General features: G+C 50.5%; 1 protein-coding gene and 1 pseudogene across 1 annotated transcript; both read left to right on the top strand.

The window, feature by feature from the left end:
- The first annotated feature begins 3,072 nt into the window (after positions 1-3,072).
- On the top strand, positions 3,073-41,318 carry LOC134928363 (tubulin polyglutamylase complex subunit 2-like). The gene is made up of 6 exons (XM_063924008.1): positions 3,073-3,149; positions 12,277-12,364; positions 34,972-35,103; positions 36,539-36,643; positions 39,166-39,329; positions 40,935-41,318. The coding sequence occupies exons 1-6, from the start codon at positions 3,129-3,131 to the stop codon at positions 41,154-41,156; spliced, it is 732 nt and encodes a 243-aa protein (XP_063780078.1). The 5' UTR covers positions 3,073-3,128; the 3' UTR covers positions 41,157-41,318.
- On the top strand, positions 38,383-38,500 carry LOC134930354 (5S ribosomal RNA; annotated as a pseudogene).
- Positions 41,319-59,927: the final 18,609 nt, after the last annotated feature.

Raw genomic sequence — 59,927 nt, 5'->3', positions numbered from 1 at the left:
TCTAGTTTTAGTTTTTTTTGCAGTCTTAAATTTTTGAACCCTTACAACAAGTGGATATTAAGTTTCTAACTTGGAAAACAGTGTTTCTCCTAACTAGCCTTAGCTTCAGCAAGGCGTGTTTCAGCGTTAGGTGCGTTGTAATGCAAACCACCGTATCTGGTGTTTCATGATGACAGAGCAGAACTTCGGACGAATCCCACTTTTCTACCAAAGGTTGTATCTTCTTTTCACATCAATCAACCAATCGTAGTTCCTGTTTATTCTGAAGGTTCAGGAGCTCCAGCTACTTTGGATGTGGTACGCGCACTCCGCGTTTATGTAGCCCGAACATCAACAGTATGTAAAACGGATACATTGTTTGTTCTCTATGATGCAGTCAAGATAGGTTGGCCAGCTTCCAAACAGGCCTTGGCTAGATGGATTAAGCTGACCATTCGTCAAGCTTACTTTCATCATAGTCTACAGCCTGCATCTGTTTCAGCACATTCCACGCGTTCTGTGGGAATGTCATGGGCAGCAGGTCGTGGAGCTTCTATGGTGCAACTTTGTCGTGCTGCTACATGGACATCAGTGCAGACGTTTGTGCACTTTTACAAGTTTGATACGTTTGCGGCATCCGCATCTAGCTTTGGCCGTCTAATGTTACAGGTGCCAAACAGCTCTCCTGCCCAAGGGGGAAGCTTTGGTACGTCCCAAGAGTACTCCAGTGACCCCTAGTGGATGAAAAAGAAAATAGGATTTTGGTACTTACCAGATGAATCCTTTTCTTTGAATCCACAGGGGGCACTGGACACCCACCCAGAGCAGTTTCACTTGGTTTGTTGTAAGTTCAGTGGATCTTATGGTAACACATTCTCACCTACTTGTTCAACTGTTTAGGTGATTGTTATCTATTGTCGTGTCAACTTCTAGTTGTCCGTTATGTTCTGTGTCAACTTCATTGTTGTCCGTTATGTTATAATGTTATATGTAATTCTCCATTGTTCATCCTCTCCATCTCTCCTGTTCGGCTCAGTAAAAAAACACTGAGGTACCTTTTAATATTTAAATGTGCCTATCCCTGCTAACATCCCGTCCATATCCCAAGAGTACTCCAGTGCCCCCTAGTGGATTCAAAGAAAAGGATTTATCTGGTAAGTACTAAAACACAAACTTCAAACACAGCCTGTGACATGGCAGTTAGGAGCTGATTGGCTGGTACTTTATCTCCTACCAAGGCTTAGTACATAGACCCCAATGTCTCTTCCAGTCTTCTGTGGAAGACTGTGTTTTGATGTACCCTAGGGTGCCACGGCACACAGTTTGAGAACCACTGCCTTAGTCCATTACCCTAACCTCGTCACGCAGCCTCGCTCTACTCCCCACATTCTGAGACTGGTGACCTGTAGCCTGTCAATATTTTAACTTTACATCATAGCTGTCAGCATTGTGGTGTCCTCATCATGATTGTCGACCTAATGCCGACACCACGTAACTCAGCGCACACTTTCCGTCCATGTCCTTTTGTTTATCTGAATGATTCTTTGGCTGTTATGGTCATCTTTGGAGTATCTTCTCCTTTAGAGCACTACGGGTCTACAGTAATTCATGTCTGTACGTAAATGCAATTGCGATATTCTAGGCTACGGAGCTGCTAATGTTAGCAGGAGAAGCTGCCGCCCATCATCACAGACTCATTCGCAATTGCGTGCACATTCGCAGGCCACACGCAGAGTGGCCGCAGCAGTAGCGACTCAGACGTCATGTTATTGCATGTACAACTTGCAGCTCCCAGCGGTCACTTCCTGTCAATCACTTTGCGATGGAATCCTTGGTGCGAGCGAAATGGCGGTGGCACCTTGGCACATGCGTACTGCGGTCGCAGTACATGCTCAGTCTGCCGATAATTGCGTGATAATCTCCATTGCGTACAAACATGAATTACAGATGGAGCCACGCTAATCGTGGCTCCATCTGTGCCTGGGCGTGCCCGCCCCGGGCGCGCCTACCGCCACGCCCCACATGTGCGCGGGTCAGTTACGTGCATGTGCCCCATTAACTTGAATGGTAGCGTCTCTGTGCGATGGTGCCGCATCAGAGGAGCGCGATTCACCGGTATCCTGTCACATGGCTCGGGAAGTGCGTTGTAAATGCCGGCGGCTTTCTATATAGAACATATGCACAGAAGGGCTTCTGCCATGTGCTGCGTGCAATCTGCAGACGTAATAACCCGATAATCGCTGGGTTCCTGAGGCAGATAATACGCTGTGCCTCATACACACATAAGGAGGCATCATTGTGCCTGAGACAGAGGCCGGCGTGTAGCAGCTGCCTGCGGCCAGCAATTTATGACCATGCAGAGCTCTTGTAACACTCATTTAACATTATTGTGCACCACTTTAAAGTGACGGTGGGAGGGGGGGGGGTGAGCAGGAGGACCAATCAGAAGCTGCACTGTCAGTCATTGCTGACTTCTCATTGGTCTTCCTCTTCACACCCCAACTCTGCAGTGTCGTGCAGCTCCGCTACTAGGACTAGTACTGACCACGGAGCAGTAGTTCCATCATGGACCAGTCCCATAGGGGCAACAAGCTGCCAAAAGCATCCCCTCTAAACAGGTTCTATTGTGGAGTAGAGTTGCCGTGATGAGCAGGTAGAAGAGCTGAATTATTCTCAGTTGATTTTGGCAAAACATAAGTGAAATGTTAATAATAGAATTAGTGGCCTATGGGGGTTGTTCAGAGTTGTTAGCAAACCAAAAAAGTAAGCAATTGGGCAAAACCATGTGCACTGCAGGTGGGGCAGATGTAACATGTGCAGAGAGAGTTAGATTTGGGTGGGTTATTTTGTTTCTGTGCAGGGTAAACACTGGCTGCTTAATTTCTACACTGCAATTTAGATTTCAGTTTGAACACACCCCACCTAAATCTAACTCTCTCTGCACATGTTACATCTGCCCCACCTATAGTTTGGCCCAATTGCTAACTGTTTTGGTTTGCTAACAAACCTGAGTGAGGCCCTGTGGCCCAGTTGTGATGCCGGCAGATGTTTACCGCTGTGTACAGTGTATGACTGTGTCCCTGTTTCCAGAGTCCTCTCCTGGTGTGACCGAAGTGAAGTTTGAGGAAATCCCTCCTGCTGAACGTCACATGATTGTCTCCTGGGAGCAGGTAAGTGTGACATCATATTTGTGCGCCCCTGCTTCTGCTTTCAGCAGTCCTTCCCCTGCGTGTGAGGGATGGCCCCCGCCCCTGCGTGTGAGGGATGGCGCCTGCGTGTGAGGGATGGCCCCTGCGTGTGAGGGATTTGAGCAGCAAATTCGGTAGCAGTTGGGCAAAACCATGTGCACTGCAGGTGGGGCAGATGTAACATGTGCAGAGAGAGTTAGATTTGGGTGGGGTGTGTTCAAACTGAAAATTAAACTGCAGTGTAAAAATAAAGCAGCCAGTATTTACCCTGCACAGAAACAATATAACCCACCCAAATCTAACACTCTCTGCACATGTTACATCTGCCCCACCTGCAGTGCACATGGTTTTGCCCATCTGCTAACAAATTTATAACTCTGAATTACCCCCCTGGTGTACAAGGGATGGGATTGTAACTGAAAATAATACATTGGTGGAAGCCGAAAATTGCTTTATTTTCTAAACTAAGAATTATGGGTAGAAAATACTCTTCTCATTGAAGAGCCTCTTTCTTTTTCATCCACTAGGGGTCACTGGAGTACTTTTGGGATATGGACGGTTTCCGTAGAAACAGGGCACTGAATATTTAAATTTAGAACACTCCACCCCTCCATATCCCCGAGTACCTCAGTGTTTTTTCTGTGCTCGAAGTAGCAACAGGTCGTTTGTGGCTGGGTCCACAATTCTTTTGAATTTTTAATTTATTTATTTTTTCACATCCCTTTCCCCCTTCCAAAAGGCAGGGTCAGGGATAGTGCAAGCTGCTGATAGCAGCAGTGGCGTGTCGGTCCTCACTGAATGAGCTCCCTCACAGCCACACACAGATCCTCCTGCACAGGCTGGCCAGCGCTTGTACAGAAGCCCCGTCGGAGCCTCATCACGCGCTGCAGGAGTGAAGGTATGTGAACGGGGCGGTCAGCTCCCGCTGCCGCCCCGAGGTGTGGGGACATTGTTATGCACCGGGATCCCTCTGCAGACGCCCGCCGCCGGCTCCGGCCGCTGCTCTGCCCGCTCACGCTGCTCCGGCCCCCACCGCTGTACTCCCGCTGCTCACAGCACTCGATACCCGGCTCCCGCTGCTCACAGCACTTCACGATCCCCGCTCTCTGTCTTTCTGTCATTGCGCCCGATACCTGGCTCCCGCTGGCGGCCCCACACGCTGCTCTGCCCGCCGCTCTGCATCTGAAAGAGCATGCAGGGGGAAGAGGGGGCATTACCTCACGGAGGGGGGCAGTAAACGGAGATAGATAACAGAGGGGCAATAGAAGGGGGCAATACAGCGGCATAAGATAAACCTGCAGCAACAGCAGATGCTAGGCTGCAGGGGTATTTACACAGGCTTTCATAGTAACTGCACTGTGATTCTATGTGAGAGCATGGCAGCCATTTTTAACCATGCTTCCTGTGTCTTCCTCTGTGATTCCAGAACGTTCCAGTACTACATCTCTACCCCACCGGAGGCGCAGGGGTGTTAGAGGGAATTTGGGATCACATTACATAGTACTGGCCACGTGTACTGCACTTGCCCAGATATATATATATATATATATATATATATATATATATATATATATATATATATATATAGAGACACCTTAGTACTATTTTACTGAGTCGTGCAAGTGTCTGTGTTTTGTGTATTGTATTGTCTGTCGCCATAATGAGTAAGGCACCAGCAAAAACTAAAAAGCATAATTGCAAAGTCTGTAACAGTGTGTTACCGGATGGATCTACCACATGTACAGTATGTTTTGTAGATTCGGTTCAGAATACAATTTCTGCTCCGGTTTTAAAGCCAATTTCCTCCCCGAACCCTCCTTGGGAAATGCTAGCCAATGTACTGGCTGGGTTGCAATCAGAATTGACCGCCGCTCGACAGGAGCGGGAAACGGCAAGATCTGAGTCTAGGGTGAGACCGCCAGAACTACCGGAGGCCTCTCAGCCTTGCGAAAGGTCCAAATCCATTTTGGGTAGAGGGGATAAATTTCATATGTCTTATGATTTACCAGTTTCTGCTATGTTGCATTCTGACGATTCCATGCCAGACCTCACGGCACAAGAGGGTGAGGAGGGCGAAGTGGAGTCAGATGGTGAGGATTTTAACAGCTCCGGCATTGATAATCTCATCAGAGCGGTGCGTCAGTCTCTAAAGTTTACAGAAACTGAAGAGCCTCTCACAAATGATCAGGTTGTCTTTACTAAACGACAAAGAACTCAAATAAGTTTTCCTGTGTCGGAGTCTCTTAATAAGATGTTAGTGGAAACACGACAGGCTCCAGATAAACGGTTTTCTATACCTCGCAGATTTAAGTCTAGTTACCCGTTTCCAGACTCTGTGACATGTACATGGGAGAATCCACCAATAGTTGATTCGTCAGTGTCGAAGCTTACAAAGAAATTAACCATACCAGTGCCAGCGGCTACTACGCTTAAAGACCCTTCAGAAAATAGAAACTATGCTAAAGTCCATGTATGTAGCAGCAGGAGTGCTGCTGAGACCTGGCTTGGTTGGTATCTGGGTCACTAAGGCGCTCATAGTATGGATAACAGAACTTAAGTCTGCCTTACATGACGAACACCTTATACTTCTTGCTGATCAAATGTGTGAGGCTGCAGAGTATCTCTGTACAGCTTCTACTGACGTCTGTCAGCTCACTTCTCGTATTTCATCGTCGCTAGTTACGGCACGACGAGCACTCTGGCTGCGTGCTTGGCAAGCGGAGGCAGAGGTCAAACGAGGTATAGAGGCGTTACCTTACGATGGCAAGAAGTTGTTTGGTCCTGAATTGGACACATGGATTGCTGAGGCTACGGAAGGAAAGTCGGTTTTCTTACCATTGCCTCCACCGGTACCAAGAAGGAGGTACTCTGGACCTTCGTTCAAATCCTTTAGACCTCAGTCCTTTCGAGGACGTGGCAGAGGAACAGCCACGCCTGGTAGACGTGGTCGTGGACGTGGTTTCCAACAAACAAACACAAGTCGTCAGGACGCTAAGGTTACCGACAAGCCAGTGGCATGACGGGCTCCCAGCCCATCTCGGTTCTCCGATTGTGGGAGCACGCCTTCAGACGTTCCAGTTGGCGTGGTTCCAGACATCCGCGGATGGGTGGATCCGCAATTTAGTGTTAAAAGGTTACAAAATAGAGTTCGACTGTCTTCCGCCACTGCGGTTTTTCAAGACAGGATTGCCTCTGTCGGACGACAAGAGGGCGGTTCTGCAAATTGCCATTCAGTCCCTACTGGATTTAGCAGTTTTGATTCCGGTCCCTGTACACCAACAGGGTCAGGGTTATTATTCCAGTCTGTTTGTGGTACCGAAGCCGGATGGCTCAGTCAGACCAATATTGAACTTAAAGGGTCTCAATCGGTACGTAACTTACTACAGATTCAAGATGGAATCTCTCCGTTCCGTGATTGCGGGTTTAGAGCCAAAGGAATTCATGATTGCGCTAGATCTCAAGGATGCGTACTTACACATTCCGATTTGGCAGCCTCATCAGAGATTCTTGCGGTTTGCAATACGCCAGAACCATTACCAGTTTCAGGCTCTACCGTTTGGCCTATCGTCAGCGCCTCGGGTATTCACCAAAGTGATGTCTGTGATGATAGCTCATCTCAGATCCCTGGGAGTGACAATAGTTCCGTATTTAGACGATCTGCTCATCAAAGCCCCGTCTCAACAGATACTTCTCCAACATGCGCTGCTAACGTACAATGTACTGGTTCACCACGGTTGGATTGTCAACTTCAAGAAATCACATCTAATTCCGTCTCAACGCCTTCAATTCCTAGGTATGATTCTCGATACGGTCAATCAAAGAATTTACCTACCACAGCAGAAAGTACAAATTCTACGCCATCTGGTACAATTAGTGCTCAAGCCACGCACAGTGTCGGTACATTTGTGCATTCGCCTCTTAGGCACAATGGTGGCAGCTTTCGAAGCGCTTCAGTTCGGAAGATTTCACTCGCGTTTATTTCAACTGGATGTGCTCGCACAGTGGTCGGGCTCGCATCTGCAGATTCACCACAGGGTGAGGTTGTCGCCAAGGGCAAGGGTGTCTCTGCTCTGGTGGCTCAAGGAACACAATCTAACCGCAGGGAGACTGTTCGGCGGCTGGAATTGGATAATTCTAACGACGGACGCCAGTCTCAGAGGTTGGGGAGCTGTAGTTCAAAATTGTCAGCTCCAGGGTCTCTGGGCGGATCACGAGAGATTGCTGTCTATAAATGTCCTGGAACTCCGCGCAATTTACAATGCGTTACGACAAGCAGTGCACATGCTTCGGTCTCACACTGTCCAGGTGCAGTCAGACAATGCGACGGCGGTCGCATACATCAACAAACAAGGAGGAACGAGAAGCCGCATGGCAATGCGGGAAGTAGTTTGAATCCTCAATTGGGCGGAATACCACCAGGTGATATTGTCGGCAGTGTTCATTCCGGGAGTGGACAACTGGGAAGCGGATTATCTCAGTCGTCGGGATTTTCATCCAGGAGAATGGGTATTAAATCCAGAAGTGTTTCACATGTTGGTTCAGCGGTGGGGTTATCCTCAGGTGGACCTGATGGCGTCTCGACACAATCACCAGACGCTCCAGTATGTGTCCAGAACGAGAGATCCAAAGGCAGTGGCGGTGGATGCTCTCACCGTCGCGTGGCCGTACAGCCTTGTGTATCTGTTTCCACCGTTTCCGTTGCTCCCTCTGGTGCTAAAACGGATCAAAAGAGAGTCTGTCACAGTCATACTAGTGGCGCCTCATTGGCCTCGGAGAGCTTGGTTCTCTGATCTCCGCGGACTACTCGCAGACGAACCTTGGCCGCTCCCTCTACGTCCGGACTTGTTACAACAGGGTCCGTTCCTTTACCCCGATTTAGCGCGGCTGCGTTTGACGGGGTGGCTGTTGAGACCGCCCTCTTAAGAAGAGCGGGCATTCCAGAATCGATTATACCAACAATGTTACGAGCTAGGAAGCCAGTTACGGCAGCTCATTATTACAGAATTTGGCGTGCCTATAGAGGTTGGTGTGAAACTCGTAAGTTTCCGACATCATCTTTCAAGTTATCCCGTCTTCTGTTATTTCTACAGATGGGGTTGGATGGAGGACTGCGTTTATCTACACTAAAAGTGCAGGTATCTGCGTTGTCAATTTATTTTCAAAGACGATTGGCTTTATTGCCGTCGGTACACACTTTTCTGCAGGGTGTCCTCAGAGTACAGCCTCCATTCATTCCACCTACAGCGCCATGGGACTTGAATCTGGTTTTAGATTTCTTACAGTCTTCATATTTTGAACCCTTACAGCAAGTGGATATAAAGTTTCTCACTTGGAAAACAATTTTTCTTCTAGCCTTAGCTTCGGCAAGGCGTGTTTCAGATTTGGGGGCCTTGTCATGCAAGCCACCGTATTTGGTGTTTCATGATGACAGAGCGGAACTTGGGACGAATCCCGCTTTCTTACCAAAGGTAGTGTCATCTTTTCACATCAATCAACCAATAGTGGTTCCTGTGTTGACAGCACATTCTGGAACTCTGGATGTAGTACGCGCATTACGCGTTTATGTATCCCGAACGTCTTCAGTTCGTAAGACGGATACGTTGTTTGTTCTCTATGATGCTGCCAAGATGGGTTGGCCAGCGTCTAAACAAACCTTATCCAGATGGATAAAACTGACCATACGTCAGGCTTACCTTCATGCTAGGTTACAGCCGCCTACATCAGTAACAGCTCATTCCACACGTTCTGTGGGAACTTCATGGGCAGCTGGTCGGGGAGCTTCTACGACGCAGCTTTGCCGTGCGGCTACATGGTCTTCAGTGCACACGTTTGTGCGCTTTTACAAGTTTGATACGTTTGCGGCATCAGCATCTAGCTTTGGCCGCCTAGTGTTACAGGTGCCAAACAGCTCTCCCGCCCACGGGGGAAGCTTTGGTACGTCCCAAGAGTACTCCAGTGACCCCTAGTGGATGAAAAAGAAAATAGGATTTTGGTACTTACCAGGTAAATCCTTTTCTTTGAATCCATAGGGGGCACTGGACGCCCACCCAGAGCAGTTTTACCTGGTTTGTGGTAAGTTCAGGGGATCTTATGGTAACACACTCTCACCGACTGGTTCACATTATCAAGTACTGGTTATGGTGTCAACTGTTTAGTTGTCAGTAAAGTTATGTGTCAACTTTGTTGTTGTCCGTTATGTTATATGTAATACTCCATTGTCAACCTCTCTATAGTTCCTGTTCGGCTCAGTAAAAAACACTGAGGTACTCGGGGATATGGAGGGGTGGAGTGTTCTAAATTTAAATATTCAGTGCCCTGTTCCTACGGAAATCGTCCATATCCCAGGAGTACTCCAGTGCCCCCTATGGATTCAAAGAAAAGGATTTACCTGGTAAGTACCAAAATCCTATTTTTTTATCTACCTGAGAAACCGCGGCCCAACCACGCGGTGTCTCGCTGTGACAGAATATATCCTGGTCAGTAAGAAGACAGGCAGCGGTCGTCTGTTCCTTATGTGTCTTAATGTGACTTGTCCTCTCTATGGGGGTCATTCCGAGTTGTTCGCTCGCAAGCTGCTTTTACCAGCTTTGCACACGCTAAGCCGCCGCCTACTGGGAGTGAATCTTAGCTTATCAAAATTGCGAACAAAAGATTCGCAATATTGCGAAAAGACTTCTCTGTGCAGTTTCTGAGTAGCTCGAGACTTACTCTGCCAGTGCGATCAGTTCAGTGCTTGTCGTTCCTGGTTTGACGTCACAAACACACCCAGCGTTCGCCCAGACACTCCTCCATTTCTCCAGCCACTCCCGCGTTTTACCCAGAAACTGTAGCGTTTTTTCACACACTCCCATAAAATGGCCAGTTTCCGCCCAGAAACACCCACTTCCTGTCAATCACATTACGATCACCAGAACGAAGAAAAAACCTCGTAATGCCGTGAGTAAAATTCCTAACTGCATAGCAAATTTACTTGGCGCAGTCGCACTGCGGACATTGCGCATGCGCATTAGCGACTAATCGCTCCGTTGCGAGAAAAAAATAACGAGCGAACAACTCGGAATGACCCCCCATAGTGTTTAATGTGAGTATATGCCACAGGGGGGCGCAAAAGGCTCACAGTAGAGAATAATCTTGTGCAGAATAATCCATTTTCTTATATGCCTTTTATACAGTCCCCTCACTGCTTACACACTCGGTGTATTTCATACAGTCCCCTCACTACTTACACACCCGGTGTATTTCATGCAGTCTCCTCACTACTTACACACCCGGTGTATTTCATACAGTCCCCTCACTACTCACACACCCGGTGTATTTAATACAGTCTCCTCACTGCTTACACACCCGGTGTATTTCATGCAGTCTCCTCACTGCTTACACACCCGGTGTATTTCATGCAGTCTCCTCACTATTTACACACCAGGTGTACTTCATGCAGTCCCCTCACTGCTTACACACTCAGTGTATTTCATGCAGTCCCCCTCACTGCTTACACACTCGGTGTATTTCATGCAGTCCCCTCACTGCTTACACACTAGGTGTATTTCATACAGTCCCCCTCACTACTTACACACTCGGTGTATTTCATACAGTCCCCTCACTGCTTACACACCCGGTGTATTTCATGCAGTCTCCTCACTGCTTACACACCCGGTGTATTTCATGCAGTCTCCTCACTATTTACACACCAGGTGTACTTCATGCAGTCCCCTCACTGCTTACACACTCAGTGTATTTCATGCAGTCCCCCTCACTGCTTACACACTCGGTGTATTTCATGCAGTCCCCTCACTGCTTACACACTAGGTGTATTTCATACAGTCCCCCTCACTACTTACACACTCGGTGTATTTCATACAGTCCCCTCACTGCTTACACACCCGGTGTATTTCATGCAGTCTCCTCACTGCTTACACACCCGGTGTATTTCATGCAGTCTCCTCACTATTTACACACCAGGTGTACTTCATGCAGTCCCCTCACTGCTTACACACCCGGTGTATTTCATGCAGTCTCCTCACTATTTACACACCAGGTGTACTTCATGCAGTCCCCTCACTGCTTACACACTCAGTGTATTTCATGCAGTCCCCCTCACTGCTTACACACTCGGTGTATTTCATGCAGTCCCCTCACTGCTTACACACTAGGTGTATTTCATACAGTCCCCCTCACTACTTACACACTCGGTGTATTTCATACAGTCCCCTCACTGCTTACACACCCGGTGTATTTCATGCAGTCTCCTCACTGCTTACACACCCGGTGTATTTCATGCAGTCTCCTCACTATTTACACACCAGGTGTACTTCATGCAGTCCCCTCACTGCTTACACACTCAGTGTATTTCATGCAGTCCCCCTCACTGCTTACACACTCGGTGTATTTCATGCAGTCCCCTCACTGCTTACACACTAGGTGTATTTCATACAGTCCCCCTCACTACTTACACACTCGGTGTATTTCATACAGTCCCCTCACTGCTTACACACCCGGTGTATTTCATGCAGTCCCCTCACTACTTACACACCCGGTGTATTTCATGCAGTCCCCTCACTACTTACACACCCGGTGTATTTCATGCAGTCTCCTCACTACTTACACACCCGGTGTATTTCATACAGTCCCCCTCACTGCTTACACACCCGGTGTATTTCATGCAGTCTCCTCACTGCTTACACACCCAATGTATTTCATGCAGTCCCCTCACTGCTTACACACCCGGTGTATTTCATACAGTCCCCCTCACTGCTTACACACCCGGTGTATTTCATGCAGTCCCCTCACTGCTTACACACCCGGTGTATTTCATGCAGTCTCCTCACTTCTTACACACCCGGGGTATTTCATACAGTCCCCTCACTACTTCATGCAACTCCCGTAACACGCCCATGTTAACATCGCCGTTGCGTGCCACTCGGAATAAGCCCCCTGTTGTGTAGATAAACACAAGCTATTGTCCTCTGTTATCAGGAGCTGTGAGCAATCGCCTCTCACAGTGCAGTTAGACATGGCGTCTGTAGTGCGCAGGGACAGAGCTCTTGTTGTTCTGCGTCATCCAGTGCAATCCAGTGACATGTTTGGTGATGAATGTTTCCTGTCTGCGCAGAAGCACTCCTGTATGTTGCCAGAGGACCTGAAGAACTTCTATCTAATGACGGACGGCTTCCAGCTTTCCTGGTCTGTGAAGCTGGACGGTGAGTTTATTGCTTATTCAGTGGAATGATAATTTGATATGACGTCCCAGCCCCCACCTGCAAATAGACGTCCTGTTTGAGAGGCTGACGCAGCGCCGATTTTTGCGCAGTTGAGCACATTTTCTTTGTACGGCGCATGCGGCGCAACGTAAGCAGTTGTAAAGACTCCTGCGTCTTACTGGTGACGCACATTCTGAGCTTGCTTAGATGATCGATGGTACAAGTTATTATTTTTTATTATTATCCTATATATATATATATATATATATATATATATATATATATATATATATTTCTCTTTCGTCCTAGAGGATGCTGGGGACTCCGTAAGGACCATGGGGTATAGACGGGCTCCGCAGGAGATAGGGCACCTAAAAAGAGCTTTGACTATGGGTGTGCACTGGCTCCTCCCTCTATGCCCCTCCTCCAGACCTCAGTTAGATCTTGTGCCCAGAGGAGAATGGGTGCACTGCAGAGAGCTCTCCAGAGTTTTCTGTGGAAAAAGAATTTTGTTAGGTTTTTTATTTTCAGGGAGTCCTGTTGGCAACAGGCTCCCTGCATCGTGGGACCGAGGAGAGAGAAGCAGAGCTGACTTGTCAAGTTGGGCACTGCTTCTAAGGCTACTGGACACCATTAGCTCCAGAGGGAGTCGGAACACAGGTCTCACCTGGGGTTCGTCCCGGAGCCGCGCCGCCGTCCTCCTCACAGATGCCGAAGATAGAAGCCGGATAGAGAAGGCAGAAGACATCTTAGGCGGCAGAAGACATCAGATCTTCATGAGGTAAGGTGCGCAGCGGTAAGCTGCGCGCCATTGCTCCCAGTCACACACACACAAGCAGGCACTGAAGGGTGCAGGGCGCAGGGGGGGGCGCCCTGGGCAGCAATATTCCTCATTTTGGCATGAATAAACATGGATTAGGCTGTGGCACAGTAAATCCGGTAACCCCCGCCATTTTTTCTATACAAAGTTGATGGGACCGAAGCCTGCCGTCAGGTGGGCGGGGCTTGATCCTCAGCACTTACCAGCGCCATTTTCTCCACAGAGACTGCATGAGGAAACGCTGGCTCCCTGTTCTCTCCCCTGCTGAGCTTCACAGGCTGGAAAAAAGAGGAGGGGGGCACATTGGCGACGCAGTGAGTGGAGATTACAATTATATACATATAACAGCGCTATCTGGTCATATATTCCAGTGTTTTTAAGCGCTGGGTGTGTGCTGGCATACTATCTCTCTGTCTCTCCTAAGGGCCTGGTTGGGGTTTTGTCCCCTTATAGGTAACTCCCTGTGTGTGGGGGGTGTCGGTACGTGTGTGTCAACATGTCTGAGGCGGAAGGCTTCTCCAAGGAGGAGGTGGAGCAAATGAGTGGTGTGTCCCCGTCGGTTGTGCCGACTCCAGATTGGATGGATATGTGGCATACGTTGCATGCAAGTGTGACATCTTTACATAAAAGGCTTTATAAGGCTGGTTTAGGGGGGACATCAGGCGGTCAATCCTCAGATTGGACCGACTCACAGGGCCCGTCGGGGTCTCAAAAGCGCCCCTTAACACAAGACACTACTACCGACACGGATTCTGATTCCAGTGTCGACTATGACGAAGTAAAATTGCACCCTAGGGTGACTAAAACCACTCAGTGCATGATTGTGGCAATAAGGGATGTGTTGCATATTGTGGATGAACCCTCGGTCCCCGACACAAGGGTACACATGTTTAAGGAAAAGATACAGATTATTAATTTTCCCACATCTCATGAATTAAATGAGTTCTTTGGAAAAGCTTGGGAGACTCCGGATAAGAGACTGCAGATCCCCAAAAGAATTTTTATGGCATACCCTTTCCCTAAGCAGGACAGGGAGATTTGGGAATCACCCCCCACTGTGGACAAGGCCCTGACGCGCTTGTCCAAGAAAGTGGCGCTACCGTCTCCTGACACAGCGGCCCTTAAGGACCCTGCAGATCGCAGGCAAGAAACTACATTAAAGGGTATTTATTCTCATACGGGTGCTGTGTTAAGACCGACAATTGCGTCGGCATGGGTGTGTAGCGCAATTGCAGCTTGAACAGATGAGCTGACAGATCAATTTGATACTATGGATAAGGATACTATATTCCTAACTCTAGCCCATATAAAAGACGCAGTCTTATTTATGAGGGATGCTCAAAGGGACATTGGATTGCTAGCTTCCAGGGCCAATGCCATGTCTATCTCAGCGAGAAGATCCTTATGGACTCGCCAATGGACGGGTGATGCGGATTCCAAAAAACATATGGAAGTACTACCCTATAAGGGTGATGTATTGTTTGGGGATGGGCTGACGGACCTGGTTTCCACAGCTACAGCAGGTAAATCTAATTTTTTACCATATATTCCCCAACAGCAAAAGAAAGCAACACCCTATCAGATGCAGTCCTTTCGGTCGCACAAGTCCAAAAGAGGTCGGGGATCCTCTTTCCTCGCCAGAGGTAAGGGCAGAGGCAAGAGAGCACCTGCTTCGGCAGGTGCCCAGGAACAAAAGTCCTCCCCGGCTGCTCCAAAACCCACAGCATGACGCTGGGACTCCCCTGAGGGAGTCCGTACCAGTGGGGGCACGTCTTCGACTTTTCAGTCAAGCCTGGGTCAGTTCGGACCTGAATCCCTGGGTGTTGGAAATAGTTTCCCAGGGTTACAAATTGGAATTCGAGGATGTGCCCCCGCGCCGATTTTTCAAATCGGCCCTACCAGCTTCCACATCGGAAAGGGATGTAGTGTTAGCTGCAATTCAAACGCTGTGTATACAGCAAGTGATAATCAAGGTTCCCCTGCACCAGCAGGTAAGAGGTTACTATTTAACCCTATTTGTGGTCCCGAAACCGGATGGTACGGTCAGACCGATTTTAAATCTGAAATCCCTAAACCTGTACATAAAAAGATTCAAATTCAAAATGGAATCCCTCGGAGCAATAATAGCCAACATGGAGGAGGGGGAGTTTATGGTGTCTCTGGACATAAAAGATGCGTACCTTCATGTCCCCAGATATGCCCCCCATCAGGAATACCTGAGATTCGCTGTACAGGATTGTCATTACCAATTTCAGACGTTGCCGTTTGGACTTTCCACGGCCCCGAGGATTTTCACCAAAATAATGGCGGAAATGATGGTGGTCCTGCGCAAGCATGGAGTCACAATTATCCCATACTTGGACGATCTCCTGATAAAAGCGAGATCAATGGAGAAATTGCTGAGCAGTGTGGCGCTCTCTCTGAGAGTGCTCCAGCAACACGGTTGGATTCTAAATCTACCAAAGTCACAGTTGATTCCGACAACTCGACTACCGTTCCTAGGTATGATACTGGAAACGGAACAAATGAAGGTCTTTCTCCCAATAGAGAAGGCCCAAGACATCCAGAACATGGTCAGAGAACTGCTAAAACCGAAAAGGGTGTCAGTTCACCAATGCACTCGAGTTCTGGGAAAAATGGTGGTGGCCTACGAGGCCATTCCCTTCGGAAGGTTCCATGCAAGGACTTTTCAATGGGACCTTCTGGACAAGTGGTCAGGGTCCCATCTGCACTTACATCGGAAAATAACTCTGTCCCCAGGAACCAGAGTGTCCCTCCTGTGGTGGTTGCAAAGTGCTCACCTGCTGGAGGGTCGCCGGTTCGGGATTCAGGACTGGATCCTGGTTACCACGGACGCGAGCCTCCGAGGATGGGGAGCGGTCACACAGGGAAAGACTTTTCAGGGTCTTTGGTCAGACCAGGAGTCCTGTCTACACATCAATGTGTTGGAACTCAGGGCCATTTACAACGGCCTTCGACAAGCGGAGAGTTTTCTTCTAAACCTACCGGTTCTGATTCAATCAGACAATGTCACAGCAGTGGCTCATGTGAACCGCCAAGGCGGGACAAGAAGCAGAGTCGCGATGGCGGAAGCCACAAGGATTCTTCGCTGGGCGGAAAATCATGTAAGCGCTCTGTCGGCTGTCTTCATTCCGGGAGTAGACAACTGGGAAGCAGACTTCCTCAGCAGACACGATCTCCATCCAGGAGAGTGGGGACTTCATCAAGAAGTCTTTGCAGACGTAACACGTCTTTGGGGAACCCCTGAAATAGACATGATGGCATCACGCCTCAACAAAAAACTTCGGAGGTATTGCGCAAGGTCTCGGGACCCTCAGGCAGTAGCAGTAGACGCACTGGTAACACCGTGGGTGTTCGAATCGGTCTACGTGTTTCCTCCTCTTCCTCTCATCACGAAAGTGTTGAGGATCATAAGACGAAGAAGAGTACAGACGATACTCGCTGTCCCAGACTGGCCTCGAAGGGCCTGGTGCTCGGATCTACAAGAGATGCTCACAGGAGACCCCTGGCCTCTTCCTCTGAGGGAAGACCTGTTGCAGCAGGGGCCCTGTGTATTTCAAGACTTACCGCGGTTACGTTTGACGGCATGGCGGTTGAACGCTGAATCCTAGCAAAAAAGGGGATTCCGGAAGAGGTCATCCCTACTTTAATAAAGGCTAGGAAGGAGGTGACGATAAAACATTATCACCGTATCTGGCGAAAGTATGTGTCTTGGTGTGAGACCAAGAATGCACCTACGGAAGATTTTCATCTGGGTCGTTTTCTCCACTTCCTACAGACAAGAGTGGATATGGGCCTGAAATTAGGCTCGGTTAAGGTACAGATTTCGGCCCTCTCGATTTTCTTTCAGAAGGCATTGGCTTCTCTTCCAGAAGTCCAGACGTTTGTAAAGGGAGTGCTGCACATCCAGCCCCCTTTTGTGCCTCCAGTGGCACCATGGGACCTGAACGTGGTGTTGCAGTTCCTAAAATCACACTGGTTTGAACCGCTTAACAAGGTTGAGTTGAAATTTCTTACTTGGAAGGTGGTCATGTTGTTGGCCTTAGCATCAGCAAGGCGAGTGTCAGAATTGGCGGCTCTCTCACACAAGAGCCCCTACTTGATTTATCATGTGGATCACGCTGAATTGAGGACACGTCCGCAATTTTTGCCTAAAGTGGTTTCTTCGTTCCATATGAATCAACCTATTGTGGTGCCTGTGGCTACCGGTGACCTGGAGGATTCCAGATCCCTAGAAGTAGTCAGGGCCTTAAAGATTTATGTAGCCAGGACGGCTAGAATTAGGAAAACAGAGGCTCTGTTTGTCCTGTATGCGGCCAATAAGATTGGCACTCCTGCTTCAAAGCAGACTATTGCTCGCTGGATCTGTAATACGATTCAGCAGGCTCACTCTACGGCTGGATTGCCGGTATCAAATTCGGTTAAGGCCCATTCCACTAGGAAGGTGGGCTCTTCTTGGGCGGCTGCCCGAGGCGTCTCGGCATTACAACTTTGCAGAGCGGCGACTTGGTCGGGGTCAAACACTTTTGCTAAATTCTACAAGTTTGATACCCTGGCTGATGAGGACCTAGCGTTTGCTCAGTCGGTGCTGCAGAGTCATACGCACTCTCCCGCCCGATTGGATGCTTTGGTATAAACCCCATGGTCCTTACGGAGTCCCCAGCATCCTCTAGGACGAAAGAGAAAATAAGATTTTAAACCTACCGGTAAATCTATTTCTCCTAGTCCGTAGAGGATGCTGGGCGCCCGTCCCAGTGCGGAAACTCTGCAAGACTTGTATATAGTTGTTGCTTACATAAGGGTTATGTTACAGTTGACATCGGTCTAGGATCGTTACTGTTATTTTTGTTCATACTGTTAACTGGTTATGTATGTTCCAGGTTACATGGTATGATTGGTGTGGGCTGGTATGAATCTTGCCCTTGGATTGCTAAATCCTGCCTTGTATTGTCCATCTCCTCTGGGCACAGTTCTCTAACTGAGGTCTGGAGGAGGGGCATAGAGGGAGGAGCCAGTGCACACCCATAGTCAAAGTTCTTTTTAGGTGCCCTATCTCCTGCGGAGCCCATCTATACCCCATGGTCCTTACGGAGTCCCCAGCATCCTCTACGGACTAGGAGAAATAGATTTAATATATATATATATATATTTCTCTAACGTCCTAAGTGGATGCTGGGGACTCCGTAAGGACCATGGGGAATAGCGGCTCCGCAGGAGACTGGGCACAAAAGTAAAGCTTTAGAACTACCTGGTGTGCACTGGCTCCTCCCCCTATGACCCTCCTCCAAGCCTCAGTTAGATTTTTGTGCCCGAACGAGAAGGGTGCACACTAGGTGGCTCTCCTGAGCTGCTTAGTGAAAAGTTTAGTTTTAGGTTTTTTATGTTCAGTGAGACCTGCTGGCAACAGGCTCACTGCATCGAGGGACTAAGGGGAGAAGAAGCGAACTCACCTGCGTGCAGAGTGGATTGGGCTTCTTAGGCTACTGGACATTAGCTCCAGAGGGACCGATCACAGGCCCAGCCATGGATAGGTCCCAGAGCCGCGCCGCCGGCCCCCTTACAGAGCCAGAAGACAGAAGAGGTCCGGAAGATCGGCGGCAGAAGACGTCCTGTCTTCAACAAGGTAGCGCACAGCACTGCAGCTGTGCGCCATTGCTCTCAGCACACTTCACACTCCGGTCACTGAGGGTGCAGGGCGCTGGGGGGGGCGCCCTGAGACGCAATAAAAACACCTTGGATGGCAAAAAAATGCATCACATATAGCTCCTGGGCTATATGGATGAATTTAACCCCTACCAGAATACACAGAAAAACGGGAGATAAGGCCGCCGAGAAGGGGGCGGAGCCTATCTCCTCAGCACACTGGCGCCATTTTCCCTCACAGCTCCGTTGGAGGGAAGCTCCCTGGCTCTCCCCTGCAGTCACTACACTACAGAAAGGGTTAAAAAAGAGAGGGGGGCACTAATTACGCGCAGTATTAAAAATACAGCAGCTATAAGGGGAAAAACACTTATATAAGGTTATCCCTGTATATATATATAGCGCTCTGGTGTGTGCTGGCAAACTTTCCCTCTGTCTCCCCAAAGGGCTAGTGGGGTCCTGTCCTCTATCAGAGCATTCCCTGTGTGTGTGCTGTGTGTCGGTACGTTTGTGTCGACATGTATGAGGAGATAAATGATGTGGAGACGGAGCAGATTGCCTGTAATAGTGATGTCACCCCCTAGGGGGTCGACACCTGAGTGGATGAATTGTTGGAAGGAATTACGTGACAGTGTCAGCTCTGTATAAAAGACAGTGGTTGACATGAGACAGCCGGCTACTCAGCTTGTGCCTGTCCAGACGTCTCATAGGCCGTCAGGGGCTCTAAAGCGCCCGTTACCTCAGATGGCAGATATAGACGCCGACACGGATACTGACTCCAGTGTCGACGGTGAAGAGACAAATGTGACTTCCAGTAGGGCCACACGTTACATGATTGAGGCAATGAAAAATGTTTTACACATTTCTGATAATACGAGTACCACCAAAAAGGGGTATTATGTTCGGTGAGGAAAAACTACCTGTAGTTTTCCTGAATCTGAGAAATTAAATGAGGTGTGTGATGATGCGTGGGTTTCCCCCGATAACAACTGATAATTTCTAAAATGTTATTGGCATTATATCCTTTCCCGCCAGAGGTTAGGGTGCGTTGGGAAACACCCCCTAGGGTGGATAAAGCGCTCACACGCTTGTAAGAACAAGGGCTCTACCCTCTCCTGAGATGGCCGCCCTTAAGGATCCTGCTGATAGAAAGCAGGAGGGTATCCTAAAATGTATTTACACACATACTGGTGTTATACTGCGACCAGCAATCGCCTCAGCCTGGATGTGCAGTGCTGGGTTGGCGTGGTCGGATTCCCTGACTGAAAATATTGATACCCTAGATAGGGACAGTATATTATTGCCTATAAAAAGATGCATTTCTATATATGCGTGATGCACAGCGGAATATTTGCCGACTGGCATCAAGTCTAAGTGCGTTGTCCATTTCTGCCAGTAGAGGGTTATGGACACGACAGTGGTCAGGTGATGCGGATTCCAAACGGCATTTGGAAGTATTGCCTTATTAAGGGGAGGAGTTATTTGGGGTCGGTCTTTCAGACCTGGTGGCCACGGCAACAGCTGGGAAATCCACGTTTGTACCCCAGGTCGCCTCTCAACATAAGAAGACGCCGTATTATCAGGCGCAGTCCTTTCGTGGGCAAGCGGGCAAAAGGTTCCTCATTTCTGGCCCGTGACAGAGGGAGAGGAAAAAGGCTGCAGAAATCAGCCAGTTCCCAGGAACAGAAGCCCTCTCCCGCCTCTGCCAAGCCCTCAATATGACGCTGGGGCTTTACAAGCAGAATCAGGCACGGTGGGGGCCCGTCTCAATGAATTTCAGCGCGCAGTGGGCTCACTCGCAAGTAGACCCCTGGATCCTTCAGGTGATATCTCAGGGGTACAAATTGGAATTCGAGACGTCTCCCCCTCGCCGCTTCCTAAAGTCGGCTTTACCGATGTCTCCTTCTGACAGGGAGGCAGTTTTGGAAGCCATTCACAAGCTGTATTCCCAGCAGGTGATAATCAAGGTACCCCTCCTGCAACAGGGAACGGGGTATTATTCCACACTGTTGTGGTACCGAAGCCGGACGGCTCAGTGAGACCGATTCTAAATCTAAAATCTTGAACACTTACATACGGAGGTTCAAATTCAAGATTGAGTCACTCAGAGCAGTGATTGCGAACCTGGAAGAAGGGGAGTACATGATGTCTCGGGACATCAAGGATGCTTACCTTCATGTCTCAATTTACCCTTCTCACCAAGGGTACCTCAGGTTTATGGTACAGAACTGTCACTATCAGTTTCAGACGCTGCCGTATGGATGGTCCACGGCACCCCGGGTCTTTACCAAGGTAATGGCCGAAATGATGATACTCCTTCGAATGAAGGGAATTTTAGTTATCCCTTACTTGGACGATTCCCTGATAAGGGTAAGATCCAGGGAACAGTTGGAGGTCGGTGTAGCACTATCTCAGGTAGTGTTGCGGCAGCACGATTGGATTCTCAATATTCCAAAATCGCAGCTGATTCCGACGACTCGTCTTCTGTTCCTAGGGATGATCCTGGACACAGTCCAGAAAAAGGTGTTTCTCCCGGAGGAGAAAGTCAGGGAGTTATCCGAGCTAGTCGGGAACCTCCTATAACCGAGCCAAGTCTCAGTACATCAATGAAATGGTTCTGGGAAAAATGGTGGCTTCCTACGAAGCAATCCCATTCGGCAGATTCCACGCGAAAACTTTCCAGTGGGACCTGCTGGACAAATGGTCCGGGTCGCATCTTCAGATGCATCAGCGGATAACCCTGTCACCAAGCACAAGGGTGTCTCTCCTGTGGTGGTTGCAGAGTGCTCATCTTCTAGAGGGCCGCACATTCAGGACTGGGTCCTGGTGACCACGGATGCCAGCCTGCGAGGCTGGGGAGCAGTCACACAGGGAAGGAATTTCCAGAGCTTATGGTCAAGCCTGGAGACATCACTTCACATAAATATCCTGAAACTAAGGGCCATTTACAATGCTCTAAGCTCAGCTAGACCTCTGCTTCAAGGTCACCCGGAGTTGATCCATTCGGACAACATCACGGCAGTCACCCACGTAAACAGACAGGGTGACACAAGAAGCAGGAGGGCAATGGCAGAAGCTGCAAGGATTCTTCGCTGGGCGGAAAATCATGTGATAGCACTGTCAGCAGTATTCATTCCGGGAGTGGACAACTGGGAAGCAGACTTCCTCAGCAGACACGACCTCCACCCGGGAGAGTGGGGACTTCACCCAGAAGTCTTCCACATGTTTATAAAACTCGACAAGTATTGCGCCAGGTCAAGGGACCCTCAGGCAATAGCTGTGGACGCTCTGGTAACACAGTGGGTGTACCAGTCAGTGTATGTGTTCCCTCCTCTGCCTCTCATACCCAAGGTACTGAGAATTATAAGATGGAGAGGAGTAAGCACTATATTCGTGGCTCCGGATTGGCCAAGAAGGACTTGGTAACCGGAACTTCAAGAGATGATCACGGAGGATCCGTGGCCTCTACCTCTAAGAAGGGACCTGCTCCAGCAAGGACCCTGTCTGTTCCAAGACTTACCGCGGCTGCGTTTGACGGCATGGCGGTTGAACGCCGGATCCTGAAGGAGAAAGGCATTCCGGATGAAGTCATTCCTATCCTGATCAAAGCCAGGAAAGATATAACCGCAAAACATTATCACCGCATTTGGCGAAAATATGTTGCGTGGTGCGAGGCCAGTAAGGCCCCGACGGAGGAATTTTCAACTAGGTCGATTCCTACATTTCCTGCAAACAGGAGTGTCTATGGGCCTGAAATGGGGGTCCATTAAGGTTCAAATTTCGGCCCTGTCAATTTTCTTCCAAAAAGAACTAGCTTCAGTCCCTGAAGTTCAGACGTTTGTGAAAGGGGTACTGTATATACAGCCTCCTTTTGTGCCTCCAGTGGCACCTTGGGATCTAAATGTAGTTTTTGGGTTCCAAAAGTCACATTGGTTTGAACCACTTAAATATGTGGAGTTAAAATATCTCACATGGAAAGTGGTCATGCTGTTGGCCCTGGCCTGGGCCAGGTGCGTGTCAGAATTGGCGGCTTTATCCTGTAAAAGCCCTCATCTGATTTTCCATTCGGACAGGGCGGAATTGAAGACTTGTCCTCAGTTTCTCCCTAAGGTGGTTTTCAGCGTTTCACCTGAATCAACCTATTGTGGTGCCTGCGGCTACTAGGGACTTGGAGGACTCCAAATTGCTAGACGTTGTCAGAGCCCTGGAAATATAGGTTTCCAGGACGGCTGGAGTCAGAAAATCTGACTCGTTGTTTATTCTGTATGCACCCAACAAGCTGGGTGCTCCTGCTTCTAAGCAGACTATTGCTCGTTGGATTTGTAGTACAATTCAGCTTGCACATTCTGTGGCAGGCCTGCCACAGCCAAAATCTGTAAAAGCCCATTCCACAAGGAAGGTGGGCTCATCTTGGGCGGCTGCCCGAGGGGTCTCGGCTTTACAACTTTGCCGAGCAGCTACTTGGTCAGGAGCAAATACGTTTGTAAAATTCTACAAATTTGATACCCTGGCTGAGGAGTACCTGGAGTTCTCTCATTTGGTGCTGCAGAGTCATCCGCACTCTCCCGCCCATTTGGGAGCTTTGGTATAATCCCCATGGTCCTTACGGAGTCCCCAGCATCCACTTAGGACGTTAGAGAAAATAAGAATTTACTTACCGATAATTCTATTTCTCGTAGTCCGTAGTGGATGCTGGGCGCCCATCCCAAGTGCGGATTGTCTGCAATACTGGTACATAGTTATTGTTACCAAAAAATCGGGTTATTGCTGTAGTGAGCCATCTTTTCTAGAGGCTCCTCTGTTATCATGCTGTTAACTGGGTTTAGATCACAAGTTATATGGTGTGATTGGTGTGGCTGGTATGAGTCTTACCCGGGATTCAAAATCCTTCCTTATTGTGTACGCTCGTCCGGGCACAGTATCCTAACTGATGCTTGGAGGAGGGTCATAGGGGGAGGAGCCAGTGCACACCAGGTAGTTCTAAAGCTTTACTTTTGTGCCCAGTCTCCTGCGGAGCCGCTATTCCCCATGGTCCTTACGGAGTCCCCAGCATCCACTACGGACTACGAGAAATAGAATTATCGGTAAGTAAATTCTTATTATATATATATATATATATATATATATATATATATATATATATATATATATATATATATATATATATATATATATATATATATATACAGGATTATCCACCTAGTGGAGCAGATAGCACTCTCCAGACTTTACTTCAATAAATTAGCAAAAAAAGTTTTTAATGTAAAGGTAATCTCACAGTTCCAATGTAATATCTATTTCCGACGTTTCGGTCCACACCAGGACCTTTGTCAAGGAGTTACAGCGTGGTCACAGCAGTCATCATCACAGCATGGTCAGCATATTTCGTAACTGTTATTACAGAGATGTTGCCTCACCGGCCCCCATTAAGTATCCAGCTAAGGGCGCCAGTCCCGCCGCCACACTTACAGGAAGTGGGGTGGAACGCATGGCTGAGCCGCAAGCATCACTTCCTGATTCTCAGGAAGTGTGCTGCGTCCATGTGTGTGATATCGGTGCATCGGGCGCGCCGTGGAACGCAACCCGGAAGTCTGTGCTGGAGCGCACACGTCACTTCCGGGGGTTGCCGGGAGTGGGCTATAGTTCCATTATCCACAGTAGCGGTCACCGTTAGCACATGGCAATAGTACATAGATTACTTTATTAGTGAAGTGGAATACTGGTTAGCTTATCAATGGTGTATTGCATGGAGTGTAACTACTTGTAACTAATTACTGAGCAGATGTGGTACCAGCGGCGCTGGGGGGATTACCCACCGCGGTTAATTGGAGTGTATCACAGACATCATAGCAATATATAGGGTACCACATCAATAAATTAGTTTATAACACTCATGTGCATTACTGGCTAATGGGCAGATATGAGACCGGCAGTGATGGGCAGATTACCCACCGCAATCCAGCTCATATTCTGCCTCCCGCCATGATATACTTTCACAGGGCATTTAGTAAGTATAATAAGCATAACCAGTGTATCATCAAATTCCGATCTTAGCTGGGTATAATAGAGGCCGGTAAGGTCACTATATTGGTACTGTACCGCAGTACACAAAGACATAAGAAACGGTGGGACAACAGCACGCTAGGTGGGGAAACAAGAAAAATACATAATTATTCCCATAATAATTATATTATCACACACATGGACGCAGCACACTTCCTGTGAATCAGGAAGTGATGCTTGCGGCTCAGCCATGCGTTCCACCCCACTTCCTGTAAGTGTGGGGGCGGGACTGGCGCCCTTAGCTGGATACTTAATGGGTGCCGGTGAGGCAACATCTCTGTAATAACAGTTACCAAATATGCTGACCACACTGTGATGATGACTGCTGTGACCACGCTGTAACTCCTTGACAAAGGTCCTGGTGTGGACCGAAACGTCAGAAATGGATATTACATTGGAACTGTGAGATTACCTTTACATTAAAAACTTTTTTTGCTGATTTATTGAAGTAAAGTCTGGAGAGTGCTATCTGTTCCACTAGGTGGATAATCCTGTATTGTACTATGGGTACCACCTCTATGTGGGTCGGACTCTGATTGGCACCCCAGTTGTTGGCAGAGTTGCGTGAGAGTGCAGGGATTTGTATGTGTGTATGTATATATATATATATATATATATATATATATATATATATATATATATATATATATATATATATATATATATATTGGCACCACAAGGGTTCCGCAGCGTAAACAAATAATCAAAACAGGAAAGCAGCAACTTACAATTGAAGACAATATAGGACAAGTACAATATAGCTACATATCAGCAGGTGATACTGAAATAAGTATCAGATGGCAGAAAGCTGCATGATTTGTAACTAAGAGAAGGATAAGCACATGAGGCAAGAGGGCCCTGCTTGTGAGAGCTTACATTCTAAAGGGGAGGAGCAGACAGACAGGGGTGACACAGATGGGGTAAACAGTGAGCGTGGGCCACAGAGGGCTTAGGATGAAAGACGGCTGGGTTTGGTAAAGAAGTGGGTCTTGAGAGCCCGTTTGAAGTTTTGTAGAGAGGTGGAGAGTCTGATGGAGAGAGGTAAAGAATTCCAGAGAAATGGAGCAGCACGTGAGAAATCTTGGAGGTAGGAGTGGGAAGTAATCAGTCGGCAGGAGAGTCGGCGTACATTAGCAGAGCGAAGAGGACGGGTGGGAGAGTAAAGGGAGATAAGGTCAGAGATGTGAATGAGAGAGGAGTGGGTAAGGGCTTTGTAATTGAGTGTGAGAAGCTTGAATTGGATTCGGGAAGGGAAGGGGAGCCAGTGAGGGGCTAGGAGGAGAGGGGAGGCGGACATAGTATGCGTATGCCATTACAGCAGGAACGCATGTGCGACCACCTTAGAACCACACCCAGTATCTTGCAGTTTATTACTGCTATCCTGTGCAGTGTGACCCATCACCTGCTTACTGAGCAGAAATCCTCCCAGTTGGGGTTTAGTTATTTCTCTAACGTCCTAGTGGATGCTGGGGACTCCGTCAGGACCATGGGGAATAGCGGCTCCGCAGGAGACAGGGCACAAAAGCAAGCTTTTAGGATCACATGGTGTGTACTGGCTCCTCCCCCTATGACCCTCCTCCAAGCCTCAGTTAGGTTTTTGTGCCCGGCCGAGAAGGGTGCAATCTAGGTGGCTCTCTTAAAGAGTTACTTAGAAAAAGTTTTTAGGTTCTTTATTTTCAGTGAGTCCTGCTGGCAACAGGCTCACTGCATCGAGGGACTTAGGGGAGAGATTTTCAACTCACCTGCGTGCAGGATGGATTGGATTCTTAGGCTACTGGACATAGCTGCAGAGGGAGTCGGAACACAGGGCTCGCCCTGGGGTTCGTCCCGGAGCCGCGCCGCCGACCCCCCTTGCAGACGCTGAAGATGAAGAGGTCCGGAACCAGGCGGCAGAAGACTCTCAGTCTTCATCAGGTAGCGCACAGCACTGCAGCTGTGCGCCATTGTTGTCAGCACACTTCACACAGCGGTCACGGAGGGTGCAGGGCGCTGGGGGGGGCGCCCTGGGCAGCAATGTATAATACCTGTATGGCGAAAAATACATCACATATAGCCCTTGAGGCTATATGGCTGTATTTAACCCCTGCCAGATATCTAAAACTCCGGAGAAGAAGCCCGCCGAAAAGGGGGCGGGGCCTATTCTCCTCAGCACACAGCGCCATTTTCCCTCACAGAAAGGCTGGTGGGAAGGCTCCCATGCTCTCCCCTGCACTGCACTACAGAAACAGGGTTAAAACAGAGAGGGGGGGCACTGATTTGGCGATATGTATATATATTAAAATGCTATAAGGGAGGAACACTTATATAAAGGTTGTCCCTGGATAATTATAGCGTTTTGGTGTGTGCTGGCAAACTCTCCCTCTGTCTCCCCAAAGGGCTAGTGGGTCCTGTCCTCTATCAGAGCATTCCCTATGTGTGTGCTGTATGTCGGTACGTGTGTGTCGACATGTATGAGGAAAATATTGGTGAGGAGGCGGAGCAAATTGCCTGTAATGGTGATGTCACTCTCTAGGGAGTCGACACCGGAATGGATGGCTTATTCAGACCCAGACACGGACACTGATTTCAGTGTCGACGGTGAAGAAACAAACGTATTTTCTTTTAGGGCCACACGTTAAGGGCAATGAAGGAGGTGTTACATATTTCTGATACTCCAAGTACCACAAAAAAGGGTATTATGTGTGAGGTGAAAAAACTACCTGTAGTTTTTCCTGAATCAGATAAATTAAATGAAGTGTGTGATGATGCGTGGGTTTCCCCCGATAGAAAATTATTGGCGGTATACCCTTTCCCGCCAGAAGTTAAGGCGCGGTGGGAAACACCCCTCAGGGTGGATAAGGCGCTCACACGCTTATCAGAACAAGTGGCGGTACCATCTACGGATAGGGCCGTACTTAAGGAGCCAGCTGATAGGAGGCTGAAAAATATCCTAAAAAGTATACACACACATGCTGGTGTTATACTGCGACCAGCGATCGCCTCAGCCTGGATGTGCAGAGCTGAGGTGGCTTGGTCGGATTCCCTGACTAAAAATATTGATACCTTTGACAGGGACAGTATTTTATTGACTATAGAGCATTTAAAGGATGCATTTCTATATATGCGAGATGCGCAGAGGGATATTTGCACTCTGGCATCAAGAGTAAATGCGATGTCCATATCTGCAAGAAGATGTTTATGGACACGACAGTGGTCAGGTGATGCAGATTCCAAACGGCACAAAGATGTATTGCCGTATAAAGGGGAGGAGTTATTTGGGGTCGGTCCATGGGACCTGGTGGCCAGGGCAACTGCTGGAAAATCCACCGTTTTTTACCCTAAGTCACATCTCTGCAGAAAAAGACACCGTCTTTTCAGCCTCAGTCCTTTCGTCCCTATAAGAGTCATATCTGCCCAGGGATAGAGGAAAGCGAAGAAGACTGCAGCAGGCAGCCCATTCCCAGGAACAGAAGCCCTCCACCGCTTCTACCAAGTTCTCAGCATGACGCTGGGACCGTACAGGACCCCTGGATCCTACAAGTAGTATCCAAGGGGTACAGATTGGAATGTCGAGAGGTTTCCCCCCTCGCAGGTTCCTGTAGTCTGCTGTACCAATGTCTCCCTCCGACAGGGAGGCAGTATTGAAAACAATTCACAAGCTGTATTCCCAGCAGGTGATAATAAATTTACCCCTCCGACAACAAGGAAAGGGGTATTACTCCACACTATATGGTGGTACTGAAGGCTAGGTGAGACCTATTCTAAATCTGAAAAATTTGAACACTTACAAGGGTTCAAATCCAGATGGAGTCACTCAGAGCAGTGATAGCAAAGAACAAGGGGACTATATGGTGTCCCGGGACATCAGGGATGCTTACCTCCATGTCCCAAAATTTGCCTTTTCTCACCAAGGGTACCTCAGGTTCGTGGTACAGAACTGTCACTATCAGTTTCAAGACGATGCCGTTGGATTGTCCAAGGCACCCCGGGTCCTTACCAAGGTAATGACCGAAAGGAGGATTCGTCTTCAAAGAAAATGGACGACCTCCTGATAAGAACAAGGTCCAGAGAACAGTTGGAGGTCGGAGTAGCACTATCTCAAGTAGTTCTACGACAGCACGGGTGGATTCTAAATATTCCAAAACCGCAGTTGTTCCGACGACACGTCTGCTGGTCCTAGGGATGATTCTGGACACAGTCCAGAAAAAGGTGTTTCTCCCAGAGGAGAAAGCCAGGGAGTTATCCGAGCTAATCGGGATCCTCCTAAAACCAGGAAAAGTGTCAGTGCATCATTGCACAAGAGTCCTGGTAAAAATGGTGGCTTATTACGAAGCGCTTCCATTCGGCAGATTTCACGCAAGAACTCTTCAGTGGGATCTGCTGGACAAATGGTCCGGATCGCATCTTCAGATGCATCAGCGGATAACCCTATATCCAAGGACAAGGGTGTCTCTCCTGTGGTGATTACAGAGTGCTCATCTTCTAGAGGGCCGCAGATTCGGCATTCAGGATTGGATGTTCGTGACCACGGAGGCCAGCCTGAGAGGCTGGGGAGCAGTCACACAAGGAGTGTGATCAAGTCTGGAGAATTCTCTCCACATAAATATACTGGAGCTAAGAGCAAATTTATAATGCTCTAAGCTTAGCAAGACCTCTGCTTCAAGGTCAGCCGGTATTGATCCAGTGGGATAACATCACGGCAGTCGCCCACGTAAACAGAAAGGGCGGCACAAGAAGCAGGAGGGCAGTGGCAAAACTGCAAGGATTTTTCGCTAGGCGGAAAATCATGTGATAGCACTGTCAGCAGTGTTCATTCCGGGAGTGGATGACTGGGAAGCAGACTTCCTCAGCAGGCACGACCTCCACCCGGGAGAGTGGGAACTTCATCGGGAAGTTTTCCGCATGATTGTGAACCGTTGGGAAAGACCAAAGGTGGACATGATGGCGTCCCGCCCGAACAAAAAAATGGGACAGGTATTGCGCCAGGTCACGAGACCTTCAGGCGATAGCTGTGGACGTCCTGGTAACACCGTGGGTGTAACAGTCGGTGTATGTGTTCCCTTCTCTGCTTCTCATAACCAAGGTATTGAGAATTATAAGACATAGAGGAGTAAGAACTATACTCGTGGCTCCGGATTGGCCAAGAGGGACTTGGTAACCGGAACTTCAAGAGATGCTCACAGAGGACTAATGGCCTCGGGAGCTAAGAAGGGATTTGCTTTCAGCAAGTACCATGTCTGTTCCAAGAGAAACCGTGGCATCGGCCTTTAAGAAAGGACCTGCTCCAGCAGGGACCTTGTCTGTTCCAAGACTTACCGCGACTGCATTTGACGGCATGGCGGTTTGAACGCCGGATCCTAAGGGAAAAGGCATTCCGGAAGAGGTCATACCTACCCTGGTCAAAGCCAGGAAGGAGGTGACCGCACAACGTTATCACCACATGTGGTAAAAATATGTTGCGTGGGTGAGGCCAGGAAGGCCCCACGAAAAAATTTCAACTAGGTCGATTTCTGCACTTCCTGCAAACAGGAGTGTCTATGAGCCTCAAATTGGGGTCCATTAAGGTTCAAGTTTCGGCCCTATAGATTTTCTTCCAGAAAAAATTGGCTTCAGTTCCTGAAGTCCAGACGTTTGTCAAGGGAGTATTGCATATACAGCCCTTGTGTGCCTCCAGTGGCACCGTGGGATCTCAACGTAGTGTTGGGATTCCTCAAATCATATTGGTTTGAACCACTCAAATCTGTGGATTTGAAATATCTCACATGGAAAGTGACCATGCTGTTGGCCCTGGCCTCGGCCAGGCGATTGTCAAAATTGGCGGCTTTGTCTTACAAAAGCCCATATTTGATTTTCCATTCGGACAGGGCAGAACTGCGGACTCGTCCCCAGTTTCTTCCTAAGGTGGTGTCAGCGTTTCACCTGAAACAACCTATTGTGGTGCCTGCGGCTACTAGGGACTTGGAGGACTCCAAGTTGCTAGACGTTGTCAGGGCCCTGAAAATATATATATATATATATATATATAATTCCAGGACGGCTGGAGTCAGAAAGTCTGACTTGCTGTTTATATTGTAGGCACCCAAAAAGCTGGGTGCTCCTGCTTCTAAGCAGACTATTGCTCGTTGGATTTGTAGTACAATTCAGCTTGCACATTCTGTGGCAGGCCTGCCACAGCCAAAATCTGTAAATGCCCATTCCACAAGGAAGGTGGGCTCATCTTGGGCGGCTGCCCGAGGGGTCTCGGCTTTACAACTTTGCCGAGCAGCTACTTGGTCAGGGGCAAACACGTTTGCTAAATTCTACAAATTTGATACCCTGGCTGAGGAGGACCTGGAGTTCTCTCATTCGGTGCTGCAGAGTTATCCGCACTCTCCCGCCCGTTTGGGAGCTTTGGTATAATCCCCATGGTCCTGACGGAGTCCCCAGCATCCACTAGGACGTTAGAGAAAATAAGATTTTACTTACCGATAAATCTATTTCTCATAGTCCGTAGTGGATGCTGGGCGCCCATCCCAAGTGCGGATTGTCTGCATTACTTGTACATAGTTATTGTTACAAAAAAATCGGGTTATTTTTGTTGTGAGCCATCTTTTTTAGAGGCTACTTCATTGTTATCATACTGTTAACTGGGTTCAAATCACAAGTTGTACGGTGTGATTGGTGTGGCTGGTATGAGTCTTACCCGGGATTCAAGATCCTTCCTTATTGTGTACGCTCGTCCGGGCACAGTACCTAACTGAGGCTTGGAGGAGGGTCATAGGGGGAGGAGCCAGTACACACCATGTGATCCTAAAAGCTTGCTTTTGTGCCCTGTCTCCTGCGGAGCCGCTATTCCCCATGGTCCTGACGGAGTCCCCAGCATCCACTACGGACTATGAGAAATAGATTTATCGGTAAGTAAAATCTTATTTAAACCGACACCTGGAACTTTAATACCGTTGGCAATTGTACAAACTCTTTTTACCAGGGCTCTCCGCTTTGTGGTGTTTAGGAATAATACAGAAAATAGGGTATATGGTAACTAGAGGAAGAATTATATATTTATGCTGTTTGTAGATGCAATTTCTGCTTGTTAAACTGGGGAAGGGGCGGTCAGCGTGCTGGGCGGCCTTGCTCAGTGATAGATGGTCAGCGTGCTGGACGGCCTTGCTCCGTGATGGGTGGTCAGCGTGCTGGGCGGCCTTGCTCAGTGATGGGTGGTCAGCGTGCTGGGCGGCCTTGCTCAGTGATGGGTGGTCAGCGTGCTGGGCGGCCTTGCTCAGTGATGGATGGTCAGCGTGCTGGACGGCCTTGCTCCGTGATGGGTGGTCAGCGTGCTGGGCGGCCTTGCTCAGTGATGGCTGGTCAGCGTGCTGGGCGGCCTTGCTCAGTGATGGGTGATCAGCGTGCTGGGCGGCCTTGCTCAGTGATGGGTGGTCAGCGTGCTGGGTGGCCTTGCTCAGTGATGGCTGGTCAGCGTGCTGGGCGGCCTTGCTCAGTGATGGGTGGTCAGCGTGCTGGGCGGCCTTGCTCAGTGATGGGTGGTCAGCGTGCTGGGTGGCCTTGCTCAGTGATGGCTGGTCAGCGTGCTGGGCGGCCTTGCTCAGTGATGGCTGGTCAGCGTGCTGGGCGGCCTTGCTCAGTGATGGGTGGTCAGCGTGCTGGGCGGCCTTGCTCAGTGATGGGTGGTCAGCGTGCTGGGCGGCCTTGCTCAGTGATGGGTGGTCAGCGTGCTGGGTGGCCTTGCTCAGTGATGGGTGGTCAGCATGCTAGGAGGATTGCAAATTCTGTTAATTATTAGAATATGCAATCCTTACTGAATCAGGCCCCGTGTTGTGTGTTATCAAGAAGAGTTTTGAAGAGTTGAATCGTACTCTGCCTTTAGCCGTTTTCTGCCGTTGCTGTTAATGGACAGGATCCAGTAAAAGTGGACTTCTTATAGTAATGTAGTAATACTCTCAGGTGTATACTCTGTAAGCACATGCCTGCACAGCTGCCATTTTTCATGCTACGGACTTGCTAGTCATCGCAGGTGACTCTGCCGTCCAACGAAGAATATAGACGACCCCCCCCCCCCCCCCCCCCGGTGCCATCGCAAAGTGCTCAGCAGCTGCGTACGCACATGCAGCACCGACGCAATAACACAGAACATGGAGCCTATGGCTACACAGACTGACTACGGCAGTAGCGACACTGGCACCATGTTTCTCTACATACATGATCGCAGCTGAAGGCACGCGCTGTGCCAATAATCGCGCCGTTGCGTGAACACCGGCTTTGCGTACAAACGTGAACTAGGCCCGATGTTTCAGACGCAATGCCGGAGCTCATGGAGTGTGTACAGAGTCGCAATTGCGATTTCAGGTGCGCACATGGCGAAGTACGTCACGGATGTATTGGGCATTACTGAGCGGTGAACGAAAAAATACTTACCCCCTCCGATGTCGAGATCTTCAGTGACTGAATGCCAGTTTCCAGTGTCGGTCATCTGTCCGCTGGCATCTCAACGAGCGGATCCCAGCAGGTATAGCGTGATGTCTCTGTCGTCTGGTACCTCTTTCTGTGTAGTAGAACGGGTGCAATGCTCAACATTTGCCAGGTGAGGGCGCCTGAGAGCCTCGACATTACTTGTACAACTCCCATTACTGTACTCTTTTTGAGGCCTTTTTTGAATCATAAGTTCACAGGGATTGCTGGCCCTTGTAGCGCCTGCTTTATGGAGGCTTTGGGGTACCAGCTTGTTTCAGTGCAAAATAAAAATAAAAATGCATATATGACGAAATATGGGTACTCTGGTTGTGTAGGGCTCATCCTATTTGCGATGGGGGGGGGGGGCTAATCACGTGTTTGTAAGTGTGTGTAGCTACGATGTCTGCATTGTACATACATAGAGGAGGCTGTTGTATTTAGTCTTCTGTTATTTAATAGCCGCAGCATTCAGGGGAGGGATTTATATAGATTGTGACCTTGCGAGCAGGGCCTTCCTACCTCTATGTCTGTCTGTTTTTACTCAGTTTTGTTCTATTACTGTTATTCTAATTGTAAAGCGCAACGGAATATGCTGCGCTATATAAGAAACTGTTAATAAATAAATAAAATAATCATTTATTGTAAACTTTGTTTAATGCACAAAATGATTAAATATCTTGTATAAAATGACTTTCAGGCTGTGTGTATATGATACATAAATGTGTTCTGTGTTTAGACTTGGGTCCCATCCACGAGATCTCCCTATGGTATGCAAATATTCAAAAATACTGAAAAATCCAATATCCAAAATGTAATGATAAGTTAAATCCACTCTGTCATCTATTTTATGGCCTACACCGTACTGCCCTCTATCAGAGAATAAACGGCACGTTTCCGTAACGATACCGGGAAAGTATGACGTCATATTACCGTTATCTGGTCTGTGTGATCGCATGTACAATGCTGTGCCCTGGTTACACTAGCAAGTGCTAACGGTGTTCTCTGTTTAATTAATACAAATGGATGTTTAATTAGTACACAGGGAAAATGCTGAAGTCGTTCTAATTATAAATGTAGGCGAATACACTGAATCATGAGATGTTCGGGATAAACACAGTGGGTATTGCTAATATATTGATTAAGCTTCTTTGAGAGGGGGGTGGCAGATTTAGCAAAGCTTGGAGAAAGAGAGATAAAATACCAGTCAATCAGCTCCTGTCCTGTTACAGGCTGTATTTGAAAAATGACAATTAGGAGCTGATTGGTTGGTACTTTATCTCTCTCCGAGGTTTGATACGTCTCCTCCAGGATCTCTTTTTTTTGGGGGGAAACTGCAAAACGTACAAAATCCTGTTTCTTCCTGCAGTTATAGAGGAGCTCTGCTAAACAAGGTAAGCAGGAGGGAAATGCCATGCACAGTGGGTGAAAAGACGGGAATTATTTCAAATGCATTTTGCATCAAATAGCATGAAACCTCCAAGTCCCAGGCATATTTCACATTCTAGATCCCATATATCTGTATGATATTATCGCTGTAATCTATGCCTGATGTGGGCCTGACCGTTGCTGTTGGTCTTTGCTGCTGTCGTTATTTGCTCATGGTTTCTCCAGAACTTTTCTCCTGTGCCTCTTACAGATAATGCCATCCAGGTGGGGACCATGGTGATCAATGGTATTTCCAGTCTCACTCTGCTGAGAAATTCCTCTACTTACGCCTTGCCGAACGCGCCCACGCTCGCCGTCCTGGATGACGACCTGGATGAGAAAGGTACAAAATTCAATCGCCCTCCAAAATATGGAATTTAATTACCCTTTTGGAATGATCTAGGGAATGACTTGGACGCAGTGGAGCTTTGATTTTTGTCTTTGCAATGTGTGTTAGTTGCACCACACAAGCATCCCGATTGGGTCCGTACAGAGTCGCAGTACAGATTTAGATGTAGTAGAGATGTATTGGAAATGTATGGGCACTCCTGGACCGTTACCGCAAAGGAACAGGGAGGTGACTTATCAGATGCACAGAGATGTGTGTTTTATGGGAGTCTTGCAGGCGTGTGACCCGCGTCTCTCCTGTCTTCTTGGTTTCGTTTTGGAGATTCTTAAAGGAATCATGGAGATGCATTTGCCATATTTTTGTTATGTATAAATACATTAAACTCTAAATGTGCAGAACAGAGGACGCTGCATGGTGAATGCAGCGTTCTGTCTGTATATTGGTGGTCATTCCGAGTTGATCGCTCGCTAGCAGTTGTTAGCAGCCGTGCAAACGCTGTGCCGCCTCCCACTGGGAGTGTATTTTAGCTTAGCAGAAGTGCGAACGAAAGGATCGCAGAGCGGCTACGTTTTTATTGTGCAGTTTTAGAGTAGCTCAATACCTACTCAGCGCTTGCGATGACTTCAGACTGCTCAGTTCCTGTTTTGACGTCACAAACACGCCCTGCTTTCGCCCAGTCACACCTGCGTTTTTCCTGGCACGCCTGCATTTTTTCCGAACACTTCCTGAAAACAGTCAGTTGACATCCAGAAACGCCCACTTCATGTCAATCACTCTGCGGCCAGCAGTGCGACTGAAAAGCTTCGCTAGACCCTGTGTGAAACTACACCGTTCGTGGTAATAGTACGTCGCACGTGTGCATTGCGCCGCATACGCATGCGCAGAAGTGCCGGGTTTTTTTGCCTCATCGCTGCACAGCGAACGAATGCAGCTAGCGATCAACTCGGAATGACCCCCATGGTACATACACTTGCACCTTCATCACCCACTGGCACAATGTGCTTTACAAAGGTGACCGGATCTCATTGTCTCTGCTTTCCTGGTCTAATCAGTTATGCTCCTCCTACCCTTTGTCTGGGGTACATGGCCACAAACCTGGGGGTTTCTCCCAATTTACAGGAAAGTTGCTGCAAACAGAGGAAGGAACTGGTCATCTCCTGACTGGTTTTTCCAATATTACCATTAAGGATCCAGTCACGTTCCATTATATTATTGTAGGTGTTGTCTCTGTTGTATTTGGACCAGTATCACCGCCATTGATGCCAGCCTTAGCCCATTAGATTCTCCTACTAGATTTATGTCTAAAAATAAGAATACAGTATACTTTCATTATTAATTCATTTTGATAAGTGGCATGTTTGGACACTTATAAAGGAAAGCTGTGCGAGGAATTGGCTTTTCTGGTCTTACCTGGATTGTATTGTTTCAGGCTGCCCGGAGCATCCGCACTTTGATTCCCGGAACACGATCTTTGAGCTGGACCCATGTAACGGTGACGGGAAAGTCTGTCTGGTTTACAAGAGCTCAAAGCCAGGTTGGTTGAAGATATTTTTTTTATATATTTCCTGGTCTGTGTAACATTGAACCTCAAGCCCGCAGCGTTCATCACCAATTAGAGGGCAATGTCCGATTGTAGTCACTCATATTACAGATGTAACAGGGAAATAGATGGATAATGAGCAGCAATGCCCTGAGGTTATCATTAGTGAACCATGGGTTTTCTGTCTGGTCTGTGCACATTGCAGCTGTAAGGATGATGCAGACAAGCAGCCAGTTCTACCAATGCACAGTCCGCAATCTGGGATTGTGCTGCTGTGACCCATTACACACGGGAAAATGAGGCAAAACTGCTCAGTCCTGCAGTCTGTAATGTGCACATTAATGGTATGCTGGACTGATGTGTGCATGATCCCTCACACACCTTCTGTACAGCCCATTTGTAGACTCTACCTCTGTAGTCACGTTACAGGTCCAGTCCTTGCTTCTTACATTCCAAAAAACTAGAAATAATGGAGAGATCTGATCTTCAGCAAAGGAGAGCTCACATTTATCGCTGGGTGAATGGATTTGTCCCCTTTGGGAACACTCCGATTACTAGTTACTGGTCTCCTGTGCAGTAGATCAGAGATGGGTTCTCTACCATTAGCGGATAGAAACCACCAGGCCAAGCTGTTAGAGTCTCAGGGGCTGGAGACATCCTTAGGATTCAGTCTACTATCATCCCGTATGTGAAGTGACCTGGGCAACTGGTTGGCCAACAGTGGCCAGTGCCCGTTCAGCATACCTCCCGACAGATTTAGTTTAACCCCTTAACTGCTGTGGGTGAGCTGGACATGCCCCGGGGATATACCACATGGCTGCAACAGGCAGGTTCCGCTCAGACTTTGCAGTACACTGGGTTACAGGGAGATAGGAGATACTCGGTAATCATTTAGCTGGTGATCATTTCCTTAATGTGATGGGGGAGATAATTGTCATCCTGATGGCCTACTGATGGGGCAAGCCTCTGAGAGTCCCTTCTTTCATACAGTGGTATACTATGGAAGCTATATTGCCTCATCACAGATCCTAGAACCTCTGTCCTATAGAAGAGACAACTCCTGCACAGTATATGTACAGATAAATACACACGGAGACTAGTGGTCCTAGTCTTTCCTCCCCAAGACCTTCATCTGTTCAGCAAGGCCTGTGAGAGCTTATGGGCATAGGGCTTCCGCAGTGTTACTAGCTCAGAGAAGGTTCAGGCTCACATGTAGCTTCCGCAGTGTTACTAGCTCAGAGAAGGTTCAGGCTCACATGTAGCTTCCGCAGTGTTACTAGCTCAGAGAAGGTTCAGGCTCACATGTAGCTTCCGCAGTGTTACTAGCTCAGAGAAGGTTCAGGCTCACATGTAGCTTCCGCAGTGTTACTAGCTCAGAGAAGGTTCAGGCTCACATGTAGCTTGGAACCCCCCATGTTGCAGCTATCCTGCCAGGTTCCACCAGGAGATTATTCAGCTGGAGCGATAGGATAACAGTGTACACTCTCTCTTGCTTCTTATAGTCTTCAGCAGCTGGAGGACTAATACCTGCATGGGCAGTGCAGTTGGGTATATATAGAGTATAGTGGTGGGGGTTTGGGGGCCCTATTATCCATGATTAGATGCCCAGTGAGTAAGAGGATATCTCCACTCCATTTTACACCAACAGCGGATCCCGCTCTTTTTCTCCCCCTTCCTCATTTTCTTGAACTCTCATCAATGATTCTGGAGAGGAGGCTAATCATACGTTCATGACCTACTATCATACCATACTGCATGTGCCCAACCCCGCCCGATCTTGGAAGCTATACAGCATAGGGCCGTGTCAGTACCTGGTGGGAGACCACCTGGGAATACTCGGTTTAGTAGGTCTGATATAGGATAACTCTGGTCTAACATTGACAGCAGATTCAACCTGTCATTCTATCCTTAGTCCAACCCTTTGGACACAAAATATAGCTCCATATGATGTGTTACCCACCTATATAGACAACTTACCTGTATTTAGTGTAACTAACTGAGTCACAGCACTCTATCTGATGTACAGTCTCTTCTTCACCCAGAATTTGGTGAAGTATACTAATCTCTCTGAGTATACACTGGCAACTTAATAGTTACACTATCACACCTACCTTTGAGCCTACTCATTAGAGCTGGTTCAGGTACCACAATACATCCTATTGCAGGACTTCTTAAGTGAGGTCTATTTCCGTCACCGCTGCCGCCTGTTCTAATAACCGATATTCATCGGAGAATATATGAATTTATTCATGAATATACCCCTATTTTCCTTTTCTTTAGTTTAAGGGACTTTATTCTAAATATATCAATAAAAGTTATATTTTATAGTTTTTCATATATACATTAACATATGTCATTCTTCTAAGAGTGCACCAACCAAGAGTCTTTCTTCTTTTCTTTTTTGTTATACTGATATCTCCATTCCATAAGGCAAATGTTAGCTGCTATTTGGATGTACAAGGATAACGAGCTGTTCACCAATTCTGTGTTTCTCGCCCCCCCCCCCCCCCCCCCAGGACAGGCAATCCCCGATCCAACCATCTGGTTCCTAGACCGGGCACTCTACTGGCACTTCCTTACAGACACCTTCACGGCATATTACCGGCTCCTCTTGTGTCACCGCGGCCTCCCACAGTGGCAGTATGCCTTCACCAGCTACGGGCTCAGCCCGCAGGCCAAGGTCAGCAGCCGGAACCCATGTTACTGCCATAACGATCTTTCTCTGATCATTTTAGGAATGTATTCTGGTGACCGCCGTTTGTTATGCGTAGAAAAAAACAATGCAGTAAAATAAAGAGACAGAATGTTTGGCAGAAGGCCATGATGGGAAGCTGAGATACTGATTGGCTACAGCTCATTCTAACTCCTCCCACATTATCTGCAGATAGTCCATATGTCTCCGGTTGTCAGAAGTGATGACAATAGGTTCTGTGACCCTTGCTAAATGCAGTAAGGGCTGACCATCTTATCTAAGACCACTGGTGTGCTGGTTGATTTAGTGATGTGATTAGGATGGTCTAATTACTCAGTACTGATAGTAATATAATAGCAGCAAATTATATTGCTATGCCAGGCATCAATGGCTGCTAACACAGCAATTGTGTATACTAGCTGTACACCACTCATGTACACCTGGGTACACACCTGTACAGTCATCTCGCAGATCATAAGATTTACAATCCCTTGGTGAGCTGTAAGAGTGTGGACGCACTCATGATCAGCATCATCGCAAGAAATCCGGTCTCGTCTGCTGATCTGGTCTATGGAAGCCCTGAAATTTCTGTGACACACCTGGAAGTGTGTAGGCACCACCGAACATTCTGTCCTGGACCTCTGCCGGTACTTCTCCAGTCACGGTCCTTTCAGCAGGTGGATTTGAGAGACGAGAATTGTGTATGGCATGGTAGATTGTATAGGTGTGCACGCATGAATCATTGGGACTTTCTATCCTACGTGTAATTGTAGGAGGAATTGTAAAAGTGTGTTCCCAGCTTAACACTATGTACTAAGGGGGTCATTCCGAGTTGTTCGCTCGTTATTTTTTTGTCGCAACGTAGCGATTAATCGCTAATGCGCATGCGCAATGTCCGCAGTGCGACTGCGCCAAGTAAATTTGCTATGCAGTTAGGTATTTTACTCACGGCATTACAAGGTTTTTTCTTCGTTCTGGTGATCGTAGTGTGATTGACAGGAAGTGGGTGTTTCTGGGCGGAAACTGGCCGTTTTATGGGTGTGTGCGAAAAAACGCTACCGTTTCTGGGAAAAACGCGGGAGTGGCTGGAGAAACGGAGGAGTGTCTGGGCGAACGCTGGGTGTGTTTGTGATGTCAAACCAGGAACGAAACTGACTGAACTGATCGCAGATGCCGAGTAAGTGTGGAGCTACTCAGAAACTGCTAAGAAGTGTCTATTCGCAATTTTGCTAATCTTTCGTTCGCAATTTTGATAAGCTAAGATTCACTCCCAGTAGGCGGCGGCTTAGCGTGTGCAAAGCTGCTAAAAGCAGCTTGCGAGCGAACAACTCGGAATGACCCCCAAAAGGTATACAGCGCTGCTTTCAGGTACGTAGCAATCTGCACAATACATTTATCTGTCCTGGAGGAGTGATTGAGGCTTACCAAGAGGTTTCTGTCTGGCGATAGTTGCTAGGGTGACAATAGCATTAACAACGGGGATAAAAAGGCCACAACATTGTTTTGGTTCCAAATGTTTAAATAATGTTTGTTTTCATGGTGAAATTGCATAAGCCCGGTGAGTATATTACCATGTGTATCTCTCTACGGCAGCAATGGATGAACATGTACAGTCCCATCACCTTCAACCCCTCTCAGCTGGCGGACGAACAAGATTATTTCATCAACAAGTTGGATCCCAGCAAAATCTTTAAGAGCAAGAATAAAACCCCAGTGACCAAGAAGAAGCTGCCAGCGCCCCCAAGTGGCTACCAGAAAGCCTCCCTCGCGTCCTCCAAAAACCCAGCACCCCCTAGTGGCGTGTCCCGGAAATGAACATTGCCTGCTCCTAGCATACAGGAGTGACTCTGTATATAAATGTATTTATCCACCTACTGTATGTGCGGACATACGCGGTGACTATTGACCATTGTGTAAATGTAAAAAGGCTGGTTCTTGTTTTATGCTTGCTCATATTAAATGCAAATACTGTCTGGATGATTTAGCTGGCCTCTAGCTTTGTGAATTAGGATGGATACACTATATATCAGTGCAGCTACTGTCATTGCAATGACAGAAGAACCAATGAAGGGAACCGATCACTCGGCGAGACATTAATGATCTGTACTCGCCGTCCGTAGACTGTTACATTACTGATATGCCAGGTTGTTGCTGTCCGCTGTTTGTGTGGGAGTCATTGCTTTTGTATCTAGGCGTGGACGCTTGTTTGTGTAAATGAGATTACTAGTGTGGCCTTGGCATATTTTATCTCCTTTGTGATAATAGGTAGCCCTTATTACTGAGTGCATCAGAGTCCTTGCACGAGCACAGCGCATTGGTTGTAGATATCAGTACCTGACTCATACAGTTATATACCACTATTCCTGCCTCAGCCCTGGGCTGCAGCACATGTCCCCACTACACTAGACAGGGGGACGGCAGTTCTGTCTATGGTAAAAGTGACCATGAATGGTCCTAAAACTCCATCCTTCATTAATGCCGGACATTCTGTACAAGGTCTGTGGCAGCCGGAAAGGCGCGCGGTCTCCCATTACTCTGTGTATGTGTAGGCACATTTGAATGTTATAGCTATACTGTGTATATCTATCTATCATCTGATCTATGTATGTGTGTATGTTCCAGCATAACTCTGGAATGCCTGGAGCAATTTACACCAAACTTGGTACACATATGACTTACGATCTGGAAACAAACACTGTGGGGGTAAGACACACCTAGGGGTGGGGATGGGAAAGGGGTGACATTTAAAAATCCACAGTTGTCGGGGTCGCTGAGATGACTAGTGACGAGCCATAAGGGGAGCGAGAAGCTAAGCAAGGAGACCTTACATATTTAACATGCAGGGGGCAGAGCTTGGCCTGTCGTTCCAGCAGTTACAGCTCTGAGCAGGGTAGCATCAGAGGCGGGACGGGGCAGAGAAGGAGGCGGATTATTCTCCTCAGCACCAGCAGTTACAGCACTGAGCAGGGCAGCATCAGAGGCGGGACGGGGCAGAGAAGGAGGCGGATTATTCTCCTCAGCACCAGCAGTTACAGCACTGAGCAGGGTAGCATCAGAGTTGGGACGGGGCAGAGAAGGAGGGGGATTATTCTCCTCAGCACCAGCAGTTACAGCACTGAGCAGGGCAGCATCAGAGGCGGGACAGGGCAGAGAAGGAGGCGGATTATTCTCCTCAGCACCAGCATGTACAGCACTGAGCAGGGCAGCATCAGAGGCGGGACGGGGCAGGGGAGGAGGCGGATTATTCTCCTCAGCACCAGCAGTTACAGCACTGAGCAGGGCAGCATCAGAGGCGGGACGGGGCAGAGAAGGAGGCGGATTATTCTCCTCAGCACCAGCAGTTACAGCACTGAGCAGGACAGCATCAGAGGCGGGACGGGGCAGAGAAGGAGGCGGATTATTCTCCTCAGCACCAGCAGTTACAGCACTGAGCAGGGCAGCATCAGAGGCGGGACGGGGCAGAGAAGGAGGCGGATTATTCTCCTCAGCACCAGCAGTTACAGCACTGAGCAGGGCAGCATCAGAGGCGGGACGGGGCAGAGAAGGAGGTGGATTATTCTCCTCAGCGCCAGCAGTTACAGCACTGAGCAGGGCAGCATCAGAGGCGGGACGGGGCAGAGAAGGAGGCGGATTATTCTCCTCAGCACCAGCAGTTACAGCACTGAGCAGAGCATTATCAGAAGCGGGACGGGGCAGAGGAGGAGGTGGATTATTCTCCTCAGCACCAGCAGTTACAGCACTGAGCAGGGCAGCATCAGAGGCGGGATGGGGTAGAGGAGGAGGAGGATTATTCTCCTTAGCACCAGCAGTTACAGCACTGAGCAGGGCAGCATCAGAGGCGGGACGGGGCAGAGAAGGAGGCAGATTATTCTCCTCAGCACCAGCAGTTACAGCACTGAGCAGGGCAGCATCAGAGGCGGGACGGGGCAGAGAAGGAGGCAGATTATTCTCCTCAGCACCAGCAGTTACAGCACTGAGCAGGGCAGCATCAGAGGCGGGACAGGGGCAGAGAAGGAGGTGGATTATTCTCCTCAGCATCAGCATTTACAGCACTGAGCAGGGCAGTATCAGAGGTGGGACGGACAGAGAAGGAGGCGGAGTATTCTCAGCACCAGCAGTTACAGCACTGAGCAGGGCAGCATCAGAGGCGGGACGGGGCAGAGAAGGAGGTGGATTATTCTCCTCAGCACCAGCAGTTACAGCACTGAGCAGGACAGCATCAGAGGCGGGACGGGGTAGAGGAGGAGGAGGAGGATTATTCTCCTCAGCACCAGCAGTTACAGCACTGAGCAGGGCAGCATCAGAGGTGGGACGGGGCAGAGAAGGAGGAGGATTATTCTCCTCAGCACCAGCAGTTACAGCACTGAGCAGGGCAGCATCAGAGGCGGGACGAGGCAGAGAAGGAGGCAGATTATTCTCCTCAGCACCAGCAGTTACAGCACTGAGCAGGACAGCATCAGAGGCGGGACGGGGCAGAGAAGGAGGTGGATTATTCTCCTCAGCGCCAGCAGTTTCAGCACTGAGCAGAGCAGCATCAGAGGCGGGACGGGGCAGAGAAGGAGGTGGATTATTCTCCTCAGCACCAGCAGTTACAGCACTGAGCAGAGCAGCATCAGAGGCGGGACGGGGCAGAGAAGGAGGAGGATTATTCTCCTCAGCACCAGCAGTTACAGCACTGAGGGGAGCATCAGAGCCGGGACGGGGCAGAGAAGGAGGCGGATTATTCTCATCACTAGCAGTTACAGCACTGAGCAGAGCAGCATCAGAGGCGGGACGGGGCAGAGAAGGAGGTGGATTATTCTCCTCAGCACCAGCAGTTACAGCACTGAGGGGAGCATCAGAGGCGGGACGGGGCAGAGAAGGAGGCGGATTATTCTCCTCAGCACCAGCATTTACAGCACTGAGCAGGGCAGCATCAGAGGCGGGACGGGGCAGAGAAGGAGGAGGATTATTCTCCTCAACACCAGCAGTTACAGCACTGAGCAGGGCAGCATCAGATGCAGGACGGACAGAGAAGGAGGCGGATTATTCTCCTCAGCACCAGCAGTTACAGCACTGAGCAGGGCAGCATCAGAGGTGGGACGGACAGAGAAGGAGGTGGATTATTCTCCTCAGCACCAGCAGTTACAGCACTGAGCAGGGCAGCATCAGAGGCGGGACGGAACAGAGAAGGAGGCGGATTATTCTCCTCAGCACCAGCAGTTACAGCACTGAGCAGGACAGCATCAGAGGTGGGATGGGGCAGAGAAGGAGGCGGCAGATTATTCTCCTCAGCACCAGCATGTACAGCACTGAGCAGGGCAGCATCAGAGGCGGGACGGGGCAGAGAAGGAGGAGTCGCATTATTCTCCTCAGCACCAGCAGTTACAGCGCTGAGCAGGGCAGCATCAGAGGCGGGACGGGGCAGAGAAGGAGGTGGATTATTCTCCTCAGCACCAGCAGTTACAGCACTGAGGGGAGCATCAGAGGCGGGACGGGGCAGAGAAGGAGGCGGATTATTCTCATCACTAGCAGTTACAGCACTGAGCAGAGCAGCATCAGAGGCGGGACGGAACAGAGAAGGAGGCGGATTATTCTCCTCAGCACCAGCAGTTACAGCACTGAGCAGGGCAGCATCAGAGGTGGGATGGGGCAGAGAAGGAGGCGGCAGATTATTCTCCTCAGCACCAGCATGTACAGCACTGAGCAGGGCAGCATCAGAGGCGGGACGGGGCAGAGAAGGAGGAGGCGCATTATTCTCCTCAGCACCAGCAGTTACAGCGCTGAGCAGGGCAGCATCAGAGGCGGGACGGGGCAGAGAAGGAGGTGGATTATTCTCCTCAGCACCAGCAGTTACAGCACTGAGGGGAGCATCAGAGGCGGGACGGGGCAGAGAAGGAGGCGGATTATTCTCATCACTAGCAGTTACAGCACTGAGCAGAGCAGCATCAGAGGCGGGACGGAACAGAGAAGGAGGCGGATTATTCTCCTCAGCACCAGCAGTTACAGCACTGAGCAGGGCAGCATCAGAGGCGGGACGGGGCAGAGAAGGAATCGGATTATTCTCCTCAGCACCAGCAGTTACAGCACTGAGCAGGGCAGCATCAGAGGTGGGATGGGGCAGAGAAGGAGGCGGCAGATTATTCTCCTCAGCACCAGCATGTACAGCACTGAGCAGGGCAGCATCAGAGGCGGGACGGGGCAGAGAAGGAGGCGGATTATTCTCCTCAGCACCAGCAGTTACAGCACTGAGCAGGGCAGCATCAGAGGCGGGACGGGGCAGAGAAGGAGGCGCATTATTCTCCTCAGCACCAGCAGTTACAGCGCTGAGCAGGGCAGCATCAGAGGCAGGATGGGGCAGAGAAGGAGGCGGATTATTCTCCTCAGCACCAGCAGTTACAGCACTGAGCAGGGCAGCATCAGAGGCGGGACGGGGCAGAGAAGGAATCGGATTATTCTCCTCAGCACCAGCAGTTACAGCACTGAGCAGGGCAGCATCAGAGGTGGGATGGGGCAGAGAAGGAGGCGGCAGATTATTCTCCTCAGCACCAGCATGTACAGCACTGAGCAGGGCAGCATCAGAGGCGGGACGGGGCAGAGAAGGAGGAGGATTATTGTCCTCTGCACCAGCAGTTACAGCACTGAGCAGGGCAGCATCAGAGGAGGGACGGGGCAGAGAAGGAATCGGATTATTCTCCTCTGCACCAGCGGGTATATCCCGTTGTGAAATAAGACACAGAGACTACAGATTTTCTTACAATTAAATCTTTGTGATTATACTTGAAATTCCGTAGCGAAGCACGGGTATTAAGTTAGCGGACAATCAGGTCATAACAGCGCGTGTACTGCAATGTGCACGCGTGTCTGACAACAACAACGCCGTTTAACCCCATCCGTAACCTAACCTAAACCCCTCTAACCTAACCCTAATTCTCCCCTTCCACAGCCTAACCCTAACCTCCCTCTAGTGCCTGACCTTATAACCCCACCCATAAAATAACTAAATATTCCGTACCTGATCCGCTCACCATTTTCCTGAGTACACTTGCTTCCCCCTATCCCTGTTCTGCCTGATCAGGCTGTAATTAGGCACTCACTGCAGCCACCGCATATAGGGCCTGGTTCAGAGGTGGGCGCAGCTGAGCAAACGCATGTTAGAAGCCAAACATATTTCCAGAAAGTTACAAGGGACAGACGGGCTGCTCAAGGAATCGATATAGCGACCGATGGTGGAGACATCGGATCTGCCAGAGCACTTGAGCATCGCTCAGATAAGAAAAGTGGGTGTGGCAGGACTTACTCCGTGCGTCGCGCAATTTTGGGGAAGGGGAAGGCTGACACTGGCGTTTGCGGATTTTCGCACTTGAGCATCCATGAGTAATCGCATCTGCGCATGAACTGCACGCACCACTGAGTCAGGCCCATAATCTCCGCCGAGCCTCACACATAACACGCAGACTCGCTGTCCGCAATGTGCTCCCTCACTGCTAAGCGCCACCGGAGGAACTCGCGCTACACTATGCATCCTTTCATCTTGCTGCGCTGCCCGTCACTTGCCAAGCAAGCGTTCTTGCCTTCTCAAATACCATCCAGTCTCCGAACACCCATCGCCACTGTGCGACCATCAGCGCATCTCTCTGCCACCTGCACTTCCACCCACACAGACCACCATTTTGCCACGCACTTTAAAGTAACAAAATGAGTCCAATTTGACAAGACATTTCCTTGTGCCAAATCCCACATGCCCACCCACCTCCTGCTGCCATCCCCAACCCACCTTCACTTAATGTTCTCCAGTAATGGAAGACTAAGGGGGTTATGTAATAGGTTCTGAGATTCCGCTACCGGTGTGACTTCACTGAGTTTGCTGCTAAACCGGCCTTATAGCAACTCGCTGCTTTATATTTAGTAGAGAACTCACACCCTCACTGCCCCCTTCATATCACTCTAACTGCCCCTCCCCTCTCTCACTGCCCCCTTCATATCACTCTAACTGCCCCTCCCCGCTCTCACTGCCCCAGACATATCACTATAAGTGCACGCCCCCCTATATCCCTCACTGTGTCCATTCACGTCACTCTCACTGCCCCTCTCCGTGTCACTCTCACTACCCCCTCCATGTCACTCTCACTACCCCCTCCGTGTCACTCTCACTGCCCCTCTCCGTGTCACTCTCACTGCCCCCTCTGTGTCATTCTCACTGCCCCTCTCCGTGTCACTCTCACTACCCCCTCCATGTCACTCTCACTGCCCCCCTCCGTGTCACTCTCACTACCCCCTCCGTGTCATTCTCACTGCCCCCCTCCGTGTCACTCTCACTACCCCCTCCGTGTCATTCTCACTGCCCCACTCCGTGTCACTCACTACCCCCTCTGTGTCACTCTCACTACCCCCTCCGTGTCATTCTCACTGCCCCCCTCCGTGTCACTCACTGCCCCCTCCGTGTCACTCTCACTGCCCCCCTCCGTGTCACTCTCACTGCCCCCCTCCGTGTCATTCTCACTGCCCCCCTCCGTGTCACTCTCACTACCCCCTCCATGTCATTCTCACTGCCCCTCTCCGTGTCACTCTCACTACCCCCCTCCGTCTACCCCCCTCCGTGTCATTCTCACTGCCCCTCTCCGTGTCACTCTCACTACCCCCTCCGTGTCATTGTCACTGCCCCTCTCCGTGTCACTCTCACTACCCCCCTCCGTCTACCCCCCTCCGTGTCACTCTCACTGCCCCCCTCCGTGTCACTCTCACTGCCCCCCTCCGTGTCACTCTCACTGCCCCTCTCCGTGTCACTCTCACTGCCCCCCTCCGTGTCACTTTCACTACCCCCTCCGTGTCACTCTCACTACCCCTCTCTGTGTCATTCTCACTGCCCCCCTCCGTGTCATTCTCACTACCCCCTCCGTGTCACTCTCACTGCCCCCCCTCCGTGTCACTTTCACTACCCCCTCCGTGTCACTCTCACTACGCCTCTCCGTGTCATTCTCACTGCCCCTCTCCGTGTCATTCTCACTGCCCCTCTCTGTGTCATTCTCACTGCCCCTCTCCGTGTCACTCTCACTACCCCCTCTGTGTCACTCTCACTGCCCCTCTCCGTGTCACTCTCACTGCCCCCTCCGTGTCACTCTCACTACCCCCTCTCCATCTTTCACTGCCCCTCTCCGTGTCACTCTCACTGCCCCTCTCCGTGTCACTCTCACTGCCCCTCTCCGTGTCACTCTCACTGCCCCTCTCCGTGTCACTCTCACTGCCCCCTCCGTGTCACTCTCACTACCCCCTCTCCATATCTTTCACTGCCCCTCTCCGTGTCACTCTCACTGCCCCTCTCCATATCTCTCACTGCCCCTCTCCGTGTCACTCACTGCCCCCCCTCCCTCCGTGTCACTCTCACTACCCCCTCTCCGTGTCACTCTCACTACCCCCTCTCCGTGTCACTTTCACTACCCCCCTCCGTGTCACTCTCACTGCCCCCCACCGTGTCATTTTCACTGCCCCTCTCCATATCTCTCACTGCCCCCCTCCGTGTCACTTTCACTGCCCCCCTCCGTGTCACTCTCACTGCCCCCCTCCGTGTTACTTTCACTGCCCCTCTCCATATCTCTCACTGCCCCCCTCCGTGTCACTCTCACTGCCCCTCTCCATATCTCTCACTGCCCCTCTGTGTCACTCACTGCCCCCCCCCTCCCTCTGTGTCACTTTCACTGCCCCTCTCATATCTCTCACTGCCCCTCTCTGTGTCACTCACTGCCCCCCCTCCCTCTGTCACTTTCACTGCCCCTCTCCGTGTCACTCTCACTACCCCCTCTCCGTGTCACTTTCACTACCCCCCTTCGTGTCACTCTCACTGCCCCCCACCGTGTCACTTTCACTGCCCCTCTCCATATCTCTCACTGCCCCCCTCCGTGTCACTTTCACTACCCCCCTCCGTGTCACTCTCACTGCCCCCTCCGTGTCACTTTCACTGCCCCTCTCCATATCTCTCACTGCCCCCCTCCATGTCACTCTCACTGCCCCTCTCCGTGTCACTCTCACTGCCCCTTTCCGTGTCACTCTCACTGCCCCTCTCCATATCTCTCACTGCCCCCCTCCATGTCACTCTCACTGCCCCTCTCCGTGTCACTCTCACTGCCCCTTTCCGTGTCACTCTCACTGCCCCTCTCCATATCTTTCACTGCCCCTCTCCATGTCACTCACTGCCCCCCCTCCCTCTGTGTCACTTACACTGCCCCTCTCCATATCTCTCACTGCCCCTCTCCATATCTCTCACTGCCCCCCTCCGTGTCACTTTCACTGCCCCTCTCCGTGTCACTCTCACTGCCCCCTCCGTGTCACTTTCACTACCCCCCTCCGTGTCACTCTCACTGCCCCCCTCTGTGTCACTTTCACTGCCCCTCTCTGTGTCAGTCTCACTGCCCCTCTCCATGTCACTCTCACTGCCCTCTCCATGTCATTCTCACTGCCCCTCTCTGTGTCACTCTCACTACCCCCCTCCGTGTCACTCTCACTGCCCCCCTCCGTGTCACTTTCACTGCCCTTCTCCATATCTTTCACTGCACTCCTCCATGTCACTTTCACTGCCCCTCTCCGTGTCACTTTCACTGCCCCTCTCCGTGTCACTCACCGCCCCCCCCCCCCTGTGTCACTTTCACTGCCCCTCTCCGTGTAACTCACTGCCCCCCCTCTGTGTAATCACTGCCCCTCTCCATGTCACTCTCACTGCCCCCCTCCGTGTCACTCTCACTGCCCCCCTCCGTGTCATTCACACTGCCCCCCTCCGTGTCACTCTCACTGCCCCCCTCCGTGTCATTCTCACTGCCCCTTTCCGTGTCACTCTCACTGCCCCTTTCCGTGTCAGTCTCACTGCCCCCCTCCGTGTCACTCTCGCTGCCCCTCTCCATATCTCTCACTGCCCCTCTCTGTGTCACTCACTGCCCCCCCTCCCTCTGTGTCACTTTCACTGCCCCTCTCATATCTCTCACTGCCCCTCTCTGTGTCACTCACTGCCCCCCCCTCCCTCTGTGTCACTTTCACTGCCCCTCTCCGTGTCACTCTCACTACCCCCTCTCCGTGTCACTTTCACTACCCCCCTCCGTGTCACTCTCACTGCCCCCCACCGTTTCACTTTCACTGCCCCTCTCCATATCTCTCACTGCCCCCCTCCGTGTCACTTTCACTACCCCCCTCCGTGTCACTTTCACTGCCCCTCTCCATATCTCTCACTGCCCCCCTCCGTGTCACTCTCACTGCCCCTCTCCGTGTCACTCTCGCTGCCCCTCTCCATATCTTTCACTGCCCCTCTCCATGTCACTCACTGCCCCCCCTCCCTCTGTGTCACTTTCACTGCCCCTCTCCATATTTCTCACTGCTCCTCTCCATATCTCTCACTGCCCCCCTCCATGTCACTTTCACTGCCCCTCTCCGTGTCACTCTCACTGCCCCCCTCCGTGTCACTTTCACTACCCCCCTCCGTGTCACTCTCACTGCCCCCCTACGTGTCACTTTCACTACCCCCCTCCGTGTCACTCTCACTGCCCCCCTCTGTGTCACTTTCACTGCCCCTCTCCGTGTCAGTCTCACTGCCCCTCTCCATGTCATTCTCACTGCCCCTCTCTGTGTCACTCTCATTGCCCCTTTCCGTGTTAGTCTCACTGCCCCCCTCCGTGTCACTCTCACTGCCCCTCTCCGTGTCACTTTCACTGCCCCTCTCCGTGTCACTCTCACTGCCCCTCTCCATATCTTTCACTGCCCCTCTCCATATCTTTCACTGCCCCTCTCTGTGTCACTTTCACTGCCCCTCTCCGTGTCACTCACCGCCCCCCCCCCTCTGTGTCACTTTCACTGCCCCTCTCCGTGTCACTCACTGCCCCCCCTCCGTGTAATCACTGCCCCTCTCCATGTCACGCTCACTGCCCCCCTCCGTGTCACTCTCACTGCCCCCCTCCGTGTCATTCACACTGCCCCCCTCCGTGTCACTCTCACTGCCCCCCTCCGTGTCACTCTCACTGCCCCTTTCCGTGTCACTCTCACTGCCCATTTCCGTGTCAGTCTCACTGCCCCCCTCCGTGTCACTCTCACTGCCCCTTTCCGTGTCACTCTCACTGCCCCTTTCCGTGTCACTCTCACTGCCCCTTTCCGTGTCACTCTCACTGCCCCTTTCCGTGTCACTCTCACTGCCCCTTTCCGTGTTAGTCTCACTGCCCCCTCCGTGTCACTCTCACTGCCCCTTTCCGTGTCAGTCTCACTGCCCTCCTCCGTGTCACTTTCACTGCCCCTCCCCTCTCTCACTGCCCCTCTCCATATCTCTCACTGCCCCTCTCCATGTCACTGTCACTGCCCCTCTCCGTGTCATTCTCACTGCCCCTCTCCGTGTCATTCTCACTGCCCCTCTCCGTGTCATTCTCACTGCCCCTCTCCGTGTCATTCTCACTGCCCCTCTCTCCGTGTCATTCTCACTGCCCCTCTCCGTGTCACTCTCATTGCCCCTTTCCGTGTCAGTCTCACTGCCCCCCTCCGTGTCACTCTCACTGCCCCCCTCCGTGTCACTCTCACTGCCCCTCTCCATATCTTTCACTGCACTCCTCCATGTCACTTTCACTGCCCCTCACCGTGTCACTCTCACTGCCCCTCTCCATATCTTTCACTGCCCTCCTCCATGTCACTTTCACTGCCCCTTTCCGTGTCACTTTCACTGCCCCTCTCCGTGTCACTCACCGCCCCCCCCCCCCCCCTGTGTCACTTTCACTGCCCCTCTCCGTGTCACTCACTGCCCCCCCTCCGTGTAATCACTGCCCCTCTCCATGTCACTCTCACTTCCCCCATCCATATAATTTTCACTGCCCCCCTCCGTGTCACTCTCACTGCCCCCCTCCGTGTCACTCACACTGCTCCCCTCCGTGTCACTCTCACTGCCCCTTTCCGTGTCAGTCTCACTGCCCCCCTCCGTGTCACTCTCACTGCCCCCCTCCATGTCACTCTCACTGCCCCTTTCCGTGTCAGTCTCACTGCCCTCCTCCGTGTCACTTTCACTGCCCCTCCCCTCTCTCACTGCCCCATCCATATCACTATAAGTGCCCGCCCCCTATATCCCTCACTGTATCCATTCAAGTCACTCTCACTCCATCTCCATCTCTCTCCCTGCCCACCTCCGTGTCATTCTCACTGCCCCCCTCCGTGTCATTCTCACTGCCCCCCTCCATGTCATTCTCACTGCCCCCCTCCGTGTCATTCTCACTGCCCCCCTCCATGTCATTCTCACTGCCCCCCTCCGTGTCATTCACACTGCCCTCTCAAAGCTCTATTTGCCCCTCCACTTAGTCTTGTTGTTCCCTCAGTCCCAAGACGTATGTTATACAGAAAGTCCTGGTGACCCCTCACTCTCAGGACACGTGTAATACAGACAGTCCCGGTGTCCCCTCACTCTCAGGAAACGTGTAATACAGACAGTCCCGGTGTCCCCTCACTCTCGGGAAACGTGTAATACAGACAGTCCTGGTGTCTCCTCACTCTCAGGACACATGTAATACAGACAGTCCCGGTGTCCCCTCACTCTCAGGACACGTGTTATCCAGACAGTCCCGATGTCCCTTCACTCTCAGGACACATGTAATACAGACAGTCCCGGTGTCCCCTCACTCTCAGAACACGTGTAATACAGACAGTCCTGGTGTCTCCTCACTCCCAGGACACGTGTAATACAGACAGTCGCGGTGTCTCCTCACTCTCAGGGCACATGTAGTACAGACAGCCCCGGTGTCCCCTCACTCTCAGGACACGTGTAATACAGACAGTCCTGGTGTCTCCTCACTCTCAGGACACGTGTAATACAGACAGTTTCGGTGTCCCCTCACTCTCAGGACACGTGTAATACAAACAGTTCCGGTGTCCCCTCACTCTCAGGACACGTGTAATAAAGACAGTCCCGGTGTCCCCTCACACTCAGCACACGTGTAATACAGACAGTCCCGGTGTCCCCTCCCTCTCAGGACACGTGTTATACAGACAGGCCCGGTGTCCCCTCCCTCTCAGGACACGTGTTATACAGACGGTCCCGGTGTCCCCTCACTCTCAGGACACGTGTTATACAGACGGTCCCGGTGTCCCCTCACTCTCAGAACACGTGTAATACAGACAGTCCCGGTGTCTCCTCACTCCCAGGACACGTGTAATACAGACAGTCGCGGTGTCTCCTCACTCTCAGGGCACATGTAGTACAGACAGCCCCGGTGTCCCCTCACTCTCAGGACACGTGTAATACAGACAGTCCTGGTGTCTCCTCACTCTCAGGACACGTGTAATACAGACAGTTTCGGTGTCCCCTCACTCTCAGGACACGTGTAATACAAACAGTTCCGGTGTCCCCTCACTCTCAGGACACGTGTAATAAAGACAGTCCCGGTGTCCCCTCACTCTCAGCACACGTGTAATACAGACAGTCCCGGTGTCCCCTCCCTCTCAGGACACGTGTTATACAGACAGGCCCGGTGTCCCCTCCCTCTCAGGACACGTGTTATACAGACGGTCCCGGTGTCCCCTCACTCTCAGGACACGTGTTATACAGACGGTCCCGGTGTCCCCTCACTCTCAGCACACGTGTAATACAGACAGTCCAGGTGTCCTCTCACTCTCAGGACACGTGTAATACAGACAGTCCCGGTGTCCCCTCACTCTCAGGACAAGTGTAATACAGACAGTCCCGGTGTCCCCTCACTCTCAGGACACGTGTAATACAGACAGTCCCGGTGTCCTCTCACTCTCAGGACACGTGTAATACAGACAGTCCCGGTGTCCTCTCACTCTCAGGACACGTGTAATACAGACAGTCCTGGTGTCCTCTCACTCTCAGGACACGTGTTATACAGACGGTCCCGGTGTCCCCTCACTCTCAGGACACGTGTTATACAGACGGTCCCGGTGTCCCCTCACTCTCAGGACACGTGTAATACAGACAGTCCCTGTGTCCTCTCACTCTCAGGACACGTGTAATACAGACAGTCCCGGTGTCCCCTCACTCTCAGCACACGTGTAATACAGACAGTCCCGGTGTCCTCTCACTCTCAGGACACGTGTAATACAGACAGTCCCGGTGTCCCCTCACTCTCAGGACACGTGTAATACAGACAGTCCCGGTGTCCCCTCACTCTCAGGACACATCTAATATAGACAGTCCTGGTGTCCCCTCACTCTCAGAACATGTGTAATACAGACAGTCCCGGTGTCCCCTCACTCTCAGGACACGTGTAATACAGACAGTCCCGGTGTCCTCTCACTCTCAGGACACGTGTAATACAGACAGTCCCGGTGTCCCCTCACTCTCTGGACACGTAATACAGACAGTCTTGGTGTCCCCTCACTCTCAGGACACGTAATACAGACAGTCTTGGTGTCCCCTCACTCTCAGGACATGTGTAATACAGACAGTCCTGGTGTCCACTCACTCTCAGGACACGTGTAATACAGACAGTCCCGGTGTCCTCTCACTCTCAGGACACGTGTAATACAGACAGTCCCGGTGTCCCCTCACTCTCAGGACACGTGTAATACAGACAGTCCCGGTGTCCCCTCACTCTCAGGACACGTGTAATACAGACAGTCCCGGTGTCCCCTCACTCTCAGGACACGTGTAATACAGACAATCCCGGTGTCCCCTTACTCTCAGGACACGTGTAATACAGACAGTCCCGGTATCCTCTCACTCTCAGGACACGTGTAATACAGACAGTCTTGGTGTCCCCTCACTCTCAGGACACGTGTAATACAGACAGTCCCAGTATCCTCTCACTCTCAGGACACGTGTAATACAGACAGTCTTGGTGTCCCCTCACTCTCAGGACACGTGTAATACAGACAGTCCCGGTATCCCCTCACTCTCAGGACACGTGTAATATAGACAGTCCCGGTGTCCCCTCACTCTCAGGACACGTGTAATACAGACAGTCCCTGTGTCCTCTCACTCTCAGGACACGTGTAATACAGACAGTCCCGGTGTCCCCTCACTCTCAGGACACGTGTAATACAGACGGTCCCGGTGTCCCCTCACTCTCAGCACACGTGTAATACAGACGGTCCCGGTGTCCCCTCACTCTCAGGACACGTGTAATACAGACAGTCCTGGTGTCCTCTCACTCTCAGGACACGTGTTATACAGACGGTCCCGGTGTCCCCTCACTCTCAGGACACGTGTTATACAGACGGTCCCGGTGTCCCCTCACTCTCAGGACACGTGTAATACAGACAGTCCCTGTGTCCTCTCACTCTCAGGACACGTGTAATACAGACAGTCCCGGTGTCCCCTCACTCTCAGGACACGTGTAATACAGACGGTCCCGGTGTCCCCTCACTCTCAGCACACGTGTAATACAGACGGTCCCGGTGTCCCCTCACTCTCAGGACACGTGTAATACAGACGTCCCGGTGTCCCCTCACTCTCAGGACACGTGTAATACAGACGGTCCCGGTGTCCCCTCACTCCCAGGACATGTGTAATACAGACGGTCCCGGTGTCCCCTCACTCTCAGGACACGTAATACAGACAGTCCCGGTGTCCCCTCACTCTCAGGACACGTGTAATACAGACAGTCCCGGTGTCCTCTCACTCTCTCAGGACACGTGTAATACAGACAGTCCCGGTGTCCCCTCACTCTCAGGACACGTAATACAGACAGTCCCGGTGTCCCCTCACTCTCAGGACATGTGTAATACAGACAGTCCCGGTGTCCACTCACTCTCAGTACATGTGTAATACAGACAGTCCCGGTGTCCTCTCACTCTCAGGACACGTGTAATACAGACAGTCCTGGTGTCCTCTCACTCTCAGGACACGTGTAATACAGACAGTCCTGGTGTCCTCTCACTCTCAGGACACGTGTAATACAGACAGTCCCGGTGTCCCCTCACTCTCAGGACACGTGTAATACAGACAGTCCCGGTGTCCCCTCACTCTCAGGACACGTGTAATACAGACAGTCCCGGTGTCCCCTCACTCTCAGGACACGTGTAATACAGACAGTCCCGGTGTCCCCTCACTCTCAGCACACGTGTAATACAGACGGTCCCGGTGTCCCCTCACTCTCAGGACACGTGTAATTCAGACGGTCCCGGTGTCCCCTCACTCTCAGGACACGTGTAATACAGACAGTCCCGGTGTCCCCTCACTCTCAGCACACGTGTAATACAGACAGTCCAGGTGTCCTCTCACTCTCAGGACACGTGTAATACAGACAGTCCCGGTGTCCCCTCACTCTCAGGACACGTGTAATACAGACAGTCCCGGTGTCCTCTCACTCTCAGGACACGTGTAATACAGACAGTCTTGGTGTCCCCTCACTCTCAGGACACGTGTAATACAGACAGTCCCGGTGTCCCCTCACTCTCAGGACACGTCTAATATAGACAGTCCCGGTGTCCCCTCACTCTCAGAACATGTGTAATACAGACAGTCCCGGTGTCCCCTCACTCTCAGGACACGTGTAATACAGACAGTCCCGGTGTCCTCTCACTCTCAGGACACGTGTAATACAGAGAGTCCCGGTGTCCCCTCACTCTCAGGACACGTAATACAGACAGTCTTGGTGCCCCTCACTCTCAGGACATGTGTAATACAGACAGTCCTGGTGTCCACTCACTCTCAGGACACGTGTAATACAGACAGTCCTGGTGTCCTCTCACTCTCAGGACACGTGTAATACAGACAGTCCCGGTGTCCCCTCACTCTCAGGACACGTGTAATACAGACAGTCCCGGTGTCCCCTCACTCTCAGGACACGTGTAATACAGACAGTCCCGGTGTCCCCTCACTCTCAGGACACGTGTAATACAGACAGTCCCGGTGTCCCCTCACTCTCAGGACACGTGTAATACAGACAGTCCCGGTGTCCCCTCACTCTCAGGACACGTGTAATACAGACAGTCCCGGTGTCCCCTCACTCTCAGGACACTTGTAATACAGACAGTCCCGGTGTCACCTCACTCTCAGGACACGTGTAATACAGACAGTCCCGGTGTCCCCTCACTCTCAGGACACGTGTAATACAGACAGTCCCGGTATCCTCTCACTCTTAGGACACGTGTAATACAGACAGTCTTGGTGTCCCCTCACTCTCAGGACACGTGTAATACAGACAGTCCCAGTATCCTCTCACTCTCAGTACACGTGTAATACAGACAGTCTTGGTGTCCCCTCACTCTCAGGACACGTGTAATACAGACAGTCCCGGTATCCCCTCACTCTCAGGACACGTGTAATATAGACAGTCCCGGTGTCCCCTCACTCTCAGGACACGTGTAATACAGACAGTCCCGGTGTCCCCTCACTCTCGGGACACGTGTAATACAGACGGCCCCGGTGTCCTTTCACTCTCAGGACACGTGTAATACAGACAGTCCCGGTGTCTCCTCACTCTCAGGACACGTGTAATACAGACAGTCCCGGTGTCCCCTCACTCTCAGGACACGTGTAATACAGACAGTCCCGGTGTCCTCTCACTCTCAGGACACATGTAATACAGACAGTCCCGGTGTCCCCTCACTCTCAGGACACGTAATACAGACAGTCCTGGTGTCCCCTCAATCTCAGGACACGTGTAATACAGACAGTCTTGGTGTCCCCTTACTTCTGGACACGTGTAATACAGACAGTCCCTGTGTCCCCTCACTCTCAGGACACGTGTAATATAGACAGTCCCGGTGTCCCCTCACTCTCAGGACTCGTGTAATACAGACAGTCCCGGTGTCCCCTCACTCTCGGGACACGTGTAATACAGACAGCCCCGGTGTCCTTTCACTCTCAGGACACGTGTAATACAGACAGTCCCAGTGTCTCCTCACTCTCAGGACACGTGTAATACAGACAGTCCCGGTGTCCACTCACTCTCAGTACATGTGTAATACAGACAGTCCCGGTGTCCCCTCACTCTCGGGACACGTGTAATACAGACGGCCCCGGTGTCCTTTCACTCTCAGGACACGTGTAATACAGACAGTCCCAGTGTCTCCTCACTCTCAGGACACGTGTAATACAGACAGTCCCGGTGTCCACTCACTCTCAGGACACGTGTAATACAGACAGTCCCGGAATCCCCTCACTCTCAGGACACGTGTAATACAGAAAGTCCCGGCATCCCCTCACTCTCAGTACATGTGTAATACAGACAGTCCCGGTGTCCCCTCACTCTCAGGACACATGTAATACAGACAGCCCCGGTGTCCTCTCACTCTCAGGACACGTGTAATACAGACAGTCCCGGTGTCTCCTCATTCTCAGGACACGTGTAATACAGACAGTCCCGGTGTCCCATCACTCTCAGGACACGTGTAATACAGACAGTCCCAGTGTCCCCTCACTCTCAGGACACATGTAATACAGACAGTCCCGGTGTCCCCTCACTCTCAGGACACGTGTAATACAGACAGTCCCGGTGTCTCCTCATTCTCAGGACATGTGTAATACAGACAGTCCCGGTGTCCCCTCACTCTCAGGACACATGTAATACAGACAGTCCCGGTGTCCCCTCACTCTCAGGACACGTGTTATACAGACAGTCCCGGTGTCCCCTCACTCTCAGGACACGTGTTATACAGACAGTCCCGGTGTCCCCTCACACTCAGGACACATGTAATACAGACAGTCCCGGTGTCCCCTCACTCTCAGGACACGTGTAATACAGACAGTCCCGGTGTCTCCTCATTCTCAGGACATGTGTAATACAGACAGTCCCGGTGTCCCCTCACTCTCAGGACACATGTAATACAGACAGTCCCGGTGTCCCCTCACTCTCAGGACACGTGTTATACAGACAGTCCCGGTGTCCCCTCACTCTCAGGACACGTGTTATACAGACAGTCCCGGTGTCCCCTCACACTCAGGACACATGTAATACAGACAGTCCCGGTGTCCCCTCACTCTCAGGACACGTGTAATACAGACAGTCCCGGTGTCTCCTCATTCTCAGGACATGTGTAATACAGACAGTCCCGGTGTCCCCTCACTCTCAGGACACATGTAATACAGACAGTCCCAGTGTCCCCTCACTCTCAGGACATGTGTAATACAGACAGTCCCGGTGTCCCCTCACTCTCAGGACACATGTAATACAGACAGTCCCGGTGTCCCCTCACTCTCAGGACACATGTAATACAGACAGTCCCGGTGTCCCCTCACTCTCAGGACACGTGTTATACAGACAGTCCCGGTGTCCCCTCACTCTCAGGACACGTGTTATACAGACAGTCCCGGTGTCCCCTCACTCTCAGGACACGTGTTATACAGACAGTCCCGGTGTCCCCTCACTCTCAGGACACGTGTAATACAGACAGTCCCGGTGTCCCCTCACTCTCAGGACACGTGTAATACAGACAGTCCCGGTGTCCCCTCACTCTCAGGACACATGTAATACAGACAGTCCCAGTGTCCCCTCACACTCAGGACACATGTAATACAGACAGTCTTGGTGTCCCCTCACTCTCAGGACACGTGTTATACAGACAGTCCCGGTGTCCCCTCACTCTCAGGACACGTGTTATACAGACAGTCCCGGTGTCCCCTCACACTCAGGACACATGTAATACAGACAGTCTTGGTGTCCCCTCACTCTCAGGACACGTGTAATACAGACAGTC

This window comes from Pseudophryne corroboree, chromosome 5 (genome assembly GCF_028390025.1).
Source record: "Pseudophryne corroboree isolate aPseCor3 chromosome 5, aPseCor3.hap2, whole genome shotgun sequence".
Lineage (NCBI taxonomy): Eukaryota > Metazoa > Chordata > Amphibia > Anura > Myobatrachidae > Pseudophryne > Pseudophryne corroboree.
Note: the sequence above shows the minus strand (reverse complement) of the source record. Positions and strands in the feature narration are given on the sequence as shown.

Bases quoted from the DNA above. Each gene is read 5' to 3' on its own strand.
- LOC134928363 (XM_063924008.1), top strand. From the start codon at position 3,129: ATGATTGTCTCCTGGGAGCAG. The intron at 3,150-12,276 runs GTAAGTGTGACA...CTGTCTGCGCAG, and splicing joins TGATTGTCTCCTGGGAGCAG to AAGCACTCCTGTATGTTGCC. The intron at 39,330-40,934 runs GTCAGCAGCCGG...TCTCTACGGCAG, and splicing joins GGCTCAGCCCGCAGGCCAAG to CAATGGATGAACATGTACAG.